Below are 72,089 nucleotides of genomic sequence, written 5' to 3' on the forward strand. Positions count from 1 at the left end.
CCCCAACACTCACATATACTGTCTAAAAACATATATAGTTACTCACATATATACAACTGAGACATCAATTCACTAATCAACACACCTGTACACACAGTCAGCTACCCATACAGCCCTTCCGAGATGCACTTTTGAATCTATACAACCAGTGAATCGGCCATTCAGACATGTATGCAGAGAGCCAGATACCCCCCACCCACATAGACAATCAGACACCCATACAGACACTCATACAATCAATAAATAACCCATATAGACACTGATGTAGCTACTCACCAACCCATGCACCTGCTTACACACCAACTGAGAGACTAATATAGACATTCACACAGTTTAGTCACTAACCCATACATTCAGTAACATGCGTTCAATCAGTGACTTATACAGTCAGTCATGCATCTACTAAATAATCCATTCAGGCACTTCTACATCCACTCATTCTTCAATAGACCTTGGCATAGATAAATATGAAAAATATTTAAGCTTTACAGAAACACACATTCACTGGATGATGTCATCAGTGATGTCATTTGAGATGTCATCAGTGATGTCATGAGTGATGCCACTGATCATGTCATGAGTGATGTAATATGTGACGTCATCACCAGTGCATTGCGGGCGTGTGAGTTATAGTTAGGTCAACTAACTATAACGGGTGAATTTCTCTGGTTTTATATGAGTCAAATGTCCAAGTAACTCAAACGTCTCTGAAACCTATGGTTTTTTCAGTGAATTTCTAAGGTATTTTAAATGCTCATTTCTAACTATAAAGTCCCTGAAACCTATGTTTTTTTCAGTGAATATATATATATATATATATATATATATATATATATATATATATATATATATATATATATACACACTTGTATATATATTTTCCAACAAAAACGATAATAACGCTGCACTTGCCAGGGAATTTCCAGTTATTTATTGAAAGCCATCTCACTAGTGGTGTGAGATGGCTTTTATTACATAACGGAAACTCCCTGGCGAGTGCCACCGTTATTTTCGTTCTTGTTGGAGAATATGGTTTCACGGGGAGTCCAGCCTTGACGCATGCACCAGCTATGGGGTATTTAACTGTTTGCAACCGCCTGCATTACTGCTGAATGCATAAGAGCTGTGTGTGTTTGTGAGTGAAGTTTAAATCATAGCTCCCTGCCCTATGGCCTACCTACAGCCTATCTCAGGAGTGACTTATCTGCAGTAGGAAATGAGTTTAAAGCTTAGTACATGTCTTGATTATCAACTCGGCCATGCAGAGAAACTGCATATACTTCTACTATTATAGTAGGCCTGAAATATGTTGAAAGGCATATTTGTCTGGATGGATACATTTTTTGTGTCAGTTTTTCAGTACATTACTGAATTAGTGTCTCAGTGGCTATGTGTATATGTCATTGGATATGTATTTAAGTATGTTTGTATATGTATGTGTGAGAAGTTGGCCTCGTATATGCTGTTCACTAGTTAAAGTGGACACCTTGCACTAGTACAATTCGACTATTATGGTAGTAGGTTTAAGATAACCTTTAAAGAAAGCTATCCTAGTGGTAGCTGTGGAGAGAAGTCTTCAGGCTAAGTCTTTAGAGGAATGTAAAGCAGCTTGTTTTACCACATGATCTCTTGAATTACCAAATGAAAGGACACCACACAGGTATATATATCAAATATATATGTATTTATTACTAAACAACTCTCTACTAATCTCTTTATGAGATTAGAAGTCAGGAACATATGCACAGATCAACGTTTCACAATAAATTAAGCACAAATATGGCTGGGGCGCTAGGAGCGTACCAGACCATATACTAAAAAAAGAGACTTAGAGATAACAACTTGCAAAGCGACAAGGCCTAGGGCCTTCAGAAGCGTTGGGGCCTCACGAAACCACTCAAGGCAGGTAAGTAAAGGACCCACGGGGGACGTATGCAGTGTGTTAACCCAGTCGCGACTCCCCATTGACTTCAATGGTGCAAGTTGAGGTTGGAAATTAGGAGTTTAAGGATACTTTGGGAGAGTCTACAAGCAAGTTACTTACAGGGTAAGTAGTTCTAGAGCCAATACCCACAGGAGCACCATAGTGCTGGAGTTACCTCAGCCAGGGAAGCCGGGTGCATAGGTGTCTTTTGGTGTCGGGTCGCGGCGCCGTTTTCAATGGGAGCCAATGAAGACTTGCTACTTGTGAAGACAGAAGAAGTGTCCGGTGGAATCCAAGCCTGGATTCAGAAGAAGTAAGACCTGAAAGCAGAGGGGACAGTGTTCAAAGTCACTTGGCAGTGACCCGGGGCAAGGAAGATGGATGCCCACAGTCGTCGGGTGATTTCAGGTAGTTCACGGGTGTCTTGACTCTTCAGCCACGAGGTCCAGGAGGCGTCAACAATGACCAGGAGCTGGATTTGGCGTGTCCCACAAAGTCTGCAGCTTACTGCGGTGTCAGTGACCAGATTGGAGCCAACAAGCCTTGATAACAGCAAGTCTCGTGGAAAGCACAAAAAGTCAGCGGTGCAGACCAGCAAGGTCTGAGGGACTCACCCAGCAAGGGTAAGTCAGGTCAGGCCTGGAAAAACCAGGGGAGCTCTTTGACATTGTAGGAAAGTCTTCAGGGGACCCACAAGCCAACCGGCAAGGGATTGCAAAGACACCTCATGAGGATCCACTCAACAGGGCCCACGGTCACTCGGGACGGGGTAGGCCTCTGATCTTTGGAGGGATTCCTGCTAGAGGCTTGGACCATACGTGGCCCAAAGCACAGGTTCATAGAACGTCGTGAAGGGGTTGCGCTCAAAAATAGTGCACAGTACCCAGGGATTGCGGTTCCTCATCACTCGTGGGGTCCGCTTGCCTCAGCGTCGCTGGGGACTCACGATGGCCTTGTACAGGTCAGGAAATCCTCTTCCTGGTCTGCAGGGACTTCGGGCTCCGGCGGGAGCGGTGGAGTTTGCGACCGTTGATTGCAGTTTTGGGTGCCTGCCATGCAGGGGAGTCACTCCTTGACTCCAAGGGAGATTCTTCAGTCTTCCAAAGGTAGTGGAATGTCGAAGGACTGGGATTCTTCGTCAGAGTGTCATCCAGGGATATCTAGTTTGCAATGGCAAGGGTTCCCTAACTTATACTGGAAGGAAGGGAGGGACTAGCTCTGTGACCCCACCTATGGGAGGGTCAGGGGAGTGGGTGGCTAGATCCACTTCCCTTTGTCCAGTTTTGTGCCAGAGCAGGGGCAGGTAGCCCCTGAGCCGGTTTGAACTGGTGTATGCACAGAGGAGCCTACTGCTCCCCCAGTGTAGGACTTCAAAGCACTCTAGGAGGGCACCCACCCAGCCCCAATACACTAAACCCTGTCTGTGAGGTGGTCACACCTCCCTGTGACAGGATACCTATTGTTGGGCTTCCACCACTGTGAGTTTCGGTCATCAGCAGGAGGGCAGCCCAGTGTCTGTGACTGGTGGCATCCATTTTGTGATGCCAGGGCTCTTCAGGATTCTACCGTGTTTCCACAGTAGGTACATGTCTATCCCTCTTGAAGGGTGGGATCATACTCCCACACCAGTTACTGGTGTGGGGGTATGATTCCAAAGCGTTTGACACCAAACACGACATGTTTTGATGCAGCCATTTCAAAGTTAGCATTTACCGCAAGGTTATAATGCACTTAAGAGTATATGGGTTGACCCGCATTCACAAACAGCCCCAGAGAATGGACTCTGAGAGCAGCAGAGGGGCCCTGCTCAGACAGAGGCACCCCCTCACATGGAAACCAAGCACCCTGCCCTCAGGATTGATAGGGCCTGCCTTAGGGGTGACTGATAGGTTTAAATGTGTGTGCAGGAGAGATATAGTGAACCTATACCTCAGTGAGGAGAGCTAGCACCACCTCACCCAGGCTGCGGTAGCAGGCCTGTGGTGTCAGATTTAGTCTGCTTGCCAGGGGTGGCAAAATACATGCTTCAGCCCCTGGTAGGCCTGTGAAGTACCTATACCCTTGGTACCTACGGTACCATATACTACGGACTCATAAGGCACCACAGTATCCATTCACTAGTGCACCTAATGTGCACTCCATGTCGTTTAGAGAGTGAGGAAATATGTATTTTGTGATCAGTTATGTCCCCTATCGTAGACCCCAACGGCTCCATGTGCATGCTATAAGTACATGTATGTTCCCTCCTGCTCCAGTTCTGAAGACGCAAACATATGTGCGTCCACCGTCAACATGTCCTCTTTCAGATCCGCCATGAATGGGTCAGATATTCCATTCCTAAGTATGAAAGGCCACCGACTGTATGTGGTTCACTTTCCACATTTCACAGATTCAGGCGAGTAGGCCCGAATTCTGTCATCAAGCCTTTTCCTGCCTTCTGCCTCTGAAAGCTCCAGTCTGAGCCTGCATCTGTGACCATGAACTTTGTCTTACTCCTTGCGCGGCTAACGGTGCCTGATCCAGCCTGTCGCCTGCCAAAAACTGTATTTCACCTTCGAGATTATCTCCTTCGCTCCTCATCCGATGCATTCCTGTCTAGTAGTTTAGGTAAACATTCCTCCAGCTACCATGCAAAGGGGCCAGGCCTCGCTGTCCTCATGCAAGTAATTCATAGCCCCGTTACCATGGAATATTCCTACCCCCTCGCATCTAGTGTAGACACTTAGACGCTTGTACACGCACTAACAGTCAGTATAGAATAGATTCTATCCTAGAGACCTTTCCTTTTGGATAACACAGTTCTTTAAACATAGGATATTAGATATGATTTGGGATTAGGTTGACACGACCCCAGACTTCTGTCTCCACATGTAGAGCTAAATGTCAAGTCTCCTTCACCCTCTAGTTGCACGTCAATCACACGTCATACGGCTGCGCGCGCATCTTTGCCAAACATTTCTGCTGACATTGCAGGATTCTTTTATGGATCCACCCACTTGTGACATCATGTTTAATGACGTTTCTTAAATTACGCCCTCTATTAGCTACGTATGCACCTTTTATCAGCTGTTACGCCTCTTGCATCTGTTTCACTGTAATGTATTTTCTATAAAACTGCCTATCTGTCAATAATATATGCTCCCTTCCTTCCTGAACTTTCGTGGTGATGGAATAGAAGGCCCACAATTCGAATTGTCTTCCTTTTTATAGGAATAAAGCATTTTAAAACCTCTAATACCACGGATTCTGCCTCTTATATTTACTGAGTTATTCTTGATAGACTTTACCGCATAAAAAATAGTACCGGTAACGAAATATTTACCACATAAATTGGCGCCCGAATAGGGACACTTTCTCATCTCACGCGCCGGCGGTGCGTTGCAGGCCCGGTCTCCTGCCACAGCTGAACGGACAAAAACGCGTATCTACAGGATTTCCTGTGTCTCCTTCCGGCCAAGCGGGGACGACTGAGGCTGCGATCAACACCCAGACGAGGCGGTGAGAAGTGCGAAGTATCCCGACCAGAGCCTAGCTGAGAGAGCAAGATCCGAGGTATACAGAGTCCCACCAGGTTCCGAAGTTCCGAGTCCAGTCGAGTCGAGTCCAGTCCGGTCCAGTTTCAGTTCCGTTCCGAGGCCTTCCGTTCCGAGCTACCCGGTGAGTACCATTACCGGGGAGGCATTTTACGTGCACATAGTCTGTGCCGGTCAAGACGGGTTTGGGTACACAAATCCGGTCTGCACTGTTTCAGCAGTGTATCTGTACTGTTTAGCAGTATATATAGTATGTCGTGCATATAAATAAGTATTATCTAGTGTCAGTATTATGTCAGTAACTAGTTTTCTATTAATTATCATTGTTCGTTAAAACTGTTAAATGTTAAAATGTTTTAATACGTTCTATATATTGTGGTGTGAATGACTGTTTATTATTGTATTTTCTTGTATAAAATGTGTTCTAGTAATAAGGTCTAAAAATGCCGCTCTTTTCGAAACTAAGACAGATCAAAACTAGAAAAGGGGTACTCGAAGAAGCCGTTCCCATCCCACCTAGGGACACTCCAGGGTACTTTATGTATCATAAGCATGGCCTAGATGCCGTATTATTTCTTGATTTATGGGTGGATTACACCAAAGAATTACCAGAGAGTCAGAGATGGCCCGCAGCGGGGACCTGGGATGCAGATTGCATCATGAGAGTAGAAGAAGAATTATGGAAAAAGAAAGCCAGACAGTCACAGAAAGATGCCATTGAATTATGGCGTAAAGAATCATATAGACGTACAGAAAAAGCACTCAGACAGGAAGATAAGGGTAAGGAGAATTCAAATAAAGTCCGAGAGAATCTGTTAATTGAGGAAGGTACCCGAGTAAAATCAGAACAAGTAGATAGACAAAGAAACGCCCTTATGAATGGTATGTATCCACTTCTGGCCGAAGGGTTACCTAAGGCTACTCCGGAAATACCAAAAGACTTGCCACCTCCATTGTTTCCGATAAAAGCACATCCCAAATCACATCCCAAAACAGCAAAGGACGTTTTCCTTTCCTCCTATTTAGATGACGTAGCTCCCGAGTATGCTAATGCCATACCACACATACCGCTTGCCGATGGTGTTCAACACCAAGAGCATTCGTCTGTACCTCCGCAACAACAAGCTTCGACACACATTCCGACAAGCACGTCTGTTTCTACCGCTTTTCCCGCAACGACGGTTGCTGTCTCACCTTCAACAAATCCTTTCACGTCCAGCACCCTAGACGGTGCTACAGGAGGTACGACAGACATTTTTTCTACGCCACCCAGAGGAAATAAATTTTCCCTTAGAGAATTAGCACACCAACGTACGCCCAAACTAGCAACTCCCGACATGCTTAAGGAACTTCTAGTAGATTGTAGATATGATCCTGTGCCCGGTAAACGGGACGAAATGCTGCTGTCATCATTACGTATTCGACGAGCTGCAATATATTTAACGAAGCTACCAGGAATGACTACACATTTAGAAAATATGTATCACTTTGTCCAGTCGGGGCGAGGTCCTGAAAGTATTAGCAGAGCCATGGAGTACCAGAAAGCGGAGGTACAGGGACAACTGTTACGTTTCCTCATAAACTGTGTAATCAGAAATCAAGACCGGCCTGGAGTAAATCCGGAAGAAATGCAAAAACTTGTCACTTGGGGCCAGAATATATCAGAAGGGAGACATGATAAACAGTTATGTATAGTCGCTATGTACCGAAAGATCCGCAAAGAAGTAGAACGAATACACGAAGAAAGATTAGAGGTAGACGCCGCTGACCTAAACAGAGAAGAGGAGGAGCAAGAGTCAGAGCAAGTAGAAACGATAGCTTATGTAGGTAGAGGAAGACCCCATAATAATACCAGAGGTTTTAATGATCCGGTACGTCCAATACGTTCAGAATATAATAGACATTTTCCATACCCTATGCTAAATACAAAATCCCCCGAACACTTATTCCAAGCCGCTGATAAATTACTCCGAGATCGAAGGGGGTACCACATGCTCGATTCCATGGACGAACAAGAATTAGCCAGGTCAGCAGTACAATGGGCTGACAGTCCCGGCGACTACAATGATGATGTACTTGCACACACGTTTCTGAATCTAGACCCATATGAACAGCGTTTAGCAAGTATATACATGATTCAACACCTCCTTATATTATATAAAAGCCAACGCTCCGATCCAGGACCCTTACCTGACATATTGACAGAACTACTCACGAACATATGGAGAGGGTCAGGTACTGATTTGATTAAAGAAATACTAGAATCCCGAAACCAATATTTAAATTTCGTATGTCCAGAACACGTTCCAGTTCCCATAATGGGAAGAAAAATGTATCACATAGATAGACAGAACCCGTTACGCGAAGTGCACCCGATCAGAGGTGCTGGTGATAATTTTACACGCGTATTTGTGTACACGCCTATAACTAAATTAGAATTATTAGAAATGAAGAAAGTAGTACCCAGCCATGACAAGGACCCAGCAGGTTTCCACCGTGAGATAAAAGACATGTTACTCATGGGAGAGTATACCTACCCCGACATTATGAAAATATTAAAAGTCCTATTACCCGCCGGTGTTTATGAAAAACTCAAAGAAAAAGAATGGGAGGTGGGAGACCAAAAGATAGATTGGACAGCATTAGAGAACGAAGAAAAGGCCCGAGCTGCAGGAGCAGGGCTTGGGGAAAAGACTACAGCACTAGCAGGATTACTAATACAGGTACTGCCACGTTTATTAACTACGAAAAAGGAAGACTGGGGTGCAATCTCAGCCTGTAAACAAAAGCCAGACGAAGATACTAGTGATTTCTATTCCCGATTTGAAAAATGTTTTGGTATAAATAGTGGCATAAAAGCAAGTAGCGAGTCATACCCACATCTGTTTGTGACAAAATTAGTTGAAAATTCTCTGATACAAGTCAAGAATAGAGTATTGAAATTCGAAAGTACCTGGCAAGGTAATACCCCATCACAGATGCTACAGATGTTACAATATCACCACAATAGAATTAGAGAAGAACAAGAACACGAACAAAGACGTATGAAAGATACAAAAATGAAAATGCTTGTTGCACAGTCAGTTCCAGCCGATAGTCATCAAAAGGGTGATTCCGCGGGCCCTGCGAAAGGGACATGCAACTATTGTAAACAACTAGGTCATTATATACACGATTGTCCAGTCCTGAAACATAATATTGCTACAGGTAGAACTCAGGAGAGACCACGTCCACCTAGACAGGATCAGAATCAACAACAAATCCCTCAGCATGCACAACCTAGGTTAGCTCCGCAACAACTAGCTCCGCAACAGGCAGCTCCACAACAGATCGTAGCACCACCACAAGCGCAGCCTATTGCTGCAACACACGCAACGACACAACAGATGTATCAGTATGCACAAGCAGATTATCCCGATTATCAGCGATACACATGAAATAGCCTAGAGAGGGAAGTTGGCTTACCCCTTATTGAGGTTCCTGTAGACCAAGAGGGACCTTATGTACATAGTGAACTATTAGGGGAAGACAGAAAGTTTTTACTTGATACAGGGGCAAGCAGAACAACTATAAGACGCAGTGAAGTTCCAGGGGCACCCCTCTCAGGTTTACAGAATATTTCCCTTGGATTCTCAGGAAAACCTATAATAAATGACGTAACACAACCTCTTCCACTTACGATTGGTCCATTGACACGTACTACAGATTTATTGCTTACTAAATCATGTCCAGAAAACTTGTTAGGCATAAAAACATTGAAAGCTCTAGGAGCTATAATATGTTGTTCTCCGGAAGGAGTACGACTATTTTTACGTGACTTTAAAGGTCACTACGTGTCCAGAGACATGGATCACCGACTGCAGAATTTACCTACACATTTATGGGCACAAGGCCCCACTGATGTCGGTTGCATGAACATTACACCATATCGAGTTACACTGAAAACAGGAATAGTACTACCACGAATGCGACAATACAAGCTACCACCAGATGCTGTAGTGGCTTTACTGCAAATCATTGACGAGCTCATTGCACAAGGAGTGGTTGTCGAAACTGACTCCAATGTATGTAATTCTCCGATAATTCCGATTCTTAAAAGAACGGATCCAAAAGCACCACCAGTATATCGATTAGTTATTGATCTACGCGAATTAAATAAATGTATTGTGCCACAATACCCCGTGGTCCCAGATATCTCTTCATTACTCACAGCTATTGACTCAGAAGCAACGTTTTTCACTGTAATTGATCTCAAGAATGCTTTCTTTAGTGTCCCAATCGATCCGGAAAGTCAATATTTGTTCGGATTCAGTTTAAATGGACGAAGTTTTAAATTCACACGCGCACCTCAAGGATTTACAGAAAGCCCCAGCATCTATAGCCAAGCACTGAAAAGAGAACTTGACGTATCCACATGCCAGTTAACACTGCCTTGCTTCAATATGTCGATGATCTGCTGATCACCGCCCGAAGCGAACTTGAATGTGAAAAAGCGTCACTGACGGTTTTAAAATTTCTGGCTGACAAGGGGCACAAGGTGTCCCCTTCTAAGCTGCAATTCTGTGTCCAGCGAGTTGTTTACCTTGGGCACTCGCTGTCCAAGGAGGGAAGGCAGCTTACATCCGACCGCATCCAGTTAATCGCTAACATGCCACCACCCAAGACACAAAAGGAGGTGCGGGCTTTTATAGGCCTCACTTCATACTGTAGGCAGTGGATCCCTCAATATGCATTTTTAGCAAAACCACTCATCCAGTTGACAACACAGGAGGCAGCCACATCGACTGTCCTCCCTTGGACTCCAGAACATACACATGCTTTTGAAAGCTTAAAGAAAGCTTTATCCCAAGCACCTGTCTTAGCAACACCATGTTACAATAAACAGTTTACACTCTTTGTTACAGAACGCGAAGGTACTGCTTTGTCAGTACTCACTCAGGAACAAGCAGGATCACACAAACCATGTGCTTATTTCTCTAGTACATTGGATCCAGTAGCTCAGGCACTTCCTGCGTGCCTGAAATCGGTGGCAGCAACAGCTTTAGCAATCAGACAAAGCGATGCCATAGTGTTGGGACATCAATTGACAGTACAAGTACCACACGCAGTAGAGGTTCTCTTGAACCGCACACAAACACAACACTTGACTATAGCAAGACTCACCGGTTACGAATTAACATTGTTTCAGCCACATATAGAAATCAGACGTTGTAATACGTTAAATCCTGCTACACTGTTACCAGTGGGCGGAACAGATCCATTGGCACATGATTGTGTCGAAGTTATTACTATCACGACGAAACCCAGACAAGACTTGACAGATATCCCTTTGTCAGATCCAGACTTGACATTGTATGTAGATGGGTCATGTATGAGAGCAAGTACAGGAGAGCTAGTGGCCGCTTACGCAGTCACAACAGACACTGAAGTCATTGAAACAAATCGTATTAACACTTTGTCAGCTCAAGCAGCAGAGCTCATCGCTCTGACACAAGCCTGTATTCAAGCCAAAAATAAGAAAGTCAATATATACACAGATTCACGTTATGCATTCGGAGTCGTCCATGACTTCGGCGTACTGTGGCGAGAGAGAGGTTATCTAACTTCTCACGGTGCCCACATCCAGCACGGACCCCTCATTGAAGCCCTATTAGATGCGATTCATCTACCCACTGAAATATCGATTATGAAATGCAAAGCCCATACAAAAGTTATCGATATTATTTCTCAGGGTAATGACCTAGCTGACAGAACAGCTAAACAGACAGCTCAGAATCAGACTCACACAACTGACATAACAAAGACAATAGTTCCGACACCAACACATTGCATGACAGTTAAGGATCCCGCCCTTGATGTAATTGACATACAGACACATGCTACACCAGAAGAAATAAAGAAATGGACTGAATTAGGAGGGATCCAAACGGATCAAGGATGGATGACGAAGGAAAAATCTATATGGTTTCTTCCCGACTCAATGGTTCAAGTTATCATTAACACAATACATAGTCCAGCACACCTAGGAGAGAAAGCTATGCTAGACAGCATTCAACACATTTGGTTCAACAAACATTTGCGAGCCGCAGCTAAACAAAAAGTTCGTACCTGTATGATATGTTGTCAGTTTAATCCAGGTAAAAGCATCCCCGTAGAGCAGGGTGGATTCCAAACTCCCGATCATGCTTTTGAAGTCCTCCAGATGGATTATATCCAGATGGAACGATGTCGAGTATTCAAATATGTTCTCGTAGTTGTCTGTGCACTTTCCCGTTGGACAGAAGCATACCCGGTTTCAGATTACACTGCCCCGACTACTGCCAAACAGTTAGTTCGAGAATTCTTCCCACGGTACGGTTTACCACGTGTTGTCTACTCAGATAACGGCCAGCCGTTCTCATCCGAACTAATGAAACACGTTTCGCTTCTATTAGGCTATCAATGGAAATTTCACTGTGTCCGACATCCCGAGGCAGCAGGTCTCGTAGAACGCAATAATCAAACTTTGAAAATTAGATTGTCCAAAATATGTAGAGAAAAAGGAGTCGATTGGATAGTAGCCTTACCAGTTGCGCTCTTTTACATGAGAATGGTAGCACATTCTCGAACAGGGCTATCCCCGTATGAGGTGATCTTCGGTAGACCACCAAATATGTGGGGGACGCCTATACCTCGTAAAATCACTGACGTTGACTGTAATATGCTGACAGATTACCTGGCTTCCTTGATGTCTGCACTACAATCTTGTCGTTCACAGGTATCCGCAGCTTTTCCCGACAATACTGAGGTGAAGCCCCATGACGTGGTTCCTGGTGACCTGGTGCTGGTCAGGAACTTTGACCGGAAGACCCAACTGGATCCTAGGTGGAAGTCACCGAAGTTGGTTCTACTCACCACAAGGACAGCCGTGAAAATCGAGGGAAGGAAAGGGTGGTTGCACTCGAGTCATATCAAAAAATTTTATGGACTACCAACCAGTGTGATTACTCAACCCTGTATTCCCTCACAGACAGACTCAAGGCTCCCCTTGATTGAGCAATCGAACTCAGAAATTTATAAACTAAAATTGAGGTTTAGTAAGTCAGACAATTTGATTGTTTAAGTCCTCTCCAAGGTGAATCGGTTGAATTTGTCTCTGACATGTATCCTCTAGACCGGAATAGAGAAAGAAATCATCAGATGCAGCTCAAAAGGCATGCGTATTGTAAATCATTTCGTAGTCACTGCACAGTAACATTATTAATTTTGTTTTTCCTAAGTCTTCTGACCATCATTGTCAGCATCCTATTGCACATGTATTACCCTATTCCTAAGCGCGCTTATAATATAACTGTAGAACATTCTTTTAGAGAATTTCCTCCGCATGAGTTGTCCTATAGATTTGCGCTGCGCAACAACACATTCATTAGTATGCTACATCATTCCCATCAAACCAGCAATGCCACAAATTGTTGGATATGTGGCCGACTCCCTCCCTATCAGAACTACAAGGGAGTTTTGCCCCTCTTTCCCTATCCGTTCACACACAATGGCTCCTGTGGAGCATGGTTTAGTTTGATTAATACCCTAGATTCAAATTCCGCAGTTTATCAAGACGACTGGGTATGGGGAAACCTGAACCTAGTTTTGCTTAAAGTCTGCTACCCTAACAAGGAGGGACTTCCCAAAAGAACAGGAACTGATCTAGAAAATGAAGTATATGGATTAGGTAACTTTACACTTAACCTCATGATCCTGAACGTTGAATCTGAAGCTACACCAATCTTGCCCGCCATGTCAGTATTCCCAGTAAAAGGGGAATTATGTATAAGAAAGAATGGTTCCATACACATGGGTCATAGTAAATGCACCACTGTAATAAAATTCAGTGATCAAGGCAAATCTACATTTAGAGCTTCCCATCATTCCTACTTCATATGTGGCCAGACCGCATATATATGTCTACCTTTAGATTGGGATGGTACCTGTTACATAGCATTCCTTCTGCCACCTGTTTTCCTAGCTCCTCCTGATTATCATAGAAATACCCATTTAGTACACAATAGACAGCAGAGAGATCTCCCAATTGTCGATTACACTGAAACAGCATGGGAAAAATACACAGATTTCAATAAAGGTTTCTTTCCCTATATAGGTACAGTCACTAATAGTAAGCTGATACGTAGATTAACCAGAACCCTTGAAGCAGTAGTGAACGAAACTATTTCCGCCTTAGGCAATTTGACAGAAGAGCAGTCTGCTATGCGGATTGTTGTGCTTCAAAATCGTCTTGTTCTTGACGTCATCCTGGCCGATAGGGGCGGAGCTTGTAGGGTCATCGGATCAAGTTGTTGCATTTTCATACCAGAAAATTCGCCGTCAGTATATAAGGCCATAACTCGCCTTCATAAGATTGTAAGCCAGATACACCAGAGTCCAGGCACCTGGACTTGGTCCGGTTGGTTCTGGGGCGTGTTGTCAGCCTGGGGATGGAGAATATTATCCTTCCTAGGTATTGGCCTTCTCATACTATTCAGTTGCTGCTTATGTCTACAATGTGGGCCAGCGATTTGTGGTCTGTGTGCCACCTCGTGTATCCCACATCCAAGTTTTCGTTCGAGATCCCGGAAGAAGAAAGAAGAACAAATGATGCTATATGAACAGATCGATGGATTGATGAAGATCGATATCTCCTGAGGGTCCGAAGGGGACAAGGAGGGAATGAGGAAATATGAATTTTGTGATCAGTTATGTCCCCTATCGTAGACCCCAACGGCTCCATGTGCATGCTATAAGTACATGTATGTTCCCTCCTGCTCCAGTTCTGAAGACGCAAACATATGTGCGTCCACCGTCAACATGTCCTCTTTCAGATCCGCCATGAATGGGTCAGATATTCCATTCCTAAGTATGAAAGGCCACCGACTGTATGTGGTTCACTTTCCACATTTCACAGATTCAGGCGAGTAGGCCCGAATTCTGTCATCAAGCCTTTTCCTGCCTTCTGCCTCTGAAAGCTCCAGTCTGAGCCTGCATCTGTGACCATGAACTTTGTCTTACTCCTTGCGCGGCTAACGGTGCCTGATCCAGCCTGTCGCCTGCCAAAAACTGTATTTCACCTTCGAGATTATCTCCTTCGCTCCTCATCCGATGCATTCCTGTCTAGTAGTTTAGGTAAACATTCCTCCAGCTACCATGCAAAGGGGCCAGGCCTCGCTGTCCTCATGCAAGTAATTCATAGCCCCGTTATCATGGAATATTCCTACCCCCTCGCATCTAGTGTAGACACTTAGACGCTTGTACACGCACTAACAGTCAGTATAGAATAGATTCTATCCTAGAGACCTTTCCTTTTGGATAACACAGTTCTTTAAACATAGGATATTAGATATGATTTGGGATTAGGTTGACACGACCCCAGACTTCTGTCTCCACATGTAGAGCTAAATGTCAAGTCTCCTTCACCCTCTAGTTGCACGTCAATCACACGTCATACGGCTGCGCGCGCATCTTTGCCAAACATTTCTGCTGACATTGCAGGATTCTTTTATGGATCCACCCACTTGTGACATCATGTTTAATGACGTTTCTTAAATTACGCCCTCTATTAGCTACGTATGCACCTTTTATCAGCTGTTACGCCTCTTGCATCTGTTTCACTGTAATGTATTTTCTATAAAACTGCCTATCTGTCAATAATATATGCTCCCTTCCTTCCTGAACTTTCGTGGTGATGGAATAGAAGGCCCACAATTCGAATTGTCTTCCTTTTTATAGGAATAAAGCATTTTAAAACCTCTAATACCACGGATTCTGCCTCTTATATTTACTGAGTTATTCTTGATAGACTTTACCGCATAAAAAATAGTACCGGTAACGAAATATTTACCACAAGAGAACAGAGAGGCTGGGGCCCTGATTAGCAGGGTCCCAGCCAGACTATAGCCAGAAACCAGTGTAAACATCAGAACAAAAGTGGGGGCAACATAAGAGGCAGATCTACTCTCCTACAGGATGGCTCTCTTGCTTTCAATGTAGATTTCTAATTGTATATGTAATAAGCTGCATAGATGCTTACTGGCAGTGTGAGTGAGTTTTTGGTTTTTTTTAACTGTGTGTGCAACTGCCTGCATTAATGCTGAATTAATAAGAGCTGTATGTATTTGTGAGTGAATGTTTAGGTGTCTCTGTTACTCTGTAACTAGGTGTTTTAATGATTCTATCATGTTACACTTAGGTATGTCAGTTGTAATATGGGTAGGAAAGTGGATCTCTAACTGTACATATGGGTTTGCAAGTCCGCATGCAACTCAATCAGACTTACAACAACATATCTTTTCTTTATACTCATTGGTCCCTACTTCATAGCCTATCTACAGCCTAACTCAGGAGTGAATTATATGTAGTAGAAGTGAGAAGTGTTATGCTTTTCAACATGTTTTTGAAAGTCAATTCAGCCAAGAAGAAAATCTGCATACAAACACATGTTTAAAGGCATAGTAGTCTGGATGGGTAACTTGTTAGTGTCAGTTCTTCACTACATACTTTAATACATGGCTCAGTACCTATGTGGGTGTGTCATTGGTTATGTAAGTAAGTATGTTGGCATATGTCTGAATGTCTTACTTACTCTATGGCAATCACAATGTGTATGTAAGAAGCTATATGGATTGCTTGTGGCTGTGTTAGTGACTATTGGGGTGGGGGGGTGTTTCCTTGGAGTCCTGCTACCTACTTACCTGCAGACCTGTCGACCCGTTGCCAGTTGGTTCGTCCATCTTGCCACTCCTGGGCTCCTCATGCTGTTTGTCTCCCCCGACGCCGCCTGATTCCATTGCGGCCACGACAGGGGGAGACTACAACTCCCAGGCTGCTTAGCGGCTACTTCCTGCAGTCTTGGCACCCGGAGGCGCTCATAAGGTCGAGGCTCCCTCGGTGGAGCGGGGGTGTTTCCTTGGAGTCCTGCTACCTACTTACCTGCAGACCTGTCGATCCGTTGCCAGTTGGTCCGTCCATCTTGCCGCTCCTGGGCTCCTCACGCTGTTGGTCTCCCCTGACGCTGCCTGACTCCATCGCTGCCGCAACAGGGGGAGACTACAGCTCCCAGGCTGCTTAGCGGCTACTTCCTGCAGTCTTCGCGCCCGGAGGCGCTCATAAAGTCGAGGCTCCCTCGGTGGAGCGGGGGTGTTTCCTTGGAGTCCTGCTACCTACTTACCTGCAGACCTGTTGACCCGTTGCCAGTTGGCCCGTCCATCTTGCCGCTCCTGGGCTCCTCATGCTGTTGGTCTCCCCTGACGCCACCTGACTCCATCGTGGCCGCGTCAGGGGGAGACTACAGCTCCCAGGCTGCTTAGCGGCTACTTCCTGCAGTCTTCGCGCCCGGAGGCGCTCATAAGGTCGAGGCTCCCTCGGTGGAGCGGGGGTGTTTCCTTGGAGTCCTGCTACCTACTTACCTGCAGACCTGTCGACCCGTTGCCAGTTGGTCCGTCCATCTTGCCGCTCCTGGGCTCCTCACGCTGTTGGTCTCCCCTGACGCCGCCTGACTCCATCGCGGCCGCGACAGGGGGAGACTACAGCTCCCAGGCTGCTTAGCGGCTACTTCCTGCAGTCTTCGCGCCCGGAGGCGCTCATAAGGTCGAGGCTTCCTCCGCGTCGCGGGACGTGCGTGGGCGGCGCCGGGCTAAGCCCGGGCAAAGGGCGGGCCGACTGTGGCCGTCCGGGGCCAGAGGAGGCCGGGCAGGGCCCTACCCTTTTGGTTCTGGCACCGTATTTCTTTTAATGAAATAGTTCCCTTGGACTTTGTCCATTGTATTTATCACTTGTGTTTTTTCGGTGCTATAGTTGTATACGGTATATGGTTACTATTAAGGCAGATATTGCTGTATTTGACTGATATTAGATATGGGGAAATCTAAGGTTGGTCAGGGCCATAACGACCCGAGGCCAAAAAATACTTCATTACCAACTTTGACAGCAATTGATCGTATGCTCCAAAAACAATTGGGGTGGTTGTATCTGCCATTGAAAGTACTGAAAGGCGCCTTTCACTCCCAGCAGGCATGCCCCCCCCTCTGCCTGTTAATAGCGCATCGATCTTTACTACAAATTCTCAGGATTCTCTAATAGTACCATCTTTTATTGGTCTCCCAGAGGTTAGAACACTACATGAAATAGTGGATACTGTAATTCCCCATCAGCAGTCAGTTGGAGACTCTATGCCCATACAATCTAGGCTCTCTTTGTCCCCGGCCATCTTTTCCAGTAATGAACAGCTTGAGTTCCCACTTCTGCATGAGAACCCCATAGTACAGGTGGGACTAGATTCACCTTTAAGTCAAATCTCAATCACTGGTTCAGTGCGAAGTATCAACAGTGATACACCACAAATGACAACTAGAGGCCAGAAGGCGAGATGCAAGCAAAAACATAGTAACAAGGAAGGGCCACAACTTTTAAATGTTAAAAGAAAGAGATCCCATAAACCTTGTAAAACTGTTAGTAAATCTAATGTGGAACAAGGGAAAAAGGATAATAACAAATCTTTAGCTGTTTCTCCTAACATCTGTACGAGTGACTTGGTAATAGGGGAGAGCTTTTGGGGGAAAATGGAGAATATGCTAACTGTTCTTATCGCACCTATTATGACAAATTTAACAATTATTGAATCTAGGGTCAATAACATAGAAAAACAAGTGGTGGGAAATTCACAAGGTTCGCAGGATAATCTACCTTTTACTCTACCTCCTGCTGTACCTCAAATAATTTTGCCTGACACACATAGCAACCCAACAAAGGTATCAGAGGTGTTTGGTTGTTGTGCGCAGCAGGAGCCAACTGGCTCAAGTGGTATTAATCCTGTTAGAAAAAATGTTTTAGGACCTTCTAATCCAACTCACAATACAAATTTAACTACCACAAGAACTGTTGCAGATACCAGGGAGGTAATTACTACATCTAGTTTACCTACGTTGAACTCACCCCCCGAGGCCCTACCTTATACTGTGGTGCTAGCAAATGTCCCACCTCTTCCTCCAAATGCTTTTGAACATTGGTCAACTTTGAGGAATAAGGCCCTTCATTTTCTGTCTACCAAATTTGGGTCGAATACTGCTCTCTTCTCAAACTTTAAGATGGTTAGAAGAGTTCGCTGGCTTGTTTCGTCAGCTAAACCATTGGGAGGGGACTGTGTGATTGTATCTTTCCGGTCTCCCTTATTGGTCAATCATATACTTGAAAAATGCTATACCGGCCACTTAGCTACTGACTATGTCAACATTGTTCCCCTTGATTTCTTTTATCCCCCCTTACGACGGGAAAGGTTGTGGAGTTATCGTTCCCAATTGTATAATCAGGGGCATTTTGAAGGAGAAAGATACAGTATACCAACATTTAATCATTTTGACATTTTAAGTGGCTTAGATAACAATGATTGACAGCAAATTCACTCTCCCCAAAATACGTTAACTATTGTTGCAGAGCCTATGAGTGATCCTTTGGATAATAACAAGGGAGGAATGGGGGCAGCCTGTTCTTTACCAGAGCTTGAGGGCAATGTAGGGGGGTTGGCGGCACTGGAAGTGGGACCAGCAGAGAAGAATGAGAGCAGAACAATGTCTTGTTGGTAGATTCCACTTTAGTTCCTCCTGTTTGTCCCCCACTCGGTTCTCTACCTTGTAGCGAATGTTCATGGAACATCGCCGGTATTAAATCCAAAATTGGTAATCCACTCTGGCAAGACTTTATTCAAATGCAAGATCTTATTTGTTTACAAGAAACATGGAGTAGGGACCCGGTCCATCTAAACGGGTTCAAAACGTTCCATACTCCAGCTGTGGATACCTTTCATGGAAGGGCCAAAGGGGGTTTGACGACCTATATATCTAATAAATTACATCTTATAAAGATAATGGAGCCAGTTAAAGATTCCTATTTTCAAATTTTGATAATAGTTTTGGATTTTCCACCCCTATTGCCTTACTCAATTTATATAATAACATCCCCCCCCCCCCCCGGGGAAATCTCTACTGTTTTTAAGAAGTTGGCCAAAGTAGTGCTCTCACAGGAAAAAATCTTTGGATTTAACATGTTAACACTCCTCCTGGGAGATTTTAATTGCACTCTATGCAATATGATGGTAGATAATAGATGTAGTATAGGAAGAGAAGATGGTGTGAGTCAGTCTCACTTCAATCATTCCATTTTGGGAGAGCAATTGAATGAATTAATTGGCCAACTTGATTTGGGTTTTATAAATGAGGTTTGCCCAACACCTTTTCCTCTTCCTCCAACTTTTAATGGGCGAGGTTGTACTTCTACTATTGATTTTGCACTAAATACAAATAGGCATGCCCGAAGTATTTTCACTTTTAACGTATCTGACATTGCTTTAAGCGATCATTTTCCACTTTGCTTAGCCATTTTTATCCCAAAGAGGTCTGCCCCAAAAAATAGTACAGATAGAGACAGACTGTGGGAAAATCTTGCCATTGGTAGTATCAATGGCTATACGCTTAAATGGGACAAGGTGGATCAAATTAACACGCTTTATAGGGTATTTACCAACTGTGCTTTTGATTTTTCAACGTGCCTAGCGATGGATGCTACTCCAGAAAATATACTTGCATCCTTTCTGTCAATTTGCAATGAGATTCGAACTTCCTTAACGAGACAACGTAGACACAACAAAGCACAGAGGGGAGGCTGGTTTAATTCCAGATGCACCAAAGCGTATTCTCTTTTAAATAAAGCACTGCATAATCAACCTAGGTGTGTAGAAGACGTACGTAAATCTAGGAAAGAGTACAAACTCGCTGTTAAAGATAGAAAAGATGAGTTAAGGAAAGAATCATGGGAAGCGTTGCATCAGGAGTCGGTATGCAACGATTGTGCAAGTTTTTGGAACATCATCAGAAATCCTCTATTTAGAGAAGAGACCTGTCCCACTCTAGAAATAGCTATTTCTGAGGCCGAGTGGACTGACCACTTTTCAAATGTGTATGAGGGAGATCGAACGCCTTCCCCCTCTTGCAATCCCTCTGACTACTCATCTTTGAGAAATATGCAGTTTTCCTTGCCAGAGGTTGAAAAGGCGTTACATGCAAGTAAGGGTGGGAAGGCCCCCGGCCCAGACGGTGTACCCATAGATGTATTTAAGGCAATTATGCCTCTGTGGGACCCCCTTCTGGTCCATGTGCTAAACGCTAGTTGTGCGTCGAAATTCTTGCCCACTTGGGTGGAGTCCATAATTGTCCCAATATACAAAAAAGGGGATAGACATGACCCGGGCTGTTATAGACCCATTTCCCTTTTAGATTCGATTACAAAAGTAGCTGGACGAATAATCCTGGACCGACTACTCTTGTGGGCTGAGTATAATTCTATTTTATCCGACTTACAATATGGCTTCCGCACTGGCCTAGGAACAGTGGAACAAGGCCTAAACTTTCTGATGCTGACTGGGAAATACACTAGGGCTAAGAGGGAGAATTTGTTTGTGGCTTTTGTTGACCTCTCAGCCGCTTTTGATTTTGTGATTCATTCCACACTATGGATGTTATTGGAACAAATTGGGGTTGAAGAAAACATTATTTATTTTCTTAAATGTTTTTATAGTGAAGCATTTGCGTCCGTACGCTATGGTCATAGGGGCACTGGTAAAATCCCCATTAGGAGTGGGGTTAGGCAAGGTTGTGTCCTGGCCCCATTCCTTTTTAATTTGTACATAAATGGTCTGGAGAAAGCCTTGTGCAATAACAGTTTTGATCCCCCACACGTAGCTGGCCGCCCAATTCCGTTATTAATGTACACGGATGATGCAGTATTGATGTCCCGTACTCAAATGGGACTACAGCGTGTGGTCGCTAGTTTTGCCCTCTTTATGAAAGAATTGGGCTTAAAAGTTAACTTTGCAAAAACTTTCCTCATGCACTGTGGCAGAAATGTAAAAATGAAGAAGCCCATTTTTATTGAAGGCCAGCGGTTGGTTCTAACGAAACAATTCTCCTACCTAGGCATTCTGTTTACCCAGAAGGACGTATGGGGTGAGGCAATGGTAGCAAAAAAACAGGCGATGATTCGCTCGACCGCTGCCCTTAGGTCCTTCTCGGGGAAATTAGGCACCAGACCACCCGCAGAGTTAATTAAAATTTATAAAGCTAAATGCGTATCTGGTGCTATGTATGGTAGCGGGATATGGGGGTTTGTGGATCCTATCCCGCTCCAGGTAGTTGAGACCTCTTTCCTGAAGTTTATCCTTGCGGTCCCTAAGAGTTCCTCTAACTATAATTGTCATACAGAATTTGGACTCTCTTTTATATCGGACCTCATTAAGCTAGAACCTGTGCTATTATGGCACAGGGTGTGGTCAAAGAAGAAGAACCTAAGCCTAATAGAGATATATTGTCAGATGTCTTAAAGTTAGATGGACATATGAGGATACCATGGCTGAGTTATATACGAAAGTTTTTGACCGATATGGGCAAGCTGGATTATTTTCTAAATCCTCTTACTATCTCAGCAATTTCACGGAAAGATCTTAAAAAAGAGGGCTTGGTATTTTTAGAATCAACAAGATGTGCTGTGGAGGTCTTAAAACCCACTGGTTTCGAACATCAATTAATTTTAACATCTTTTAATATTCAACCTTACTTGATCCACGTCCCGGGTAATTATGATAGATTTTTATTATCCCGTTTTAGATTTGGACTTTTTCATAGATTGGTCAGTTTCCCAACAATCAATGATTGGTCTCATGAATTGTCTCCCTGCCCTTGTGATGAAATCTCTCCCCAAAGTACTATGCATGTTGTATTGTTTTGTAAATTCTATTATCAAGCTAGGCGAACCATTTTATTGTCGTTTTTAAGGGTGATTGGGCATCGGCAATGTCGCCGTGCAATGTATGATATTCAACGCCTGGATAACCATCTTTGTGTCGCAACACTTACCCTGTATCTGAAAAAAGTGATACTCATCAGGAAAAGGATGATTTTATAATGTATTTTTTTGCAAATCCATGGGTACTATGTAATTTTTAATTGAACTTTTATGATTTAATGTTTTCATGTTTTTCTATGTATACTTTTATGATTGTTTCTTACAATCGAATAAAGTTTTTCTGATTTCTGATTTCTGACTATTGGGGTATTTAGCTGTCTTCAACTACCTCTATTACAGCTGTAGATTTATGAGCTACATGTGTGTATAAGTGACTGTTTAAGTGACTATCACTGTGTCAGTGTCACTAGGTGTATTAGTGTCTGTATCTGTTATATCCTGCTCATATTAGTATATGTATCCTGGTTTAGCTATCTCCCTGCTGCTCAGCCAGTGTGAGTGTTGACAGTGGAATGTTGGTGCTTGTAATGCTCGGGTGCCTGTGTGGATGAGTGGTAACAGTTCGAAGATAGGCTGATCCGCAGGAAGGCTGCTCCTGGTGGGGCTGGCTTAACAGGATCACCAGGCTTATGGACTGATGTATATAATTACCTCCCTGAATCTTGATGCTAATAAATAAACTTATAAAACGCAACTCGGCTATGTCTGGTAGGATACAACAGTATCCTTTTACACATACGTATGTGACTTCCAGTATGGGTTGGAGACTGGATCTATAACTGGTTTTAAGTGTGCAAATCGGAATATCACTCAACAGAACTTGAAGTAATGAGTCTTATCTTGTCATCTCATAGGTCCCTGCTCTATGGCCTTCCTACAGCCTATATCAGGAGTGTATGTGCAGTTTTTCTGCTAGGCCGAATTGACATTCAAAACACATTGCAAAGTCTTAAACATCTCTTCTACTACTCACTCCTGAGAAAGGCTGTAGGTAGGCCATGAGGTAGGGATCCATGAGCTTACAAGATAAGACATGTTGTTTTAAGTCTGAATGAGTTACATGTGCACTTGCAAAGCCATATGTACAGTTACAAATCCACTCTTCTACCCATACTACAACTCACATACCTATGTGTAAAAGAATAGAGCTCCTAAAACACTTAGTAACACAGTAACAGAGGCATTTAAACATTTACATACAAATGTATACAGCCCTTATGTATTCAGCAGTAATGCAAGCGGTTGCAATCACAGTTAAATACCCTAAAACTCACTCACATAGCCAGTAAGCAATGTGAGTTATAGTAAGGATAGATGAAAGGATCTGTAACTGTACATTTCGGTTTGCAAGTGTGCATGTAACTTAAACAGACTTAAAACAACATATTGTATATTTAAAGCTCCTAACCCCCTGCTCTCTTCCCTGCGGTCTACCCACAGCATATCTCAGGAGTGACTTATATGTAGCCGAAGAGAAGTTTAAGGCAATGCAACATGTTTTGAATGTCAATCCAGCCTAGCAAAAAAACAGTATGTACACACTCTGTTGTGAGACATGTTTAAAAGCCTGCTTGACTGGATGGAAGACTTGTAACTTTTAGTTCTTTAACACATACCTAAGAGAGTGTCTCAGTGCCCATGTGGCTGTGTCATTGGGCATGTAAGTAAATAGTCTGATGTATCACTGGTCTCTTTGTTACTCTATTGGATGCTCAATATGGATGTAAGGAGCTGCATGGATTGATTGCTACCTGTGTTAGTGAGTATTAAGATATTTAACTATGTGTGCAACTGACTACATTACTGCTGAATACATAATAGCTGTATATACATTTAAGTAAATGTTTAAATGCCTCTGTCATTATATCACTTAGTGTATTAGTGCCCTATCCTTTTACACATATGTACGTGAGTGGTAGGATGGGTAGGACACTGCATCTATAACTGTAGATGTGACTCTGTCTGCAGGTGCACATATAAGTCAATCAGGCTCGAAACTAAATGTCTTATCTTTTAAAATCATGGCTCCCTGCTCTGTAGCCTATCTAATGCCTATCTCAGGAGTGACCTATCTGCAGTAAAAATAGAATTTAAGGCTTGAAAACATGTCTAGAATGTCAGCTCAGCCTATCAGGGAAATTGCATATACATCCTCTACTATAGTAGGCCTGAGATAAGTTTAAAGGCCTAGTTATCAGGATAAATGAATTGTTAGTGTCAATTTTTCAGTACATACCTCAATAAGTGCCTCAGTGGCTATGTGTATATGTAATTGGATATGTAAGTAAGTATGTTTGTATATTTATGGCATACTTACTTTCTCTATTGATCTCTTAATGTGTATGTAAGGGGCTGCCAAGATTTCATACTGCCTGCATTACTGCTGAATACATAAGAGCTCTATGTATTTGTGGGGGAATGTTTAAGTGCCTCTGTTACTGTGTAAGTAGGTGTTTTATTGGTCCTTCTACACATAGGTTTGTGAGTTGTAGTAAGTGTAGGAGAGTGGATCTGTAACTGACACATGGGAGTGCAAGTGTGCATGTAACTCAATTAGACTTAAAACACCATTTTACCTTTTAAGCTCATAGCTCCCTGCCCTATGACCTACATACTGCCTATCTCAGGAGTGAATTATATGTGGTAAAAGAGAAGATTAATTCTTTGCAACATGTTTTGAATGTCAATTTGGCCTATCGGAAATGCTGCCTATACAGGCTCTAGTATAGCAAGTCCGAGACATGTTTAGAGGCCTAGTTATCTAGACGGGTAACTTGTTAGTGTCAGTTCTTCACTACACATCTTAATAAGTGTCTCAATACCTATGTGGATGTGTCATTGGTTATGTAAGTAAGTATGCTAGTATAAGTCTGGATCTATTACTTTGTCTGTGGATCTTTTCATGTGTATGTAGGAGGCTGCATAGGTTGCTTAATGGCTGTGTGAGTGTGTTTTGGTGTATGTAACTGTGTATGCAACTGGCTGCATTACTGCTGAATACATAAGAGCTGTATATATGTGTGAGTCAATGTTTAAGTGCCTCTGCCATGTGTCACTAGGTGTATTAGTGGCTGTATCCTTTTACACATTCATATGAGTTCCAGTATGGGATGGAGACTTTATCTATAACTGAACTTATGGGTATGCAAATTTGCATACAACTCAATAAAACTTGAGACAATGAGCCTTATCTTGTAAGCTCATATGTCCCTGCTCTATGGCCTTCATACAGCCCATGTCAGGAGTGAGTTATACAGAGTAGAAGAAGAGTTTAAGGCTTAGCAACATGTTTTGAATGTCAACTCAGCCTAGCAGGAAAAATACATATATACTTTCTTCTGTAGCAGGTCTAAGACATGTGTAAAGGCCTACTTGTCTGGATGGATAACGTGTTAGTGTTAGTTCTTCAGCACATGCCTAAATGAGTGTCTCAGTGTCCATGTGGGTGTGTCATTGGACATGTAAGTAAGTATGCTGATATATATCTGGATCTCTTGGTTACTCTAATGAACCCCCAATGTGTATATAAGGAGCTGAAAGAATTGCTTGCTACCTCTGTTAGTGACTGTTAGGATAGTTAACAGTGTGCAACTGCCTGCATTATGGCTGAATATATAAGAAATGTATATATGTGTGAATTAATGTTTAAGTGCCTCTGTTACTGTGTGTCTAGGTGTTTTAGTCGATCTATCTTTTACACATAGGTATGTGAGTTATAATTTGGATAGGGGAGTTAATCTATAACACGAGATATGGAATTGCAAAGTGCATCTAAGTCAAATTTGATACAGCATGTCATACCTTTTTGGCTCATAATCCGAACCTTACAGCCTAGCTACAGCCGATCACAGGAGTGACATATCTGTAGTAGAAGATGCGTTTAAGCCTTAGCAACATGTCTTGAATGTCAACTTGGCCTAGCAGGGAAACTTCATATACATCCTCTTCTATGGTAGGTATGAGATATGCTTAAGGGCCTAGTTGTCTGCATATATGAATTGTTAATGTCAGTTTTTCAGTACAAACCTAAATGAGTGTCCCAGTGGCTATGTGTATGCTTGTATATAACTGTCTCTCTTACTTTGGCTATGGATCTCTAAATGTTTATGTACCGAGCAGAATAGATTGGTTACTGGCTGTGTAGGTGAGGTTTGGGGTATTTAACTGTGTACAACTGCCTGCATTACTGCTGAATGCATAAGAGCTGTGCGTGTTTGTGAGGGAATATTTAAGTGTCTCTGTTACTGTGTAACTAGGTGTTTTAGTGGTTCTATACTTTTACACATAGGTATGCAAGTTGTAGTATGGGTAGGACAGTGCATCTATAACTGAAGATGTGGCTCTGCAAGTGCATATCTAAGTCAGAAAGAAAAAGCTTTATTCGGTAAGATATTCACGAACCATAAAAGCATATACATTTTACATTGAGCATTAATACTGTACATTTACAATACTTAAAAAAGCATGGAATTTTTCCTAAAAGACATTATTGCCGGCAGAATATAAAATCTGTGCAAAAATAGCAATCTTAAGTACATAGATATTCGATTATTTGTCGGTTTACTTTTCCTGAAATGAATTTTTTTTTTTATAATTTCCATCACTAAAAGGCGAAGAAGAAAGGCCCCCCAGCAGCAGAATTAGGATGCGTTGGTGGGTATTCCCAATTCATCGTAGGGTACATTTTTTAGTAGTATCCGCCTTAGAGTCGTTTTAAAAATATATTTCGTTTTATGGTGTATTTAAAAATACTTTCCAAAAGGCGGTGTGCAATCTAAAGATTTACTCTGTGGTGTACAGAGAATTTCAAAAACTTGATCATATTTCTCACCAACAGTTCTGTATCTAACATTTGAAGGGCCATAAGGGCAGGTCGGCATTGTTTTAGACCCATCAGTTTCAGCAGAGGGATCAGGTACAACTTTCTTGGTTCAACATAAAATTTTAAAAACATGATTACGTGCAGAGTAGACTGAACTGAGGAATCATCGCACGGGCAGTGAGCCAGTTGATTTGACCAATCGTTTATTGCCGGAAATGTGATTAAATGGTGGAAAATATTGAATCGGAATCTTGTTAGTAAAAATTTGTCATAGCTACTTGAATACAGGGTCAAATATGGCTCAATCTTTTCAGTTGTTTGGATAGATAAAGAGTGCTGTACAGAGGTTTTGTTTATTTCTAGAGCCAAGCGTAGGTCAGCCAGATGGGTTAAGCGCTCGTTTCGTAGTTTCTTTCTGGGGATTGAATTTAATTCCTGTGGGTTAAAATAGAAGTGCTCGTGTCCCAGATCAGAAAGGAATTTCTTTACGTATAATAGCCAAGTAATTTTAAGCCCATGATCTAGATTCATACAGTCGGTAATGAGTGCCTGTGTACATTTTAGCTCTATTGTGGTCCAGATGCGGTGCCAGAGAAGGATTGGCTGTGTCCTAATCACGTCTGTGATGTATGGAAGACCCAGTTCACTGTGAATGTTGTATGTAGGGGTAGACGGTGGGACGGCCAGTAAAAATTTCAGAAAATTGTTCTCTGCTATTTGAATCGAGTCCACTTGTGCGTTTCCCCAAATCCCTGCCCCATAAATAGCCGTACTAAGACATCTTGAGTGATAGATATCGAGCAATTCCTTTGGTGGTCTCTTTCCAAGTCTCAAAGCGACCAGTGCCATAGTTGTGTTTTGAAATTGGAGCTTTCTCATCTCGATTGCCCTTTTCCAGGTGCCTTTATGATCTATTATGACTCCTAAGTATGGGTAAGTGGATGTATTTTCTACTCTGGTTTTATTTAGGTAGATACCTTTTCCTTTACATATTTGTTTCCCTGATGTCATTATGAATGTCTTTTTTACGTTGATTTTTAAATCCAGTTGGTTCATAAACTTTTTATATCTGTCTAAAGAACGTTGTAGTTCAAGAGGGGTACGGGCGATTATAACTGCGTCGTCCACGTAAAGGAGAGCGGGGATTGGGCGTGCTTGGATTTGGGGTAGGTCCTGGCAACCCTTCAGCATAGCTACTTCTAAGCCGTTAGTGTATAAGGTGAAAAGGAAGGGGGCGAGGACACAACCTTGCCTGACTCCCCACTCTACCCCAAATGATGATGTTAACTGCCCCTCTGAACCGTATCTTACCTTTGCGGTTGCATTAGAATAGATTTCCCTGATGTAATTGACCAATTTGGTGTCTGCTCCCATATCGATCAGTATGCTCCACAGTTTGTTGTGTGCCACACAGTCAAAGGCTGCGGAGAGGTCTACGTATGCCATGCAAAGGCTGCCACCCTTTGCTTGGACATACTTTCCTCTCAGCAATGTAAGGTTTAAGACCTGTTCGATAGTGCCTTTTCCCTCCCTGAAACCATACTGGAGGTCGGATATTATGTTGTTTGTTTCCGCCCAGCCTTGTAAACGTTCCAGGAGGATTCTTCCTATTACTTTGCCTAGGGAATCCAGTAGGGATATGGGTCGGTAGCACGTTGGGTTATTTCTGTTGCCCTTTTTAAAGTAAGGGACTAAGATAGAATCGGACCAAGAGTCGGGTAGTCCCACCTTGCCTATTGCATCTAGAACCTTGAATAATATAGGGGCCCAAAGGTCAATGTTCGATTTATAGAGGTCCATAGGGACCCCATTGGGGCCCGGGGCCTTTCCAGATCTACTTGAATTTAGAGCTGACTTGACCTCAAGAAGATTGAGATCTAGGTCTAGTGGGTTAGTCAAATCGATTGGGTGAATATATTTCTGTCGGCTTGTCCCTACTGGAATAGAGAATATTTGTGAGAAATGTGCAATCCATTTGTGTTCCGTGATGGTTGTTTCAATTAGGCCATGTTCTTTTGGGCCTGAAAGGAAAGAGGAGTTGACAATCTCCCAGAAAGCGGCGGGATCGTTATTTTTACAACTGTCATGTAGGGCGACCCAGTGTGCCTCTTTTAGTTCATTCTTCCGGCAAGTTAAAGTCTTGTTATATGATTTCCTTGCTTGTGAGACCTCTGATAGATCTCTTGGGGATTTTTAAGGCTTTTTTAAGGGTTTTATGTGCTGCTGTACATGCTGAGTTAAACCACCCAAACTTAGGTTTTTTCTTTGGGCTTTTCGCCCCTTTGGAAGTCCCTGTCAAGGCTTTCTTAATTTCAGATGTTATTGTATTATAGTTTACTACGATCTCATAAAGAGATGAGTTTTCAGTTAGACACACTAAGAAAGCTGGATATGCCCCTCTAAGTATGGTCTCTAAGGTGGCGATGGGATCAATGTGAGACCATTTTAGAGCGTAGCCATTTGGTCTGGGCATCGATAAGTTATCTTCGTGATATAACGTTTGTGGCTTTTTTTGTGGGGCAGTGATTCGGATAGTGATGGGTAATGGGAAGTGATCGCTGAAAGCGCAGTCATGAGTGATAAACGATGTGATCACTTCTGTGGGGCTATTTCCCGCTAAAATAAAATCTCTGCAAGATGACAGACCTCTACCGTTGAACGTTGGAGCGAAGGCGACAGCAGGCTCAAGTAATTCGTTGGCAAAGGCTAATTGCAGAAGGGTCATGGTCTCATTCATTAATGACCCTTTTTGAGAGTGTGGGAAGTGTGTGATGTTATTGTTTTGATGGTCTACGTGACCACATCTGTCGTTTTGGGTGTGCTTGCACAGTGTCAGATTAAAATCGCCTCCCCATATAATTATTGGCTCTTTCCCTGAGTTGATGTTATTTTGATCTAATAAAAAATGGCGTATTTCTTTTAAGGCCTCCATAAACTTGGTATCTGTAAGATTGTTATATATATTAACTATCAAACTAGGTGGCGATTTTGTGATAGTTATTCCTGTTATCTGGTATTGTGTCTAATTTTTCAGGGCTTGAGCCTCTAGGGTTGGGAATTAATTTGAGACATAACACACTAAGCCGCCCTTTGCTCTGCCTGATGTTGTTGCCAGTGCTGGACTAAAGAATGTTTTGAAGCCGTTTAAGTGAATGGGGGTGGTTGCCCATGTCTCCTGTAAACAAACTATGTCGTTTTCTTTTATGAATGATAACCACCCGTCGTTGTTAACTTTTGAACAAAGGCCCGAGACGTTCCAAAAGAGTATTTTTAAGTATGAGTCCATCAAGGAATGACTATTTGTACTGTTAGGGAGAGATTGAGCGGTTTGTCTGGTTATGGAAGAGTCCTTGAGAGGAGGAATACAGATTTATATGGTCTATCTATAATGGGAGCTGTGGTTTCATGCGCACCGTTGGGGTTTGGGATAGGAAGATGCTGGGGTTGGGCTGTACGGAAAGTGTGATAGGGAGAGAGATGTACCTTGCTTTTTTCTTGACTGTGATTTAAATCGTGGGGGTTTTTTACTTGGCTATGATTTAGATCGTGCAAATTTTTTACTCCACTGTCTGTCCGAGTTACGTTGTTGAGGGTAACATTATCTGACGGTGTTAGTTGTCAGTCCACCTCCTCTAATGTTGTAACCTATTTTGTGAAATGATGCAGCCATTCCATCGGTTATTAGGATTTGTTTCTGTGGGGTAGGAATAGTCAAGCGATACCGAGTTAATTACTGTTTTTTGATTTGTTTTTTCCCTTTTTGCCATGAGTAGAGATCGCACTAGTCTCGGTGATTTAAAATTCACTACAATACAGTCTCCTGTGGTGCTTTTGTGGGAGTGGCCGATCAAACCTACTCTCCTAACCATCAAGATCTGGTTAATATGATTTGGGTGAAAATATTTATATTTGGTAAGCCAGTCCGTGACCTTGTTTCTAAGTGAGATTCCATGTTTCAGTTGATCCTTCGTTTAAGGGAGGTACACCTGTTAGAACTAGAGCATAGGGGCAAGCAGCAGGTGGCAGATTTAAAGGATCTCGGTTTGATTGGGGGAGAGAATTAAGCCAGCTCGTGTTATCCTTTTGGTGTCCTTCGTCGGTTCTTATTGGTTGTTCCACTGTTCTTGATGGTCTAGTATCTCCTATTGTTCCCTGATTGTTACCTGGTATTACTATAGAAGAGAAAGTGTGGGTGTTTGTTGTAGGATTGTTAGGGGGTTCCTTGGCAGGTGGTAAGGGATGTGGCTCTTGGGGGATAAGTTGGTTATTGTCAGCTTGGGATCTGGGTAAGTTAGGTCTTATCTTATTGTCAGTTAGTAGTTTTTCTAATCCGACAAATTTATCTTCGAAAACTGAGGAGAGTATAGAAATCATTTCGCCCAGTTTTTCTTCCAGTGCTCGGTTCACTGATGTTAGTAGTGAGTTTTCACTGTGTTTGGAGATCGTCTCTGTCATTGCAGTGTGTGTTTCTAAATGTACAGGAAAGTTTTGGTGGTTCTCCTCTGTCTGCGTTCCTGTATTACATAGGACTGGGTGAGTTGGGATCTTCCCCTCTTTTTTTGGGAACGCCCTTTTGTAGTTACCCCCCTCCCTCCAATTGATTTTTGTTTATTTTTTCCCCCGAGTTAAAGGTCCTTTCTGTTGTAGTGGAATGATTTTTGGGGGTGCTTCTATGGTCTCAGGAGAATTTTGAGAAGAGGCAACCAGGGGATCAGGTGAAAATATCAAAGTTGGTGTTTTGTTTAACAGGGAAGAACTGATGGTATCAGGTTCTCTATTTACTCTGTTGGATGGATCTAGCGAGAGCCTCCTCTCAGTGGATAGTATTTCCTGATCTATTAACGATTCGGCTCTTAGTAAATAGGCATCTAGTGTGCCCACCGTACATTTACGTTTTTCCATGTTTTGAAGGGGAGATTATGTTAAATATTTAATGCAAAGTCCCGCTTCAACCAGTTAGCCACTATGTGTCCTGTGGGAGGGCTGATGGACACCAGTCTGTTACTCTCTGCACAAGCATGGCACTTTCGTGTGTAACGTACCTCTTCTTACCAGTGTCTTTCTTGCGGAGCTAAGGGGGGTGGCCCGGCCCGGCCTCTGTCTGCCCCTGACGGCCACAGACGGCCCGCCCTTTGCCCAGGCTTGGCCCGCACACGATCCTGGGACGCGGGGGCTGGGCTTCTCTTTAATGCGCCTCCGGGCGCGGAAACAGCGTTGGCGGCTTTCCTGGCGCTAGGGAGCCTGGGATAGGTAGTCCCCACCTCCACTCCGCGGCCGCGATGTCTGGAACTGCGGCGGCGAGATGCGGGAACAGGCTGGAGACTTTAGCTGCAAGGAAGGAGGCACAGTTCTCTGGTCAGGGATTCTCCCCCAAATGTTTGCCTAGCGCCCCTAAGTCAATTAGGCTTGAAACACAACTGTTGCGGGGATTCTGCACATACACAGAACTATGCACAGAAAAAAAGGACCTCGTGTTTAGGGGTTGTACCTTCCTACCACCTAAGTACCCAAAACTGACTGGCTATAGTGTCTCATTCGTTCTCCTACATAATCAGAAAGCTACAAATGATTAGGCAACCCAGAACACAACACTCCCGACTCTCTCAGGAATCGCAGTAGCAAGACATACCCTTTCGCTCACTCACTCGTACTTGTCCACAATAAGAATTGACAGAGTCACTGTATAGTTCAAAATGTTTATTTTAACTATAGTGCTCTATAATGCAGTACACGAGCCACTACCAGCAGCAAAATGCATAAACTCAGAACAATTAGCATTGTTAAAATTCCATAAAATATATAGTGGGATGTCATCATATACGGACAGTGGAAAAAGGACTATAAGGCGAAGTTTATCATATAAAGGAAGATCTCTGGGCTTTGTCAGCAGACCCCATACCTTAGTGCCTAGATGGAGATTTTACATCATAGGAACTGCATAGCTCATCTCCCTGGAAAGGTCCCTCTCCAAGTGTGTGTTTTTATAACATGCATCCCCGTAATATCAAAGCACGAGTTTCCAGCAGTGCAGCTGTGTTTAGCATGTTTTGTATAGGTGCTAGGGACAGACCAGAACAGAATAACAAGGCGCTTTGTTTATCGACCTTGCACATTGTGTTCTGACTAATCTCTAGGAACTAGCACCAAATGCGAAAAGCAGATAGTTCCCATATGAAAGGCATAAAGAGAGTCTTTCAAAATAAAGTCTTGTAGTAACGTGGGCAAAAGCAGCAGCATGGCAGCAGAGCTCATGCTAACTTAGCAATGTCGACAGTGCTCCTACTGGCCATATAACATAACATGTCTTGGCTGTGTGAGTGAACTTTGGGGTATTTAACCGTGTGCAACCGCCTGCATGACTGCTGAACATAAGAGATATGTGTGTTTGTGAGTAAATGTTTAAGTGCCTCTGTCTCTATATGATAACATGTATTAGTGGGTCTATCCTTTTGTACATAGGTATGCGATTCCAGTATGTGTGGGACACTGGATGTATAACTAGGCATATGGATCTGCAAGTGAACATGTGACTCACAAATACTTCAAATTACATCACTAGTTCCAGAAACACTCTAATTTATATATAAACAATTTTTTAGGAATTGTTAGACTTGGCTTTTTCAGCGGGTGTGCCCAAAGACTTTTTGATTTTTGGGACTTCTGTTTTTGATCCTGTTTTTGTTGGTTTTAGGACTCTGGGCAATTTACTACTGCTATTCAGTGCTCTCCATATAAATTGTGTTTATGGATTAGTGTTTCCATGTTTGGCTGATTGATTTATTGTTAAGTCCCTAGTACAGTGCACAGTATCTGCCCAGGGTCTGTAAATCCTATGCTGCTAGTTGGCCTGTAGCACTGGTTATGCCACCCACACAATAAGCTCTTCAAATGGTTCTCAGACCTTCCACCGCAGTGTCTGCGCGCAGTTGTGACTGCCATGTCAACCTGGTAAGTGCACCCACTTGCCAGGCCCCAAACCTTCCTTTTTCTTACATGTAAGGTACCCCTCAGATAGGCTCCTATGGGTAGGGTACAGTGTATGTGAAAGGTAGGACATGTACTGGTGTGTGTGACATGTCCTGATAGTGAAATACAGTGTATTTCATGTTTCACTATTGAAAGGCCATCTGTCCCATAGGATAGAATGGGAGATACTTTGCAACATCTTACAAGTATAACTTTCCATTGTGAGAGGATAGAGGTATGTAGTTTAGTATGCCTGAACTCTGAATGCAAAAATTTATCATTTAGTAAAGATGATTTTATGTTGTGTTTTTGAAAATAGCACTTTTAGAAAGTGGGTATTTTGTTGCTTAACCATCCTGCGTGCCTCTGATGTGTTGTGGATTGACGTCTGGCTTTGAAGTGAAAGGGGCTGGGGATGTGCATTCACTGTAGACAGCCACTTGAGGGGTTGAGGTGTGTCCTGGCTTTCCTGGGTATGTCAGGGCTGGGTTGAATAGACCTGGGCTTCATTTAGAGTAGTGGGAGGAAATTTCCTTGCATCTGAATAGGCCTTGTCTGCCTTACAGAATGCTGTCTCCACCTCTTGCCAGGAAGCTGGGCCAGTGAGGACAGAACTGGTTTGGACTAAGCACAGAGACTCTTTGCCACAAGAGAACAAAGGGAAATGTGGTATAAATATTGGGGCCCACACCACACAACTTTAGAACTCTTTTCGGCTCTGAAACCTGTCAAGATGAAGAGCTGGAGAAGCTGTGAGGAGGAACGATCACTTTGCTGTGTGCTTTGCTCTATTGGCCTGAAGTGGCTGCTTCTATCTTGGGCAGACAAAGGACTGGACTGAATTTTTTGCAACCTCTTTGTTTGAGTTTCTCTAAGGGATTGAGGTGGAGTCTTCCCCCTGTTCAAGAAGTCTCAGGAACAGCAAATACTTCACCTTCGTCTGGGTATCGCTTCTGGGACCGCATTTCTCATTTGGCACAGAGGGAAACCGCAATCCGATGCTGCCATCAAGACCATTAGACGTTCTGTGAACTGAAGTCACCACAGAGGGCACCACAGCACTTCGCACTGCAACCCTGGTCTCACCGATGACCGCTGCCACGACCGAGCTGCCGCTTGCACCGCAACCTTTGGGCATCACACTCCGCACCCCCTCTTTTCACTCTGCCACCCTGGATTCACAGATAACGCTGTTGCCAATTGACATCACGGCCATGGTCTGCACCATGGTCTTGAGGCCCTGCTTGTAAGCTACACGAACCACCGCCTGGTCTCACACCGCAGCCACGGCCCACCGACGCCAGTCCCATCAACCGCCGATCTTCAACAGATGCCGCAGCTTGCACTGTGACTATCAGCACCCTAGCGAGCAGCACCCGCTTCTCACTGCAGCCTTGATCTCACCACTGTTGCAGGACAACCGCCACCGAGCCGCTGCCTGCATCGCGACCTGAGGGCACCGCACAATGCACCACTCTTCTTCACAATGCAGTCTCGAAGACCGCCGCAGCTGGCCCACACAGCAGTGGTCGTCTAGAATAAAAGGTACTGTTTGCAAGTCTTCTGACACCGACACTGGACCGCAGTGACACGGTTGACGGAAACTGTTGATTTGTTTGTTTTCGGAACTGCAGTAGCACTGTACTGAGCTACCGTCTTCAAGGAACTGCATTTTTAAGGTTATTTTTGCAAAGTGCACACTTTGATTATTGTATGTTGGATTTTTATCATTTTGGTCTTGTTTTACACCGATAAATATGAGATATTTTTCTAAACTGGTGTGTTGTCCTCTTCTAGTGTTTGCACTGTATAACTGTATGTTATGTGGAAATGCTTCACACACTGTCTCTGAGATCAGCCTGCTTGCTCATGCCATGCTACCAAGGGACTGAGCAGGGGTTATTTCAGTAGTGTATCCCCCTTGTGACTAGGAATAAGGATCCCTACTTGGACAGGGTAACAACCTGCCAACTAGAGACACCCATTTCTAACAGGAATGTTACAGGAAATACACTAAGGTCCTGAGTTAATGTTTGATAGAACATGAGGAGCCCTCTACAGCAGCAACCAACCCTAAGTTTTGGGGAAGTGCTTTGTATACACCAGTGGAGACTTTGTTGACTCTGCTGGCTCCACTGGCATAAAACGTTTACCTCCTACTTTTTTTAATGTCATATCAAAAGCATAAATAGAGTAATACAAATTAACCTTATTCAAAGCAGGGTGACATGTATATTGAATAAAATTAAATAATTGAATAGCGTAACAAAAGCTATATCTTTAAAATATTCAAATTTGCTTACATCTATAGATAATAATAAGGTCCCTAATCCAGAAGCATCAAATATTGTATATAGACCATGAAAAGAAATGGCTAACAAGCCGAAGATTGCATGAGAATGATAAATTATTTATAACATGATTTCAAATCAAACAACCGTAGCCAAGCAAAATTAATATACAGAAGGAAATCCCCACATATAATAATTCCACTAATCGTTTTATAATTATGTATTGTCATACAAATCCACAAAATCCTCTCATACCTTGTGAAATATTTCTAAACTGTTTTTACATTTAAAGCATGTTATTTCTTGAAGCTACCATAGATAACTCTTGTAACCATGAACAAACTTTTAATTTGTTGTTGCACTTTCAAGTAGACAAAATCAGATTCCTTTTTAACATTAGTGCTCTTATGATCCATATTCCTATATCTAAAGTTTTCAAAGCCTCTTGAATCAGATCCTTAAGATCACTAAATATATTGAATCTTATCGTAGGTCTTAACAGCAATCCTTGTAGTTTAAGTTCAGGATGAATGCCCATGTCAGTCAGTCAAATTTCTTTATTCGGTCTCATGTTACATAAAACCATAAAAGCACAATGTGGAAACCAGGACAAAAATGGTGTAATACGGAATGTTCAATCATAGTAGCAAGCCTGAGCTAATTCATAATTCATCATATATGTACAAATTGCCTCTAAAATGCCAAACACCAATTAATATTAAAATAAAACTACTAAAAACAGTACATGAAAGTCGATAGCTAGTTTCACGGCCTGTTAGCTATACAAGTACATGAAACAAAAAATAGGAAAAAGGGACAAGTCAGCTAATCAGAACTCGCCCTAATTTTCATACCAGATTTTAGAACATAAAATACAGTATTACCCATCAGCATCTGGAGAAATATAAATGCGGGTCGAACTTTTTAAAATTGGCCTGTTTCAAAATAGGGATTAAATATGTTTTTCTCTGGGTTTCATAAAATGGACAAAACATGGTAAAATGTAGCATTTCCTGCGGAGATTTTCCATTGCAGCTGCAGGGAGGAAAAGAGTGCCCTCTGTTTGAGATCCTTGGATAAGTAAGAAGTAGATAAAACAGAGCAAACCGAAACCTGGTCAGAAGGAATCTATTCTGAGAGTTCACTAACCAAAGTAGGCATGGCTCGGCCATCTCTGTGAACCTTAATATAACAAAGTGGCGCACACATGGCTTCATGAGCTCCCTCTCCTTCCTTAATATAGTCTGCTGCATACCAAACGCCATCTTCAGAAGGGGTATGTCAACTTTCCTGATTCCCTCAGGGTTGGTGAAGAGGTCTTCTCTTCCCAGGTTTCATAAACTTCTTTTAATGTATTTCAGCCATGCTATCCTAAATACTTGATCCAGTGCCAGGCAATCTTTAAGGATTGCCTTATTTAACGAGTCCCCCACCATGGCCCATGTTTTTAACTAAAGTGACAATGGGGGAAAGGCTATCTGGTCTGTAATATAGGGCATTCCTAGCTCCTCATGGGCAATAAAAGACGGAATACCCTGGGGAACTGACAGCAGGCGTTTCATGAATTTTATTCCGATATTTGATCATCCTTTACTTCAGCATATCCCCAGCTTTCGCGTTTATAAAGTACTTTTGACAAACGCTTTGCCCTGTAGCGCTCCAGAAGAGTCCCAACCTGTCTTTTGCCCAGTCTCTCAGGAACGTCCATGTCATTTTTGTTCTCATCTGAAACATATTGTAACTAACAAAGAAATTTGTTTCTTCTCCAATTTCTTTGCCCATTTGGCTCCATTATTGACATTTGATATCATCTTGCTTAATATATGAAATACTTTTTAAAATGTAAGATGGTGAAAGTGGTTGAAGACCAGTTTCTGATTTCGAAAGTCTTGAATCAAGTAAAGAATCATCTTCGTTTGCAAATTAAATGCTTCTAAGAGGCATTCTCCTACTTACACATATTGTTCATGTTCTGATTAGTCAAGTTTATAAGATGGTCATATCACAGACTTTACACATGTCCCCTCCTGATAAATCTTGACATTACATTACAATCCCTGCTTCACACCATTTTACCACCTGAAGGTTTTATTTTTTATATTTGTATTATTATTATGCACCATAAGGCTTTCAGCACGACAATCCAGAATTACTTTTCTGTTCTTTGCTGATCAGTTGCTTAGATAGTTTTATAGCCAGGAGTTGAGGTGTATCTCTTTTTAAAACCTTAGAGCAGATAGTGTTCAAGTAATCTCTCCCTTAACCCATCGTACTTTCAATTGAGAACCACGTTGGCATCTTTGACTTATTGAAACCTGATCATTTTAATTTGCTGTAGGGAAAATCTTGATGATAGCTTTCAAGGTTCATCATTGCAACAACTGGTTTTCAGCCTTTCTAGGAAAAGCTTAATCTTAACTCACTGGAAGGTTATTGAATTATTTGTACCAATTCTTGGGGCAAATCACTGGCAAATTTTAGACAAAAGATAAACATTTTGGAAGAATTATAGTTTTGATCCCATTTATTTTACACCAGTAACTGAGGTTCAGTTTTTCAGCTGGCAAACTCCTATTTGGGCGATTTCATAAATTGGGCAAACTTCATTGAAAAGCGTTTTTGTAAGTCCATTAAAAATGTGATCACTAAGGACCCGATTACAAGTTTCATGGTGCAGCAGCAGGACTGCCGTGCCTCCGCACCTCCAAACTCATGTGAGAACTGCCTGCCAAATAATTAGTTTTTTGTCATTGGTGGGTAATTCCTTTGCCGTTCCCACGGCAGTGCCTATAAAATAGGCACAGCAATGGGGATGTCAAAGTAAATTCCAGCCTGAATGGACTCGAGAGTCCATGCTGTGATGGAACTTCTAAGACAAAAAGGAACAGGAGTAAACCTGTTAACCCAGTTGAGACCGGGTAATTATTATAACAAAAGAAACAGCGTCTCAACAGGTAAAACAAGCAGGGGAACTGATTAAACAGTGTATCAATCACATAGCATGGGGAAGAACACAAGGGAGACCAAAGGAGGGTGAAAAGATTGTTATTTGCATATAGAGGCACAGAATTACAACTAAATTGCAGTAACCATAACAATCAAATGTGCACTGAGAAGTGTTGTGGTGAATAAACGACAACGTGAGGCGGCGCAAAAAAATGATAAGGTAATCAGTGAAGGTCAAACAAGGTATTTACAATCACAAAACATAATTCCATTGTTTGTGGTGAGCTATAGAAATGCCGCAATTGGCGTTGTAGAGTCGACAGTGTTGTGATGGAACTTCTATGCATGCATGGGGGGGTACAAGCTGTGCACCCGTGTGCATCCACAAGGCATGAGGCAAAAGGGGTCCTGCAGGGCCTCCTTCATTCATCTCCACGAATGTTATCATAGAGGAAAGACCTCCATGAAAATAGTGGCAGTGATGAAAGTCATAATATGCTTGGTGGGACCACGGTAGACCCGCCAAGCACATAGATGCCTCTTGACTACCGCGCAACCGCCCTGGCACGCCAGCACAACCACTAGGGTCGTAATGTGGAGGTCGCATGAGTCTGGTGGTCCTCAGATCTGCAGACTTGTAATTAGGCCTTACGTGCATTGCCAAATGATCCTTTTCCTTCCAAATGATGTTAGAATTGCCACTCTGGTTCGTAAAAATGTTTCTTGTCAAAGGGATAGACAAGGGATTTACTCTGTAACCAAAGGTAAGTGATTTACTTTGCAACCAAATAACGTACTATATATAAATATGTCCTCCAATTTGGATGAGCCATTCAATTTGATTTCCCTGACCTTGCACATGCCTTTTATTCTTGTTACGGGGCTATCATGGTCTAGTTATGGTCCGTTGCCTTATTCCGACTGTCAAAAATCTCACCTCTTGTGACCTCCACAAAAGGCATGGCCTTTCCAGAGAGGGACACGGCTCAATGACCTCCTGCATGTTGTCAGATACCTGATTACGATTTCTTCAGGAGCAGTAGATTTGTTCACAGTTCCCACTGCCAGTACCTGTGACAGATAATGTACATCTACCTCCAGTACCAACAGGGGGGAACAGGGAAGAGACTCCTCAAGGTCAGGTGCTTCAACCTTGCGACAGGGCAAACCTTTCTGCTGGCAGTTTCTTCAGGGACACCTATAATAGATTATAGCAATAGTTATTAGGGAAACACTAATTGCTTCTTTCTCTAACACATATTAAGCATTTGCAATTTTGTGATTTATATTATATTCTAACGTATTACCTGATCTCCATTGATGATTAACTTCTCTCTTTGTTCTCTCTTAGTTATTTTAGATATGGCCTCTAGATTGAAAAGATGCTGAAGTGTATTGATACACTCCTGTTAAACAAATAATTCAGCTGGTGAATAGTTGTTTACTCTTGCTGGTGTAATAGATACTTCTCTTGACTCTATTATATAGATTCAGCCGACACTATAAATATGTTTATGAATAAATGCAAGTCTGCCTATATTTAGCATCGGGATGGTTTGCATTTATGAGGACAATGAGATGTGCATACCTCCCGTAGCTTAATTTTATGTCTATTTTTATCCCCGGGAGTTTTTAGATTTAATGCTACCTTTTAAAATTGTACAACTTTTATTATTGAAGTGCATCTTTTGATGTATATTGACATATATGTAACTCATTCTTTGATTCTGTGTCTTTTATGGTAATTTTTACCAAAATTAAGATTTGATGATGAATAAATGACTTTGTTTCTCCATGTTAAGCACGGGGGCACACTCAGGATGTCACAATGGGGATCTGGTGCTGGGCACCGGGCAAATCATCGCTGCTGCAGGGATGAAGGCTCACATTTTTTAATGGTAAGGTCCCTCTCGACTCGGCAGTCTGCAAGTGCTGTGCTGTTTTTGTGACATAAATGTTTTTTATTAAACATGCTGAAAGTGGGTCTCTAAGCATAAGGTGACATTACAGATAATTTTATCAACACAATGACTGATTGCACTGATGAAAGGAATTTGAAATGCCGGATAAACTTGCAAGTTTTAGATGATATATAAAGGCTGTGAAAGGCAAGCAGCAGAGCTATTTGGAATAATCATTGTGCTCACGTTCATTTTAAAGTGAAAATCTTAATTGCTATCTTTTCCATTATGGCAGTGAATATGCATGCAGTACCAGTTTAATTTGTTACTATTATTCGGAATATTATTGAAGTGGTGCAAAGCATTTTATGAGTTGTGATTTAGTGAAGCGACTAGAAGTGCTTTCAGGCAGTAGCAGTATACTGTTTGTCATTTTATTCATTGGGTGATTCTACGAGTTGATTTGCAAATAAGCTGCCTCAAATGTTTATTAAATGTTTATGTGATGTGTATGTGGTGTTTATGTGATGTCTTTATTAATCATAATGCCTTTGTATAAACATAGTATAAATTGATCAGTGTTCAAAGACATTACAAAGTATACTGTCTAAGTTTACTGATTGTTGTGAGTAAAAAGGCAGCATCAAAATGCAGCTTTTCAGATTGAGAAATGCTGGTAATACGGACAAAATGCACTTCAGAGGTACTTTTAAAGTGCTGGGTGGTGGGGGTCCATCCCATTAAAGGAGAGTGAATACTACAGTCTTCCCCATGCGTTCTCTCTTTTGGATGAATAGGGAGTATTTTCATTACCTATGTGCGTGTCTATATATATATATATATATATATATATATTCACTGAAAAAACCATAGGTTTCAGGCACGTTATAGCTAGGAATTAGCATTTAAAAAACCTTAGAAATTCACTGAAAAAACCATAGGTTTCAGGGGTAATATAGTTAGCTGGACTTTTCACTCGTACAAAACCGTAGAAATTCCCCTGTTATAGTTAGTTCAGGTAACTATAACTCGCGCGCCCGCAATGCACTGCTGATGACGTCACATATTACATCACTCATGACATGGTCAGTGACATCACTCATGACATCACTTATGACATCTCAAATGACATTACTGATGACATCATCCAGTGAATGTGTGTTTTTCTGAAAATTATATATGTTTTATATATGTATATCTCAAGGTCGATGGAAGAATAAATGGGTATATAAATGTCTAAATGGATGATTTGTTTTTGAAAAATTGATTGTATTACTGACTGATTAAGTGTATCTTAGTGAGTAATGTTTAAATATGTAAATATCTGTATCAGTCTCTTGCTTTGTGTATAAGTGGCTGCATGGGTTGGTGAGTAGCTACATGAGTGTCTATATAGGTTATTAGTTGATTTTTTGAGTATCAGTATGAGTGTCTGATGTCTGTATGGTTCGGTGGGTGGTATTACGTAGTGCATAGGTGCATGAATGAGTGACTCACTGTTTGTATGTGTTGAAGACAGCAGTTGTGCTGGACTGTATGGGTGGATGAGTGTATGCATGGGTTTGTTAGTGAGTGAATGACTGTCTCAATAGTGTCTCTATGAGTAACTACATATGTTTTAAACTAGTATATGTGACTATTGGTGTATATAAATGAGTATATGTGAGAGTGAGAGATTGAAAGAGTTCCTGTATGAATAAGTATGTGTTTCTATAAGTGATTGTTTAAAAGACTAAGTATGTGTAAGTTTCTGTAGAAGTAAGTGTGGTGGTGTGTGTATAACTGAATATGCAGGTAAACGGATGTTTGATTCTTTATTAGCATGAGTGACTGCGTGTGTGAGTAACTTTATGGATGAGTGGCGTTGTGTAACAGAATGTATAGGTGTATGAATACATATGATGAGTTAGTGCATGTATGAGTGACTGTATAGGACTGTTGGTGAATGAGTGGATGTGTATGTGGATCTTACAATTACTGAATAGGTTGTTGTAACTGGTATTGGTATGTCCATTGTTTTGAAAATTTTAATTTCTATTTTTGAATGTGTGTATGAAAGGTTATATTAGGGGGAGAGGAGGTCTGCCACTCTATCACAAGGATGATGTCATCAGTGATGTCATGAGTGATGTCACTGACCATGTCATGAGTGATGTAATATGTGACGTCATCAGCAGTGCATTGCGGGCGCGCGAGTTATAGTTAGCTGAACTAACTATAACGGGGGAATTTCTATGGTTTTGTACGAGTGAAAAGTCCAGCTAACTATATCGCCCCTGAAACCTATGGTTTTTTCAGTGAATTTCTAAGGTTTTTTAAATGCTAATTCCTAGCTATAACGTGCCTGAAACCTATAGTTTTTTCAGTGAATTTCAAAGGTTTTTGAAATGCTAATTTCTAACTATGCCTACAGAGATAGGACATGTGAAGAAAGAAGGAAAAACGCACAGAAAGAAAAAAAAGAAATGCAGAAAGAAGCAACAGAAGTCCTCAAAGACGAAGAAAAGTGCAGGTAGAAATATAACGTGCAGAAAGAACAAACAGAAGAGCAGAAAGAAGCCTTGTTGCAAAATCATCTTGTACCCTCAACTTTTTCAGATGGATACTGGTGGTAACTGAGTCTGCCTAAGCAGTCCTAGAGCCAGTGCTATGTTAAAAGACACTCAGAATACAGTGAAAACACCTACATACACTAGGGCACACTATGCGTTGGGGTCCCCCTGTGATTAGCATCACCTCCTCTCTAAGCCCATAGTATATAATAGGGCAGGGGATTAAAACTACCTCTTAAAACGCACCACAGGGCGTGTTTGAACACGTCACCTCATGCCCCGTCCCCTCCCTTCCCCACTGTGTAAACACACCCTGTAGCCATTTTAACTTGGGAGATTAAGTCCCCTTGAATCCTGAGGGTCCCTAGGGTCCAACTAGACCACTAGGTACCTCCAGTAAGCGCCACAGAGCTGCGTTGCAGAGAGGTGTAAAAAGTGGCACGGCCTGCACCACCTCTCTGCAACGCAGAGCAGTGGTGCTTACTGGAAGCACCTGGTGGGCTAGTTGGACCCCAGGGTCCCTCAGGATTGAAAGGGAATTATTTCCCCAACTTAAAAACGCGCCACAGGGCGTGTTTGCACACGTCACCTCAGGCCCCGTCCCCTCCCTTCACCACTGTGTAAACGCGCCCTGTGGCCGTTCTGAGTTGAGAGATTAAGTCCCCTTGAATCCTAAGGGTCCCTAGGGTCAAACTAGCCCACTAGCTACCTCCAGTAAGGGCCACAGAGCTGCGTTGCATGGAGGTGTAAAAAGTGGCGTGGCCTCAGAACGCAACGCAGCTCCCTGGCGCATACTGGAGATACCTGTTGGGCTAGTTGGCCCTCAGGGACCCTCAGTATTGAAGGGGAATTAATTCCTCAACTTACAACTGGCCAGGGGGCGCATTTGCAGAGTGGTGCAAGGGGGGGGCATGGCCTCCGGCGCGATGCCGGTCTTTTATTTATTTATTTTTAAGAAGGAGGGCTGTGTGGCTCCCTTTCTTGTTCTAATTTATTAGCCCTGGGGACCCCATCCCCCAGGCCCTGCACCCTAATTTTTTTTTGTTGAAAAAAATTAATTTGGCCCTCCCAAGGCCTTAATCGGCCCCGGGGACCGCAACCCCCGGGTCATGGCCTTTTTTTTTTTATTATTCTTTAGGAGGGGGGCTGTGTTGCTGGACAAACCGTATGTACCTATCACCATGACGATTTGCGTGATATTCATTAAAAGGCGACTATGCATACAATGAATCCACGTAGAATGTATTCACACCGCTAGTGAAGCTCTGATATGTCTGACACCCTACCGTGCCTAATCCCGGCGCCCCTGCTGGTGGGTACTCTCCAAGTAGACACCCTTGTCGTTTATTTATACAAACATGGGTAGCTATTGACGGGCACATTTAATACACATGCACACCAAGCCATTCAAAGGATATTCGACAAAAATTCGACCAAACTATGCAAGAAACCCCCTCACGGTTAATGAAACACACATCCACTGCCGGATGTGTAATACTTTTTATTTTACTCTCTGGAAAGGAGACAAACCTCACTTGAGAGTCACAGCGTGCTCCTGGCTGAGCCCAATGCTGTGTTACACCCACCATTGCCTGCCGAGTGCCACACACCTCTGTGTTGTATTCCACCATCTAGTGCTTATGCTATGACACTCTCTAGCCCATGTGCACTGTAACACCACCCCGTGAATATGTCATGCCACACTTGCCTTCGCACGGGTTAAATTGCCCCATCTAACGTGCCTTCCTCGATGCCTATGTTATAAAGCACAGCGCTATGCCATACTTATTACAATCTGGGATCCATATCTTTGTCACAGTGCATATGCAATGTTACACTACCGAGCACATATTTTATATTACAACTTTAGAGACTACTTAGGTTACACAACACTGTCCTGTGCATATTACACTCCAAGGCGCATATCACATAGCAAGCGCTAGTGCCTGTGCTATCTCGCGCTCTCCAATGAATCTGTCATTGCGCACAATGTATTGCATATTATATTTCACGCCCCGGTTCATCTTATATCACACTTTTTGGTGCATAGTTTATACCATATACTATATCTTGTTTTCATTTTCAATCGTGCTCTCAGGACTATGTTCTATATAACACTGCGTCCACTTACCCTTTTCACGGGCATTACATTTTGCGATGGGGGGTGGAAGGTCAGGGGATGTTTCTGCCAAGTGAGCCCGGAGTCACAGTCCCAAACGTCCTCTTCTTTCTGAATAAAAGTGAGATTATGCTGCATACTTGTTCATATTTTAAGTAGTTCGCACAGACACACATTTTAAAAACAATAAAGTTCCTAATACCCACCTTCTATGAACAGTTAGCTTGCTGCCCCATCCACCTCCTCCCTATCCTCTGTTGTCTGAATTCATGGACTAGCCTCCTCCCTCCTGCCATGCATGGTCTGATGTGCTGCCACTGCCCTCCATTTAGCATGATGTACCAGTCCACTCCTCCTGCCCCCATTGCCCAATTCTATGCCCCATCATTGACCTCCTGCTTAGCCTCTGTGCTTTGCTTGCTGCTCCTATTCTCCTTCCCCCTGCCCTCTGATGTCTTTGTGCATGCCCCTGCTCCATCCTTTTTGCCCACCATGTTACATGGACCTGCCACTCCTATCTATTCTGAGTGTTCTGTTGAGCTGCCACTCCCCTCCCACCTGCCTAGCATTGTCAGATGACTGTAACCTGTCCCTGAAAAATGAAGAATACGGTTGCACTCGGGTGTAGAGTAGAACTATGAGAGTTAATCTTGGTAAACAACACTGGTGCTAGTGAGACCACCTCCTAACCTCAGAGGTGTAACGTATTGAAGTAAAAGCAGCGTCTTATGGGAAAGACGACCTCACGTCAGCACTCAAATGGCGGAGACTCCGCTTAAGGAAAAGGTATAAACTTGGTATAATTCCTTATGGTAACTTTAATTCATCTGTAGTCACGTATGATACATCTCATACTCAAAATATGATTTCCATACTGGTAGCTGTTAGAAGATCAACAGTTGTGAGAATGGTCTTTTCAGATATCCCCGATGCATTTCGGGACTCGCCCTTCGTCAGGGGGGTGTGTTTCTGCGAGAAAAAAAGGAAAATTGAGCAAAGGTCCAGGACATGAGGTGTGTGGTTTAGTTAAGTGAAGAGCCGGAGCGTCAAGTGTCAGGGGTGAATTTAGAATTGTAAAGTGTTCGCTAGGTGAATGTTAACTGGGAAGGAAAGACGTGGATCGGTGGACCGTAGGCTAACGGAAAGAGGCTGGTGTAAAAAAGCTGGTGAAACAAGGTGCTCAAAATAATTAAGTCAAGAGATACCGCGACAAGGTGTAGTAACAAGAAACGAGGAGGTAAACCATGTTCTACGAAACCCAGTTAAATACAGTACGAGCGAAGATAAAAAGTCTAGGGAAAAAGGAACATGCAGGTGAGTCTATAGTGAAATACCTGAAAGAACCGCCGGAGCTTCTTAGGTGAAGTCACGTTGAGAGGTGATACGAATGCGGAGTAGAGCAGCGGAAAATAAAGTCTACATCTAAACCATCTGATGGCCCTATTGAGAGTCAACCATCGACCTCTACAGAAAGCACCAATGAAACAATTCCTTTTTTAGGGAGAGGCCGAAAAATCCCAGACGAACCAGAGGGCAAAACCTAAGAACAAAAGACACTCCGATAGCGAGGACAACACGGAGCCAGAAAACTTAGTTATCAACATTTCTCAAAAACAATTAACACCGGAACAAATCTTTACCATACAGAAGGGCACTTCATTCGTACCTACTTACAACACTAACGAATTGGAAACCGAAGTATGCTTATTCAAGTTCATGCGCAATCTTCGTTTAAAACATTTCTTCACAAACATCGTAGAACCACCTACGACCCAAGACAAAGACACACTAATGGGCTTAAGGCCCAAAAGTAAATTCATGGCTCCCGTGAGTCACAAAGTTTTGGATACCTTCGAAATCATTGTTGGCAAAGAGATTACTAATTCTTTCCTAGAACCACCAACTAAATCCAGCAATTTGACCCGTAAGGAACGGAACATTATAAAAAATGTTGGCAGCAGACAAAGACATCACTTTCAGCAAGGCTGATAAAGGAGGAGCTCTTGTCGTATTGGACACCGCTTTTTACACAGAAAACGTTAACGCACATGTTAACGATCAAGACACATACTTAAAATTGGCAACAGACCCTACCCTACCCAAGAATTTTTGCTGTTTTACTTGAAATTGTAAATAAAGCACTGGAACAAGGAACCATTAATGATAGAGACAAACGTTTTCTCATCACAGACTATCCCAAGGTACCATATTTATATATGATACCTAAAATTCATAAAAATCTGGAGAAACCTCCATTCAGACCTATTGTGAGTACCAGAAACTCTATTCATGAGCCTATTGGTAAATATATTGACAAACACTTACAACCTATTGTTCAAGCTATGTCCACATACCTCAAAGACACTACAGACTTCCTCGGTAAACTCAGTCAAATTCAAGTGCCACACCATGATCAAATTATTTTGTGTACAATTGACGTCAAATCTCTATACACCTCCATCCCACATGATTTGGGCATGCAAGCGATTGAATCATTTCTTGTAAACGATAACATGGATGAAGACCTGAAAGTTTTTTTACTTGAACTTATACACTTTTCTCTATACCATAGTTACTTTATTTGGAATGATAACTATTACATTCAATTGTCGGGTACATCGATGGGCAACTGTGTGGCACCTGCCTACGCCAACCTCTTTATGCATCGCTTTGAGATAGATCACATCTTGTCACGAGAAACATGGTCAAAGAATTTACTCATGTTTTACAGATACATTGACGACATTTTTCTTATTTGGAAAGGTACACAAAGAGACCTATTGACAGAGATTACCCACCTCAATACCATCAACGACCGTATCCAATTCACCCATGAATTCGATCAGAAGCACATCACATTTTTGGACGTAGACATCACAATACAAAACAATGAGATTATTACCGCAGTATTCACCAAAACTACTGACCGGAACAATCTTTTACATTTTTCAAGTTTTCACCAAAAATCTCTGAAGAAACACCTTCCCTACTCACAACTTTTAAGAATCAAACGCATATCATCTACTGACGAGATTTTCCAGAAACAAAGTGATATTCTCATTGACAAATTTAGAAAGAGAGCGTACCCTGCTCCAATTTTACAAGATGCCATAAATCGGGCTGAAATCTAAGACAGATCTGATCTTTTACAAACATCTACCCACAAGGCTTCCAATGAAAGATTAGTATTTGTATCTAAATTCTCCAGACAAAGTCACAAAATCAAGAACTCAATTCGGAAATATTGGCCACTATTGCAGTCCGAGCCTGACTTTAAAGGCATTTTTGACCAGTTGCCGATCTTTGCTTACCAACGAACACCTAACTCACAACAACTTTTGAACAAGACCTCCTCCGAACCCAACAAAACATACAAAGCAACCATCCCATGTTACAATTGTGGTGGCTGCAATAACATCATCAAGGGAACCAGTGTCATGCATCCCTCGAAAGGAATTCCAATCAACCTCAAAGTCACAGCCACTTGTGACTCCAGCAACATCATTTACCTTCTTAAATGTCCATGTGGACTACCATACGTAGGCAAAACTGAAAGAAAAATGAAAACCAGACTGATTGAACACAAAAGCAATATACGAACCCTCAACATCAAGTCTACTGTTGCGAAACACTTTCTCGATAACAGACACAATTGCAGCCAATTGAGATTTCTCATTTTGGAACAAGTCCCACTACTACGAGGAAGAGACAATAGCGCTTTTTTATTACAACGCGAATTGTTTTGGATAAACAGACTTAATTCCGTTCATCCCTTCGGAATGAACGAACGTGTTGAATATAGTTGTTATCTTTAAAGGACTCTTCCACTTTATGGGTTCTGCAACCAGACTTATGACATTTATTTGTTTATATTTATTTTTCCTGTTTGAGTGAGCGATCATCATGTATATATACTTTTCCACATGTTACATCTTGTGTAATTGTATTGATCTGGTTTATATTTCTCTTTGCTACATATACGCACTAGATACACTTTATTTTCCCTTACTCGTCACTTTCAGTCATATACGTACTTCACTTGGGGTTACCTAGACTACCGTTCACAAACTAAGTCTTTTTTCACTCTCTCTTAATCACATGGCACTCTACGTTAGACACGTCCCAGTCACTTCCGGGTTAATAGACTTTATTTTCCGCTGCTCTACTCCGCATTCGTATCACCTCTCAACGTGACTTCACCTAAGAAGCTCCGGCGGTTCTTTCAGGTATTTCACTATAGACTCACCTGCATGTTCCTTTTTCCCTAGACTTTTTATCTTCGCTCGTACTGTATTTAACTGGGTTTCGTAGAACATGGTTTACCTCCTCGTTTCTTGTTACTACACCTTGTCGCGGTATCTCTTGACTTAATTATTTTGAGCACCTTGTTTCACCAGCTTTTTTACACCAGCCCCTTTCCGTTAGCCTACGGTCCACCGATCCACGTCTTTCCTTCCCGATTAACATTCACCTAGCAAACACTTTACAATTCTAAATTCACCCCTGACACTTGACGCTCCGGCTCTTCACTTAACTAAACCATACACCTCATGTCCTGGACCTTTGCTCAATTTCCCTTTTTTTCTCGCAGAAACACACCCCCCTGACGAAGGGCGAGTCCCGAAATGCATCGGGGATATCTGAAAAGACCATTCTCACAACTGTTGATCTTCTAACAGCTACCAGTATGGAAATCATATTTTGAGTATGAGATGTATCATACGTGACTACAGATGAATTAAAGTTACCATAAGGAATTATACCAAGTTTATACCTTTTCCTTAAGCGGAGTCTCCGCCATTTGAGTGCTGACGTGAGGTCGTCTTTCCCATAAGACGCTGCTTTTACTGTAACCTGTCCCTGCCACCTCCACCCTGCCTGTCCACATGCCATGCCCCTATCCCCTTCCTCCTGTCCTCCATGGTCCATTTTATTGCCACACCCTTCTGCCCTCCCTGGTCTGTTGTGCTGCAACTGCTCCTCCTGCCTGCCCCGCGCGGTCTGTTTTGAGGTCCCTTCCCCTGAACTCTCTTGTCTGTGCCCAGGTCCTGACCCTCCCTTCTATCCTCCCTGGTCCTTTGTGCATGCCCCTGCACCCTCCTTCTTGCCCATCATAGCCATTGTGCTGCCACTAACTCTCCCGCTTGCCATGCATGGTCTTCTGTGCTACCACAGCCCCTTCCACCTTCCCTGTGTGGTCAGCTAGCTGCCCCTGACCCCCTTCCACCTTCCCTCCATGGTCTGTGTGTATGTCATCATAGTCTCACTGTTGCTCTCCATGATGTGTCTTGTTTCTAGTGCCCATCCTGCCTGACCTCCATGGTCATCTTGCTGGTCCTGCCCTGCCCCCTTGCCCCCAGCCCTCTGTTTCCATGTGCAGACCCCTATTCCCTCCCTCCTGGCTTGTCTGTTCCATTGTAATGCCCCTGATCCGTCCCTCCTGCCCTTTATGGTCTGTTATGCTGCAGCTTTCTCTCCTGTCTGTCCATTATGGTCAGCTAGCTACCATTTCCTCTTTCCCTTCTGTTCTCTGTTGTCCATGTGCATAGTCCTGTACCTGCCCTATTACTTTCTATGGATTGTTGTGCTGCACTCCCGTCCCGCATGCCCTGTGTGGTGTACTGTGCTGCTGCAAACCCTGATGCCTGCCCTGTAGGGTCAGTTTGGTGCAACTCCCTATGTCCCTCCTGTCCTCTGTTATACGAGTCCATGTCCTTACCCCAATTCCTCCTGCCTTCCACGATCCAATGTACCATACTTGTGAACATTTTGAACTTGGTAAGAGGGAGATTTTGAAAAATATATGGGGTATTGATTCTCCCCTTTGAGTTACATTGAAAAAGAGGAGATTGTAGACAGGAGACAGATCAAATAAAGCCCATTTGAGCTTAAAAACATGGGACGTTTCCTGGCTGAATCGGGTCTGTTGGCACATATGGTTGTACTACCACTGCCTCTTCCTTCTGCCCACAATGGTCTGTTATATTACCACAGCCTCTTTTGCCAGTCCTGTATTGTTGTTTTGTTGCCCCTGCCCCCCTTTCCACTGCCCTCCTTAGTCTGTTGTGCTGCCACTGCCCTTCCTGACTGCCCAGTGTGGTCAAATTGTTACCTGTGCACCCTCTTACCTGCCATCAATTTTCAGAGTCCGTGCCCCTGGCCTCTGCCTCTCAACAGTATCCTAATGAACAACTAGATTGCTAACATTCTACATTCATTAAAAAAGTGTGGAACGCCTGACGTAATCTTGATGTAATCAAAACTGTAATACCTAGAGCATTTCCTTTAGAAATTACATATATGAGAGGGTCTTATTTGCATCAAAATTATGGTTAGTGCTCTAAAAAACTAAAATGAGGACATATTTTCTGAGTTTTCAAATAGCAACAAAGCACTTTTAAATTATTTGTTATCTTTATGTTCTTTTATCCAGTTGACCACTTGATTAAATGTTGCACTTAGGGGAGAGGATGTGGTGTAACTTCCAGAGCTGCAGACTTTGCAACTGGGGAACCAGGTTGGAGTTTCTGCTTCAGCTCGACATTCTGTGATTCTGGTCAAATCACTTAATCTCCCCATGTCTACAACCAAAATGAATTTGTTCTTGTGTGATGTAACCAATGCTCAAGTAAAGCACTCCAATACCTGACAAGTCTGCACTATATAAAACTGCAAAAACACAAAAAATAAAAAGTGTTTTGCAAACTTCTGTCATTGGCTACATGTGGGCTACATCTGGGTGATATTTGTGCTGCATTTGGGCTCTTTTGTCTCTGGTGGCCATCTTGGGAGATTTATTTGTTATGAAGTTTCCTAATTTCCTCATTTACTGCAGTCTCCTCAGTAGGAAATGCTTTCAGTTTTTTACCATCAAGAAGGTATTCATATATATGTCATACATTTGCCATAAATTCTGAATGTTAGCACTCTAGTTGCTCATTGTAATCACTGTAGTAAAGCTACTGCTCACCACGGAAGTCTGCTGCTGGTATTAAAAGTGAATGTTTCAGTCTGCATGTCAGAATTTTTTTATGAAATAGAAGAGGATTTGAGAAGTCACTTAAAATGTGCCCTAATTTTTCTTTCTTCAGCATTAATCATAATTTCTATGGCAAAATGAACCCCCTCATTGTGTTCCTTGTTAAATAACTGTTTTAAGTGTTACCAATTTATTCCAATCAATATGGCTTCAGGTCTACCATACTTTTGTCATAATTAAGACAGTAAGCGCTCTAGTTTTTCTTAAGAACACTCTGGGACATTCTGTCATTGGGCTATACTTGGGCTACATCTGGGTATTATTTGTGCTACATTTGGGCTCTTTTGTCTCTGGTGGCCATCTTGGGAGACTTATTTGTTATGAAGTTTCCTAATTTCCTCATTTACTACAGTCTCCTCAGTAGGAAATACTTTCAGTATTTTACTTTGATTCCATCAAGAAGGCATTCAGATGTGTCACACATTTGCCATAAATTCAGAATGTTAGCACTCTAGTTGCTCATTAGATCACTGTAGTAAAGCTACTGCTCACCACGGAAGTCTGCTGCTGGTATTAAAAGTACATGTTTCAGTGTGCATGTCAGACGTTTTTAATGAAATAGAAGAGGATTTGAGAAATCACTTAAAATGTGCCCTAATTTTTCTTTCTGCAGCACTAATCATACTTTCTATGGCAAAATGAACCCCCTCATTTTGTTCCTTTTTAAATTCAATGTTTTAAGAGTAACCACTTTATTCCAATCAAGATGGCTTCAGGTGTGCAATACGTTTGTCATAAGTAGGACTGTTAGCGCTCTAGTTGTTCTTTGAAGCACTTTGGGAAGCTGGAGTAGAACACGAAGGAATCAACTGACAGTCTCTGCCCTTGTTGGATGTACATGTTTTACTGAGAATGTCAGACTTCATTCTCACATGACTGAGAAAGATAATGTGAATTTACAGAAAATATGCTCTCAGTTTAGCTTATAGATCACCTCCCAAACCTCTGTGGGAAAAGCATGAGAAAATAGTTTTCTCTCAAACATGATTCATAATATCCCAGCAGAAGGTTTTTTCACATGGTAAAATCACCTTAGAACACACCACAATTCCAAAAATGAGTATGGTACCATCAACAAATGATTTTTAATGTAACTAAAGTCTTAAAACCTTCTATTAACTGCAATGCTTTTTAATGAGGTGCTATCATGTATATTGGTCCCAAGATGGCTGCCAACACTTCTTGGATGAAGTGCTGACAGCCAATCAGATCTCACGATGAGATGTGTGGTTAGGCTCTGCCCAGATATATATGTGATTTTACTTTTGATTTTCTCAGGAACTACTGAATGGATTTACACCATTTAACCAAAAGGCACGACTCTGAACCAAGGGCTACCTTTTTGCCAAATTTGGTGTAATTCCGTTCAGCAGTTTGGGCTATAGCTGCGATTAAAGGTTCCTGTGGAAAATTGCATGGGGAAAACACGTTTTAGGACCCCCCTTTTTTCTCAGCCCCCGCTTGACGAATCACCCCGAGACTTTTGGGATAGGAGCGGACCGGAGCGCCCCACTAGTTTTGAAAATTTCACTAAGATTCATCAACCACCGCCAAAGTTATTCCAAATAGAATGTTGCGGATTTCCTATGGATAATAGGTCCTAACTATAACTACCAACTGGTAACCGTCAGTAGGTTTTATATATATATATATATATATATATATATATATATATATATATATATATATATATATATATATATATAAATTCTTGCGATTTGCACTTTAATCTGCATATTTTGCACAACAAACATCTGCACTTTATAAGAACTCATATTCATGTATTTGTAGACGTGCGTAATAATTCATCATGACAAGTGACAACTTCTGTCTTTAATTGAATACGATCAATCCAGATTTCTTTTATGTCGTTCTACACTACTCATCACGTGACCACTTAGTGTTGTGTATATAAGGATGTTCAGTATGGTTGTTACTCTATGTGATCAAGGCCACCTGCTGGCCGAAACGCGTAATGGCATGTCATGCCGATGCAGACTTTGAATAAATCTCCTTGAAGCACGACTAGGTGTCCGTGTGCTTTCTCCTCGCCTGCCTGGAAGTGGATGAATGCGCCTGGTACTCGTATCATCGTGTTGGTAGTGGGACTGCTACCAATCACGGACCCCCTCGGTGTTAGCTGGCCGCCACTTTTCAGCCACTTTAGGACTCTCTTTCATGTACGGAAATCCGTGGCGGCCCCCCGTGGAAACTACGAATCCCAGAAGAACCTTGATAGTGCACTGCCGGATGTTGCCCTGCACGGCATTTCCCGACAACTCTTTCAAGACAAACTAAAACTACGGAAGATCACGGGTGCCGAGGTAGTGCTTCCTCATCATTCTTTCACAGTCCAAGCAAATTCTGGACTACAGAAGAAATTACAGTCAGCACGGCGAAGACATGCCGAGTAACGCCCAACGAGAGCGCGAGACAGAAGCTGAAGAGCTGTTCAAAAATTTGGGTGCGACGACTACAAAACGAGCTGAGGAGGGTAAAAATACAACTATGAGCCCCAATCCTGACATAAAAACCCTTTTAAAAACACTCGAAAAACATCAGAGAAGCAAAATGATGAAGTGGTGGGAGGAAATCTCACATACCAAATACGAAGAAGCAGGTCGAGTCCCACGAGGTTTAAGAATTATGTTAGCGCCCAATTTCGAAAATATTCATCCTGAAATGCTTGTAGAGTGGGCAGATAACAACCTCAACGCTTCCATGAATGCGGTCAGGATCTTAATTAAATATGCTCGAATTGATCGCAATGCACTCCTTAAACAAATTGAAGAAACCAATGAACAACTCAATCAACGACCAGAAATAGAAGAAATCCTGAAGGCAAGAAAGGAAATTGATGACAGAATTAAAAAACAGGAGGAAAAAATCAAACTAAGAAAAGTACGCAAATTCACCAGAGACAAAGAGGACTACGAACTGGGACAGATTTTTACATTTGCCCGTCGTTACGATAACGCCAGAAAAAAACGTTCCGATAAATTGACGGCAACCACACAAAACATACCAACTACAAGTGGACATCTCATGACGGTTGGATCGGACACACCCGATTCTGTTTCCTTGACTAGCGGAAGTGAGGGGGAAGAAATGGATCGTACGGGTTCCAATATGATGCCAACCGTTCTTCAACCAGGAGAGGAATTGAATTTTTGGGCCGAGGACCGCCGCCAGACCCTGAGGCCGCGGAATCCACAAACATCCACAGGGTTGAGCGCAACAAGAAGCGCAGCGCCAGGAGAAAAGCCCGCAACGCAAAGAGGCAGAAAAGTGCAATGGCGACGACGCTAAGTAAAGGAAGTGACAGTAACACCATAGTCAACCTTTCCAAAATTCCACTTACTACTGCTGAAGAAAATATTTTGTCCTTGGGCCTCTCCTATTGTGCAAGTAACAATTTCAATTACTGCAAAACCAGAGTGGACATGTTCAGTTTCTCCAGGAAACTGAAATTAAATAAATTTTTATACTATCAAAGATGGAAACAAACGTCATACTTCCTCAGACACCACAGCCACCGCTACTAATTACAATCTAGAAGCAGCGGATACACATCTGCTCCTCACTATGGCTGAACTCAACAACGTCGAGACCAATTCCTCAAATGAATCAAATGACACACGATCCACACAGGAAAGGCTTTCAACCCTCATTAATGTCGATTCTTGTGCCGGACTCAGCCCATTCAAAGGGAAATCGAGCTTCACCCCCATGATGCCAAAAGACGCCGTAGACATCTTCCAGGAGATGGTCACCAACGATTTGAAAAACCTCTACAGGACGATTAGCCACAAAAAAGCCAAAATCAATCAACAAGAGCTACAATATAAAAATTTAATAACCAAACTCAATAACAACTCGAATTTAATAATCTGCACGTCCGACAAAGGAGGTAACGTAGTCTTATGGCCGAAGAATGAATATGAGACTGAAGCTAAAAGGCAACTTTCCGATGGCAGCTGTTACAAAAAACAAATATAAAGAGCTACAACACCGCCAACACCGCCAAAGAATCACTAAGGATGCTGGCCGAAACGCGTAATGGCATGTCATGCCGATGCTGACTTTGAATAAATCTCCTTGAAGCACGACTAGGTGTCCGTGTGCTTTCTCCTCGCCTGCCTGGAAGTGGATGAATGCGCCTGGTACTCATATATATATATATTCACTGAAAAAACCATAGGTTTCAGGGGTGTTATAGTTAGCTGGACTTTTCACTTGTACAAAACCATTGAAATTCCCCCGTTATAGTTAGTTCAGCTAACTATAACTCGCGCGCCCGCAATGCACTGCTGATGACGTCACATATTACATCACTCATGACATGGTCAGTGACATCACTCATGACATCACTGATGACACCTCAAATGACATCACTGATGACATCACTGATGACATCATCCAGTGAATGTGTGTTTTTCTGAAAATTAAATATGTTTTATATATGTATATCTCAAGGTCGATGGAAGAATAAATGGGTATATAAGTGTCTAAATGGATGATTTGTTTTTGAAAAATTGATTGTGTAACTGACTGATTAAGTGTATCATAGTGAATACATGGCTTAGTGAGTAATGTTTAAATATGTAAATATCTGTATCAGTCTCTCACTTTGTGTATAAGTGGCTGCATGGGTTGGTGAGTAGCTACATGGGTGTCTATATAGGTTATTAGTTGGTTTTTTGAGTATCAGTCTGAGTGTCTGCATGGTTCGGTGGGGGGTATTACGTAGTGCATAGGTGCATGAATGAGTGACTCACTGTTTGTATGTGTTGAACACAGCATGTGTGCAGGACTGTATGGGTGGATGAGTGTGTGTATGGGTGTGTTAGTGAGTGAATGACTGTCTCAATAGTGTCTTTATGAGTAACTACATATGTTTTAAACTAGTATATGTGACTATTGGTGTATATATGTTAGTATATGTGAGAGTGAGAGATTGAAAGAGTTCCTGTATGAATAAGTATGTGTTTCTATAAGTGATTGTTTAAAAGACTAAGTATGTGTAAGTTTCCGTAGAAGTAAGTATGGTGGTGTGTGTATAACTGTATATGCAAGTAAATGTATGTTTGATTCTTTATTAGCATGAGTGACTATGTGTGTGAGTAACTCTATGGATGAGTGGCATTGTGTAACATGATGTATAGGTGTATGAGTACATATGATGAGTGAGTACATGTATGAGTGACTGTATAGGACTGTTGGTGAATGAGTGGATGTGTATGTGGATCTTAGAATTACTGAAGAGGTTGTTGTAACTGGTATTGGTATGTCCATTGTTTTGAAAATTTTAGCCTCTATTTTTGAATGTGTGTATCAAAGGTTATATTAGGGTGAGAGGAGGTCTGCCACTCTATCACAAGGATGATGTCATCAGTGATGTCATCAGTGATGTCATTTGAGATGTCATCAGTGATGTCATGAGTGATGTCACTGACCATGTCATGAGTGATGTAATATGTGACGTCATCAGCAGTGCATTGCGGGCGCGCGAGTTTTAGTTAGCTGAACTAACAATAACGGGGGAATTTCAATGGTTTTGTACAAGTGAAAAGTCCAGCTAACTATAACACCCCTGAAACCTATGGTTTTTTCAGTGAATTTCTGAGGTTTTTTAAATGCTAATTCCTAACTATAACGTGCCTGAAACCTATGGTTTTTTCTGTGAATTTCAAAGGTTTTTTAAATGCTAATTTCTAACTATGCCTACAGAGATAGGACATGTGAAGAAAGAAGAAAAAATGCACAGAAAGAAACAAAAGAAGTGCAGAAAGAAGCAACAGAAGTCCTCAAATCCGAAGATAAGTGCAGGAAGAAGGATAACGTGCAGAAAGAACAAAAAGAAGAGCAGAAAGAAGCCTTGTTGCAAAATCATCCTGTACCCTCAACTTTTTCAGACGGATACTGGTGGTAACTGAGTCTGACTAACCAGTCCTAGAGCCAGTGCTATGTTAAAAGACACTTAGAATACAGTGAAAACACCTACATACACTAGGGAACATTTTGCGTTGGGGTCCCCCTGTGATTAGCATGACCTCCTCTGTAAGCCCCTAGTGTATAATAGGGCATGGGGATTAAAACTACCTCTTAAAACAGGCCACAGGGCGTTTTTGCACACGTTAACTCAGGCCCCGTCCCCTCCCTTCACCACTGTGTAAACACGCCCTGTGTCCATTTTTAGTTGGGAGATTAAGTTCATTTGAATCCTGAGGGTCCCTAGGGTCCAACTAGCCCACTAGGTACCTCCAGTAAGTGCCACAGAGCTGCGTTGCAGAGAGGTGTAAAAAGTGGCACGGCCTGGACCACCTCTCTGCAATGCAGCTCAGTGGCGCTTACTGGAAGCACTTGGTGGGCTAGTTAGCCCCCAGGGGCCCTCAGTATTGAAGGGAAATTATATCCCCAATTTAAAATGTGCCATAGTGCGTGTTTGCACACGTCACCTCAGGCCCCGTCCCCTCCCTTCACCACTGTGTAAACGCGCCCTGTGGCTGTTCTAAGTTGAGAGATTAAGTCCCCCTGAATCCTAAGGGTCCCTAGGGTCAAACTAGACCACTAGGTACCTCCAGTAAGCGCCACAGAGCTGCGTTGCAGAGAGGTGTAAAAAGGGGCTTGGCCTCAGAACACCTGGCTGCAGTGCAGCTCCCTGGCGCATACTGGAGATGCCTGTTGGGGGCGCGTTTGCAGAGTGCTGCACGGAGGGGGCATGGCCTCCGGCACGATGCCAGTCTTTTATTTATTTTAGTTTTTTAAGAAGGGGGGCTGTTTGGTTCCCCTTCTTATTCTAATTTATTGGCCCTGATGACCCCATCCCCCAGGGCCAGTCTCCTAATTATATTTTTTTGACCCCAATCCCCAGGGCCGGCCACTGTTTTTTATTATTTTTAAAAAATATATATTTATAGACACACCTAGGACATGCTGGACAAACCGTACGTACCTATCACCATGACGATTTGCGTGATATTCATTAAAAGGCGACTATGCATGCAATGAATCCACGTGGAATGTATTTACACCACTAGTGAAGCTCTGACATGTCTGATGCCCTACCGTGCCTAATCCTGGTAGACACCCTTGTCGTTTATTTATACAAACATGGGTAGCTATTGACGGGCACATTTAATACACATGCACACCAAGCCATTCAAAGGGGATTCGACAAAAATTCGACCAAAACTATGCAAGAAACCCCCCTCACGGTTAATAAAACACACATCCACTGCCGGATGTGTAATACTTTTTATTTTACTCTCTGGAAAGGGGACGAACATCACTTGAGAGTCACAGCGTGCTCCTGACAGAGCCCAATGCTGTGTTACACCCACCATTGCCTGCCGAGTGCCACACACCTCTGTGTTGTATTCCACTAGCTAGTGCATATGCTATGACACTCTCTAGCCCATGTGCACTGTAACACCACCCCGTGAATATGTCATGCCACACTTGTCTTCGCACGGGTTATATTGCCCCATCTAACGTGCCTTTCTAGATGCCTATGTTATAACGCACAGTGCTATGCCATACATATTACAATCTGGGATCCATATCTTTGTCACAGTGCATATGCAACGTTACACTCCCCAGCACATATTTTATATTACAACTTTAGAGACTAGTTAGGTTACACAACACTGCCCTGTGCATATTACACTCCAAGGCGCATATCGCATAGCACGCGCTAGTGCCTGTGCTATCTCGCGCTCTCCAATGAATCTGTCATTGCGCACAATGTATTGCATATTATATTTCACGCCCGGTTCATCTTATATCACACTTTTTGGTGCATAGTTTATACCATACACTATATCTAGTTTTCATTTTCAATCGTGCTCTCAGGACTATGTTCTATATAACACTGTGTTCACCTACCCTTTTCACGGGCATTACATTTTGCGATAGGGGGTGGAGGGTCAGGGGGTGTTTCTGCCAAGTGAGCCCGGAGTCACAGTCACAAACGTCCTCTTCTTCCTGAATAAAAGTGAGATTATGCTGCATACTTGTTCATATTTTAAGTAGTTCGCACAGACACAATGTTTTAAAAACAATAAAGTTCCTAATACCCGCCTTCTCTGAACAGTTAGCTTGCTGCCCCATCCCCTTCCTCCCTATCCTCTGTTGTGTGAATCCATGGACTAGCCTCCTCCCTCCTGCCATGCATGGTCTGATGTGCTGCCACTGCCCTCAATTTAGTATGATGTACCAGTCCACTCCTCCTGCCCTCCATTGCCCAATTCTATGCCCCATCATTGACCTCCTGCTTAAACTCTGTGCTTAGCTTGCTGCCCCTATTCTCCTTCCCCCTGCCCTCCGATGTCTTTGTGCATGCCCCTGCTCCATCCTTTTTGCCCACCATGTCCCATGGACCTGCCACTCCTATCTACTCTGAGTGTTCTGTTGAGCTGCCACTCCCCTCCCACCTGCCTAGCATTGTCAGATGACTGTAACCTGTCCCTGCCACCTCCACCCTGCCTGTCCACATGCCATGCCCCTATCCTCTTCCTCCTGTCCTACATGGTCCATTGTACTGCCACACCCTTCTGCCCTCCCTGGTCTGTTGTGCTGCAACTGCTCCTCCTGCCTGCCCCGTGTGGTCTGTTGTGAGGTCCCTTCCCCTGAACTTTCTTGTCTGTGCACAGGTCCTGACCCTCCCTTCTATCCTCCATCGTCCTTTGTGCATGCCCCTCCACCCTCCTTCTTGCCCATCATAGCCATTGTGCTGCCACTAACCCTCCCACTTGCCATGCATGGTCTTCTGTGCTGCCATGGCCCCTCCCACCTTCCCTGTGTGGTCAGTTAGCTGCCCCTGACCCCCTCCCACCTTCCCTCCATGGTCTGTGTGTATGCCATCACAGTCTCACTGTTGCTCTTCATGGTGTGTCTTGCTTCTAGTGCCCATCCTGCCTGACCTCCATGGCTATCTTGCTGCTCCTGCCCTGCCCCCTTGCCCCCAGCCCTACTCCCTCCCTCCTGGCTTGTCTGTTCCATTGTAATGCCCCTGATCCGTCCCTCCTGCCCTTTATGGTCTGTTATGCTGCAGCTTTCTCTCCTGTCTGTCCATTATGGTCAGCTAGCTACCATTGCCTCTTGCCCCTCTGTTCTCTGTTGTCCATGTGCATGGTCCTGTCCCCTCCCTCTTGCTTTCTATGGATTGTTGTGCTGCACTCCCGTCCTGCATGCCCTGTGTGGTGTATTGTGCTGCTGCAAACCCTGATGCCTGCCCTGCAGGGTCAGTTTGGTGCACCTCTCCATGTCCCTCCTGTCCTCTGTTATCCAAGTCCATGTCCCTATCCCATTTCCTTCCATGATCCAATGTACCATACTTGCGAACATTTTGAACTTGGTAAGAGGGAGATTTTGAAAAAAAACTGGGGTATTGATTTTCCCCTTTGAGTTACATTGAAAAAGAGGATATTGTAGACAGGAGACAGATCAAATAAAGCCCATTTGAGCTTAAAAACATTGGACGTTTCCTGGCTGAATCGGGTCTCTTGGCATGTATGGTTGTACTACCATTGCCTCTTCCTTCTGCCCACAATGGTCTATTACATTGCCACAGCCTTGAAGGAGGGTAGATTTTGTATCACAGGGGGCCCCTGGCCCGTTCTGTCCACACCTGAAGTATGAGACCCTTGTCCTTGCCCTGCCAGCTGCATTTGTAGGCCGTATTAAATTGACCAGCGGGTCCTGTGTTGCTATATAATTATCCTGAGACATCCTTACCACTCAGCCAGCATAAAACCCCTGTGTAGGCCCTTCTGTTCAATATGTAGGCCTCTTTGTTAAATTGACCATAGCTCTGCAATTTTAGTGCATAGCAGTCTGAAGGCAGGTCTGCGAGGCCTTCTGATCCAAACTAGTAGCCCCCACCCTACCCGAGTGCTCCGTGCTCGGTATCAAAGTTCAACATCCCCCTGAAGCTGTCGACATACAGTAGGCTGCATCCTGGACTGGTACTTGCTTCCTGGGCAGGTTTCCCTCTTTTAAGGAAGTGGCAACCGCAGAGCGTCAAGTTAGGAGAACTGAGGAGATTTTATACATGAATATATTGAATTCCCGTACAATACCCATTATTTTCTGCTTGCTCTATGGAACTTACGATAAGCGATTGGCCTGAGAGACTGACCTTTTCACCCAGTCCATTGTCAGCATTAAGTGGGTAAATGACGAATTGTCTGGTAAAATCTGCAGACAAAGCTTTTGGGTAGCATACGTAGGTAGATGTAGCGTGCAAAGGAGCCCACAAAATGATATAAAAAGGGAGCACCCACAGATATCGACGGACTACCTCGCCGTATGTATGTAGGTTAACAGGCAGTGCAGGTTTTCCCCAAGAGCTGGGAGCTCTTGTCTTCCTTTGCTTAAAATGTCTTGCTCTGCTTTGCTTGAAGTATCTTATTCTATTTTACCTATATGAAATGTCATGTTATGTTTAACCATTGTTCTCTTTACTTTTGCATTTAAAAGATTTTGTATTGTAATTGCAGGAATGCTTGCTCTAAGAGTAAACGTGAGTGTTCCTAGGTAACATTTTCCTTGGTGTAACTTGTTTCTCATGATGCATTTATAGATGTGTTTTCTCTCTCTCTCTGTCAGTACATTAATTGAGATACAGAGAATATTATGACAGCTGTATGATTATCTGGATTCTGTACTTTATGTCTCTATTCTGCGGTTTCTTTGAAGTTGCATCTTCTCATTAAACTGCCATTGTATTCTGCCTCCAATTCCATGTCTCCTATGTCTGTTTTCTTCATTTTTGGAGCAAGCGTTCCTAGGCACCCCGGCTCAAATTAAGGTGCCCCTTTTGTCCCTGACTCACTCTCCTGCTCAGTTCTGTGGTGGCTCCCAGGGATCTGGGGACCGCCCCTAGCTTCCTTGACCCGTAATAGATCTTCCCTCCAACAGCCTCTCTTGCAAGTCCTGTATTGTTGGTTTGTTGCCCCTGCCCCCCTTTCCACTGCCCTCCATAGTCTGTTGTGCTTCCACGGCCCTTCCTGCCTGCTCAGTGTGGTTAAATTGTTGCCTTTGCACCCTCCTACCTGCCTTCAATTTTCAGAGTCCGTGCCCCTGGCCTCTGCCTCTCAACAGTATCCTAATGAACAACTAGATTGCTAACATTCTATATTTATTACAAAAGTGTGGAACGCCTGACATCATCTTGATGTAATCAAAACTGTAATACCTAGAGCATTTCCTTTAGAAATTACATATATGAGAGGGTCTTATTGGCATCACAATTATGGTTAGTGCTCTAAAAGACTAAAATAAGGACATATTTTCTGAGTTTTCAAATAGCGACAAAGCACTTTTAAATTATTTGTTATCTTTATGTTTTTTTATCCAGTTGACCACTTGATTAAATGTTGCACTTAGGGGAGAGGATGTGGTGTTACTTCCAGAACTGCAGACTTTGCAACTGGGGAACCAGGTTGAAGTTTCTGCTTCAGCTCAACATTCTGTGATTCTGGTCAAATCATTTAGTCTCCCCATGTCTACAACCAAAATGAATTTGTTCTTGTGTGGTGTAACCAATGCTCATGTAAAGCACTCCAATACCTGACAAGTCTGCACTATATACCACTGCAAAAACACAAAATAATAAGTGTTTTGCACACTTCTGTCATTGGGCTACATTTGGGCTCTTTTGTCTCCGGTGGCCATCTTGGGAGATTTATTTGTTATGAAGTTTCCTAATTTCCTCATGTACTGCAGTCTCCTCAGTAGGAAATGCTTTCAGTTTTTTACTTTGATTCCATCATGAAGGTATTCAGATATGTCACACATTTGCCATAAATTCTGAATGTTAGCACTCTAGTTGCTCATTAGATCACTGCAGTAAAACTACTGCACCATGGAAGTCTGCTCCTGGTATTAAAAGTGCATGTTTCAGTCTGCATGTCAGAATTTTTTAATGAAATAGAAGAGGATTTGAGAAGTCACTCAAAATGTGCCCTCATTTTCTTTCTTCAGCATTAATCATAATTTCTATGGCAAAATGAACCTCCTCATTGTGTTCCTTTTTAAATTAAATGTTTTAAGTTTCACCAGTTTATTCCAATCAAGATGGCTTCAGGTGTGCCATACTTTTGTCATAATGAAGACAGTAAGCGCTCTAGTTGTTTTTAAGAACATTCTGGGACATTCTGTCATTGGGCTATACTTGGGCTACATCTGGGTGATATTTGGGCTACATTTGGGCTCTTTTGTCTCTGGTGGCCATCTTGGGAGACTTATTTGTTATGAAGTTTCCTAATTTCCTCATTTACTGCAGTCTCCTCAGTAGGAAATACTTTCAGTTTTTTACTTTGATTCCATCAAGAAGGCATTCAGATGTGTCACACATTTGCCATAAATTCAGAATGTTAGCACTCTTTTTGCTCATTAGATCACTGTAGTAAAGCTACTGCTCACCAGGGAAAACTGCTGCTGGTATTGAAAGTGCATGTTTCAGTCTGCATGTCAGAATTTTTTAATGAAATAGAAGAGGATTTGAGAAGTCACTCAAAATGTGCCCTAATTTTTCTTTCTGCAGCACTAATCATACTTTTTATGGAAAAATGAACCCCCTCATTTTGTTCCTTTTTAAATTAAATGTTTTAAGAGTTACCACTTTAATCCAAGCAAGATGGCTTCAGGTGTGCCATACGTTTATCATAAGTAGGACTGTTAGCGCTCTAGTAGTTCTTTGGAACACTCTGGGAAGCTGCAGTAGAACACAAAGGAATCAACTGACAGTCTCTGCCCTTGTTGGATGTACATGTTTTACTGAGAATGTCAGACTTCATTCTCACATGACTGAGAAAGATAATGTGAATTTACAGAAAATAAGCTCTCAGTTTAGCCTATAGATCACCTTCCAAACCTCTGTGGTAAAAGCATGAGAAAATATTTTTCTCTCAATCATGATATCCCAGCAGAAGGCTTTTTCACATGGTGAAATCACCTTAGAACATACCACAATTCCTAAAATGAGTATGGTACCATCAACAAATGATTTATAATGTAACTAAAGTCTTAAAACCTTCTATTAACTGCAATGCTTTTTAATGAGGTGCTATCATGTATATTGGTCCCAAGATGGCTGCCACCACTTCTTGGATGAAGTGCTGACAGCCAATCAGATCTCAGGATGAGATGTGTGGTTAGGCTCCGCCCACATATATATATGCTTTTAAATGCTATTTTCTCAGGAAATACTGAACAGATTTACACCAGACCTGCAAAAGGCACTTCCTTGACCTTATGGCTACCTCTCTGCCAAATTTCAAGTAATTCTGTTCAGCCGTTCGGGCTGTAGCTGTGTCTAAAGGTCCTATGGAAAAATGCATGGGGAAAACGCGTTTTGGGACCCCCCTTTTTTCTCGGCCCCTGCTTGACGAATCCCCCTGAGACTTTCAGGGTAGGAGCGGAGCGTAGCGCCCCACCTATTTTGAAAATTTCGCGAGGATTCGTCGACCGGCGCCAAAGTTATTCCAAATAGAATGTTGCGGATTTCCTATGGAAACAGGGTCCTAACTATAACTACCTACTGGCGACCGCCAGTAGGTAATATATATATATATATATATATATATATTATCTACTGGCGGTCGCCAGTAGATAGTTATAGTTAGGACCGTGTTTCCATAGGAAATCCGCAACATTCTATTTGGAATAACTTTGGCGCCGATTGATGAATCCTCGTGAAAATTTCAAAATAGGTGGGGCGCTCCGCTCCTACCCTGAAAGTCTCGGGGGGATTCGGCAAGCGGGGGCTGAGAAAAAAGGGGGGTCGCATGGTGAAAAACCTGAAAAAAATATATATTAATAAATACATAACTTAGCATTTAAAAAACCGTACAAATTCAATTAAAAAACCATAGGTTTCGCACACGTTATAGTTAGGAATTAGCATTTAAAAAAACTTGCAAATTCACTTAACAAACCATAGGTATCACACATGTTATAGTTAGCTGGACATTTCCCTCGTAAAAAACCAATGAAATTCCCCCGTTATAGTTAGTGCAGGCAACTATAACTCACGCGACCGCAATCCTCTGCTGATGACGTCAGATATTACATCACTGATTACATATGTGTCTTTCTGAAAAATAAATATTTGTAATATATGTATAGCTAAAGATTAATGGAAGAAGACATGGGTAAATAGGTGTCTAAATACAGTGATGTAATATCTGACGTCATCAGCAGAGGATTGCAGTCGCGTGAGTTATAGTTGCCTGCACTAACTTTAACGGGGGAATTTCATTGGTTTTTTACGAGGGAAATGTCCAGCTAACTATAACATGTGTGATACCTATGGTTTTTTAAGTGAATATATATATATGTATTATATGTATATATATTTTTTTTTTTGGTAAGTTTTTGTTGGGGTGGACTATCACAATCTTGTTCGGAAAGACTCTGACCTGAGGTCGAAGGCTTTCTGATCAATTCCGAGCGCCATATTACAATTTAAGCGGTTGGAATTGAAATCGGCCAGTCATTCCGGCTGGATGTGGATGGGCTCAAGGAACCCATCGGCCAATCAGAGTCCGACCCATAATCCCAATGAAAATCTTTGACACGGTTGGGATTGCGATGCTCAGTTTCCACACAGGCTTTCCATGCCGGGCTTTCTGACATGAAAATCCTGATGGAAGGTGAGTTTGGGGGCTCCTAACAGGACCCCCATCTCCTTGCAGATTCCGGTTGGAAGGCATGGCGCCTGCACGCCATGCAGGGTTGATCCAAATCTCATATTTCTCTATGGGAGCTTGTGCTATGGCCACTTTATAGCCACAGCACAAGCTCCCATAGGGAAATAGGATGGTGCGGTCGCATTGTAATTCTGTGGTTGTCCCGTTACCGCAAGGCAAGTCCAACTGACATCATAATTGGCCCCATAGTGTTTTAATTTTTTCACTGATATTATTTTTGAAAATGTGTCAAATTATTAAACTATTCTTAATGCACGATGAATAAATTGGATTTCTTTCTACAATTAGGGCCTGATTACGATGTCGGGTGGACGTGGACTGACCGACCTCCGGTCGGCGGTCCCAACACCGCCATTACAATGCAACCACACATGGTGTGGTTGAATACTCCCATTTCTCCATTGGAGCTTGCGCTGCTTCCGTAAACCAGCTGCAGCACATGCTCCCAAAGAGAAATAGGAGTTTCTGTTTATCGATGCACTACCTGGCAGGCACCTCAAAGTGCCTGCCACACGGTGCAGGGATTAACATGGGGGCACCACCAGAGTACTTGAAGGAATGGGAGCCCTGCTAGGGACCCCCAAATTTGCTTTCCGACAGGCTTTCCATGTCAAAAAGCCCGACATGGAAAGCCTGTCGGAAACTGAGATTGTAATCCCAACAGTTTAAACGCCATCCTTATTGGATTCCGGTGAGCCCTCCGACGAGCTTCTTGAGCAATCCAGTCTAAATGATTGGCTGGTTTTCATTTCCATTGCATGCATAGTAATGTGGTGGTCGAAAGTAAAACCTATGATGTTGGTGGCTTTCCTGCTTGCAATATAGTAGGGCCCTAAGTGAACAGCATAAACAATGTTTGTTTGAATAATTTATGTAGGTTAAATATTTTTGTTGGTATTATAAATGTTTGTTTATTTTTTATTTATTTTACTGTTAGTATTTAAAAGTAAAATATTTTTAAAAGTTTCCTTATTAGTATTAATTAAAACCTTATAATTATATATATATATAATATATATGTTTTTGCCATTATATTTTGGTCACTCAATATTTATGATCACGTTATTGTCAGTGATCCCTCCAATTACTCTGGCATAATTACATTTTCACCCAGGCCTATTTGGCAGCTAGGGCAAACTTAGGTATAGTGGGGCTAATGTAGACTATCTGCAAATAATCAGGTATGTTTAATGCAAGCAACTGAAATGTATATATTTAAACTCAGTCAGTGCTTATAGATGCTGAATACAGAAATATTCAGTCGTGCCCCATTCTACCACTTTCAATGTATTAACAAGATTCTTTCCATTTCTTTTTGTAACCCTCAACAGTTGTGTTCTGTGTTTGAAGTGATTTGCAAATTTGTGCCACTTCTCTTCAAACTTTAATTGATGTTAGCAATAATTGTTAGGCTCTGACCTCTGGGGGCTCATTATTGGCCATACCTCACACCCTGAGTTTCATTTACATCAGTTTCTGGCTTCATATATGTCTCCCATATGAGGGGATCCTGCCACTGTCCTATTGTCATCTGCACAGCTTTCTACAGAGCTGCGATCCAGCTCAGTTCATGACAGACAGTCCTGTCTTCTCTCCATTGCGTTTTAACCAGGAATATCTGACAAGTCTATCAACACTGTCAATTTCCCTAAAGTTTCGACTTTTCCCCAAAGTTTCTTACTTAGAAGTCCCAGTGCCCTTGTATTCAAATTAGCTTTTGTAAGAGGAAGTTGGTGGAATGTAACTCAGCCATTTTCTAGACTCACACTGACATTCTCTGTAACATGAGGGGTTTCCTTTTATGGGTTATGTCTGGGTTTCCTTTTCTATGTGTAGAACACAAGGTGAACCCAGAAGGGTGATATATCTGGCCTAAGGGTAGACTGGTGCTTTTACTTTTTATGTATGCCCCTGATGTTGCACCTGTGTGGTTCCTTTGGATGGGATGAATATGAAATGCCCAGGCCCCATTGATCTACAGTGAGTATTTTAACTGTGTTGCTGACTCAATGTGGAATCTCGAGCATCAGAATGTCTAGGCACTTCAGAAACTGAAATATGAGAAATGCTTGTTGAGTTCCACACTCTCCAAATAAGATTTACTCATGCTTCCACCCTCTAATCAGCCTCCACACCCAGCTTGACATTTTCATCACGATTCTACACATGATGGAACTAAGGATGGACTTTAGCGCTGGTGATGTCCAGAGCGACAATCCTTTTTTTGCCCAACAAATGGTCTCCTTCTCCACAAATTCCCATGCTGCCACCCCCAACAATGCCCGTTATTTTTCCATAGGCTCTCTCTCACATGTAATTCATATGTTTTAAAGAACTACTCATACCGGTGTAGGGTGTCAGACCACTTTACATCTTTCACACACAAACACATTATACATTATACAGAGAGAATGAATCATACGTGTGAAAATCAGTCCATAGGAAATGTTATGTAAGACATTTAGGATTAGAAGGTGTAGGAATCACATGTCATCTATACCAGTATGCAGCATATTAAAGAGTGTTTGGTCTGGAGAAACACAAATTTTGGATTTAAAACGCACCACAGTGGTTGTGGTTGGCTTTATTAATAAGGATGTATTTCTTCGGAAACAAATCATTTTTTAGCAACATTAGGATGATGAAAGATTCGGGAAAAAACTTAATATTCTTATCTATATCATGCAGTTTGCAATCAGCTCTTTGATGAATGTTCATAGGTCACTGTGCTAAATTAGGATAGTAACTTATAGACTGCAAGTAACAAAAGGATCTCTGTGACAAAAGCAGGAATTCAATGGGCTGTTGCTCGGATACAAAGCTACCTTAAATAAATAAAAAGACAAGAGGCATTTGGAAAAACAGGTACAAGTTGGTCTAATTAAACTGTAGGAGAGTAGGATCTGCTTCACATGGGTACCCCCACTTTTTGCTGGTGTTTCACTGTTTTTCGCCTTAGTCTGGCTGTGGCCCCACTAATCAGGACCCAAACCTAGCTACTTCCTCTCTAAAATGGTTTCCATGTACATTAGGTACATCTCTAATTGGATTCTGGAGTGCTTTATACGCCCCTAGTATATGGTATACTATTTACCCAGGGCATAGGTACCACAGAGGCATACCAGGGGCTGAAGCATGTATTATGCCACCCGTGGGAAGCACTCCAAAATGACACCACAGGTCTGCTACTGCAACCTGGGTAAGGTGGTGCATGGACTCCTTACTGTGGAATAGACTACCTATATTACTACCATTGCACACACATATAAAACCTATAAGTCACTCCTATGGCAGGCCTTAACAATCCTGAAGGCAGAGTGCTTGGTTTGTTTGTGAGAGGATGCCCCTGCATGAGCAGAGCCCCTCTGCAGCATTTGGAGCACCTCCTTTGATGCTGTTTGTGGTGCAGCCTGACCATATACTCTTAAGTGCATTATAACCTCACGGTAAATGCTAACTTTGGACTGGCTGCACGGAAACATGTCGTGTTTGGTGTCAAACACTTTGGCAAACTATCCCCCTGCCAGTTCTAACGGCGGGGGTAGCATTCCACCCTTCTAGAAGGAGAGACATGTACCCACTGGTCTCACCAGTAAAAACTTTCTAGAGCCCTGGCATCACGAAATGGATGCCACTGCCACAGACACGGGCCTGGCCTCCTGCTGCTAACCGAAACTGTGGCAGGGGAGGCCTGTACAATAGGCGTAACCACCTCCCCAAACAGGCAGATATGTATTGGGGCTGGGCGGGAGCACTCTCTGGTGCTTTGAAGGTCTGCACTGGGGGCACACTTGGTGTCCCTGTGCATAGTCCAGTTCAAACCGGTTGCAGGGGCTAACTTCCCCTGTTCTGGCGCGAAACTGGACAAAGGAAATGGGTGTAACCACCCCTCTTTCCAAACCCTCCCATAGGTGGGTCCCCAGAGTATGTACAACCCCCTATCTTAGTATAAGTATAGGAACCCAGTCCTTGAGACTTTAAATTACCCTGGACGAAACTCTGCAACATATATCCTGGACCTTCGACTTTCTATTTCAACTAGAAGACTGAAGAAATCTCCCTTGGGGTCAGGGAGTGACTCTCCTGCTTGGCAGACACCAAAGAAGCAACTGTCCGGTCTGCAACTCTGAAGCTCCCGCCGGACGCCGAAGTCTTTGCATCACCAGAGGTGGATTTCCAGACTTCCTCGGGGCTACCCTGAGTCCACAGCAAAGCTGAGGCCCGTGGCTTTCGTGGGTGACATGGAACCATGACCCCTGGACAACATCATCTTCCTGGTCTTCCTCGATGTTGTGCTTTGGGCTCCGAGTAGCCCTAGCCTTGAACACCGACTGAACTGAAGATCACTGGCCTCCACTCCACGAGTGACCCGTGGGCCAGTTTCCAGTGCGATTGCTTGAAGCTCCTTCGCAATCGCTAGCCCGTTGGCTTGTGGGTCCCACGAAGGCAACTCCTTTTCTGCTT

Source organism: Triturus cristatus, chromosome 8, assembly GCF_964204655.1.
Source record: "Triturus cristatus chromosome 8, aTriCri1.1, whole genome shotgun sequence".
Classification (NCBI taxonomy): Eukaryota; Metazoa; Chordata; class Amphibia; order Caudata; family Salamandridae; genus Triturus; species Triturus cristatus.